The 72,089-nt window shown below is 38.9% G+C and overlaps 2 long non-coding RNA genes across 4 annotated transcripts; one reads left to right on the forward strand and one right to left on the reverse strand.

Moving 5' to 3' along the window:
• Positions 1 to 31,610: 31,610 nt before the first annotated feature.
• LOC129534099 (uncharacterized) lies at positions 31,611 to 32,914 on the reverse strand. The gene is made up of 3 exons (XR_008680523.2): positions 32,784 to 32,914; positions 32,379 to 32,493; positions 31,611 to 31,877 (listed from the first exon to the last, which is right to left on the reverse strand). It is a non-coding gene; the product is annotated as an uncharacterized lncRNA (long non-coding RNA).
• A 747-nt stretch (positions 32,915 to 33,661) lies between these two features.
• On the forward strand, positions 33,662 to 53,776 carry LOC101146868 (uncharacterized). Of its 3 annotated transcripts, none has more exons than XR_174911.4 (3): positions 33,662 to 33,782; positions 39,139 to 39,337; positions 53,519 to 53,776. It is a non-coding gene; the product is annotated as an uncharacterized lncRNA (long non-coding RNA). The 3 variants fall into 3 exon arrangements; XR_174912.3 differs by having other exon boundaries at positions 33,679 to 33,816; XR_008680522.2 differs by lacking the exon at positions 33,662 to 33,782 and adding an exon at positions 36,751 to 36,858.
• Positions 53,777 to 72,089: the final 18,313 nt, after the last annotated feature.

Here is a 72,089-nt window from a genome sequence, read left to right on the forward strand (position 1 = left end):
TAGGCAAATATCACATAGGCCAATAAACAAAATATTTCAGAGACCAGAAAAACAACAGGTTGGAAGATGAGACGGTGACCCAAAACTCCCCAGTTTCCCCCTGGGTACAGAAGTGGAGATAATCCCATCAACTGCGTGTAGGTACTGTGGTGAGTCTTATTAAAGTTATTATTCCTGAAGATGCCTGTCGGTTTCATGGAAAATAAAGAAATAATATGATGTCATTGCTGAACCATAAGCACTGAATTGACCGTTCTCTTTCCCCATAACTGCCATCTGCAAATTCTCTCACTGAAAAGTTTGGCTGCCATCTTTCATCCTTTCTGTTTCATAAGAAGCACAAACTCCTGTTATTTACTGAATGTTAGTACTCTCCTTCCAAAATCCATATGTTGAAGCACTAACCCACAATGTGATGGTATTCAAAAGTGGGGGCTTTGGGAGGTAATTGAGTTTAGACGAGGTCATGAGGGTAGGGACCCCATAATGAGATTAGTGCTCTTGTAGAAAGACCAGAGTGCTCTTTCTCTCTCTCTCTCTCTCTCTCTCTCTCTCTCTTCTCTCTCTCTCTCCCTCCCTCTCTCTTCTCTATGTGAGGACACGGCTAGAAGATGGTTATTTGCAAGCCAGGAAGATAGTTTCACTAGGGAACCAAATTGGCTAGCACCTTGATCTTGGTCTTTCCAGGACCCAGAACTGTGATAAATAAATTTCTGTGGTTTATACCGTTTTTTGTTATTGCAGCCTGACCCAAGACAATTCCAGACCCTTCGGAGGTTTCCAGAGAGACTATCAAAAAGAGATTCCCAGCCAAGGTGCTTTGAATTAAGCTTCTGAGTCAATGGCCAGAGAACAGCATTGGTTGACCTGTTTTCCCTCACCTTACCAAGTAACATATATTACCTCATCCCAGCATCACTACTGTCACCCTACATCTTCTCCTGGCTACTTCCTCCCCATAATACCTAAGGCCATCATACATGACTCATTGTGGTCCAGCTTGTCAACAAATTATATTTAACAACAGGAGCACTGACCTTCTTCTCTTTTGAAAAAATACTGAAATGCATGTTGGTGAAAAGGGTGTTACTTTGCGAAACTTCCCAGATAAGACATGCTTTCTCTTAAAAATGGATTATGGTATAAGATTTAAAACAAATGGTATTTCCTAATAGTCATAAATAAAAAGTATTATGTCCTAATCCTTCGTTTTGATGTGCTGTGACCTTTCAGTACCTGCCTTCCATGCGTTATTCTTGCAAAGTATTTATTAACAGAGGGGTATTTGGCATAGAAGGATAAATTAGGAGATGGAGCTCTGCAGTGGGAATTTATGGGAGATTGGATCTTGCAGCTTGTTTTTTCACCAAGTTTAGAGACTTGTTAACTGCTTTCGGTGCCTCCAGGGTGACATCAATTAATTGAACTCTGGCCTTGCAGAAGTTGATTGATATGCAGGTGATTGAAGCAGTGGCTGTGTCTCAATATTAATTACCCCGCTCCTCCAAAGAAATGTAGTGGTGAGAGAAATGGAGAGCCTGCTCTTTCACAGATCATGTGTTACCTACTCATCACTTGGGAGGTGGCATTTGTCAATAACGAAATGGAAAAAGGTGTTGGAAGAAAGACATTTTAGTGCTTAAGCACTGTTAGAAGACATCATTAAAACCTTTCCCCACCAAGACATTGTTTTATATAGGACAATGTTTCTCTTGAGGTTTAGCTGGAGCCTGTATGTGTGGAGGTGTTGAGGTCTAAATACAATTTGGCTTTTAACTTCTTTGTGATAAAGGATCATCATGCATTAAGCACCTTCTATGTGCAGAGTACATGCATATGCAGACTTTCTTTGTGTTTTCTTTTTATTATTATTATTATTATTATATATTTTTTTGAGATGGGGTCTTGCTCTGTCACCCAGGCTGGAGTGCTGTGGCACAATCTCAGCTCACTGCAACCTCCACTCCCACGCCACCCCGGGCTAAAGAGCTCCTACCACCTTAGCCTCTGGAGTAGCTGGGACCACAGGTGCACACCACCACTCCTGGCTATTTTTTTTTTTTTTTTGTACTTTTAGTAGAGACAGGTTCTCGCCATGTTGCCCAGGCTGGTATCAAACTCCTGAGCTCAAGCAATCCACCCTCCTGGGCCTCCTAAAGTGCTGGGATTACAGGTATGAGCCACCACACTCGGTCTATTTTCTTAAATATTCCTCCCAACAGTCCCATGTAGCAGACAAGAAAACTGATGTTCAGAAAGTTTCTTTTGGTCTCAGAGCTAGGAAGGGCAGAGCTGTGATTCAAACTTACTTCTGCCTCAGTTCAAAGTCACTGGGAAATTCTTGAAAGTTTATGTTATTGCTCTACTACCTTACCTTTGAAATATGTATGGAAAGGGGTAAGTGGAAGGGTAGGAGATGAGATGTGGGCATCATATATTAATTTTCATAACAAGATTTCCCCAAAGGTAAATTTTATAAAATATAGAGAAAGAAGCTCAAATGTGGGTCTGTGAGTGTATATATATATAGTTCTCACACTTTTAAAATGCAAAACCTCTAAAGATAAGGAAAAAGTTAATCTGAGGGAAATAGTCATTTATTGTTTTTGATCCACTCTATGGGATATACACAGCTATATTATGATCCAAGCATGGAGAGGAGGATGTGCTGCTAAGAAGAAAAGAGAATACTGCATTTGTTTCTTTATTTATAGGAGAAATTTTGAATCTATGATTTCAAGATTGCAAAAGTGCTGTTTTTTATTTTTTAAAAATTTACATCGTTTGAGATCTTAGCTCATGTTTTTTTCCCATGCCAAATAGCTTCTGCCCCTTAGGGGTGACACAAACACACATTTCTTTTTTTGGGAGTGACACACACAGGTGAATGATCCTTCGGCAGAGGACAGTAGTAGTGCATTTCTTTTAAGGAATGCTCCTCTAAGGAGCATTAAGAAAGTGGCGTGTATTGGGGAGGGTGGGGCTGCCAGCACACAGTGACTTGCGTGGGAGTTGAATAAGCCATTCAATCTCTCCATGCCGGACTCCTCTTATTTATAAAAGGGAGATAATAATAAAGGATTATTGTGATGATTAAATAAAATATTATCTATAAAGCATTTAAACCAGTGCCTGGCCCTCAATAAAGGTTGGCTATTATTAATATTGATAAAGAATTCAAGGCATACCTATTTTTCCTTTCCAAATTTTCCCTTTTTTTTCTCCAAAGCTGTTTTATCTTTCTGCTCTTTAATTATCACCCACCATGTCCGCATTCACCCTCATTTCCTGGATAGATGTATTTGACTATTATGATGTTTTTCTATTTAGTCTTAGTCTCAGATTAAGAACAAATATTAATAACCACGAAAACATATAATATAGAGTGTCACAATCTTTTTTTTAAGTCAAAGCCAATATATTTTTTTGACAAGCACATTACATTCCTCCTCTAAAACTGAATCATTTTATGGATTTGAGATATTAAACTAACATTGTTTAAGGTGCATTATCAACTGACACCTTTTACAACACCCTTATCTGCTTGTCCCTTGGTGCTGCTCCATATTCCAGCTTCTGGCAGGACTCTGAAGGAGATGATACTGTGAGGCACACAGCCTTACCCAGGTGATGGATGGGTAGGTGGTGGGTAACTTAGAGTGGGGTTTACTTTTCCAAGTTTGTAGTGTTCAGAGTAGACATGTGTTAAGTCATTTGTCAGAAATGTGGAACACAGTGACAGAAATAACCAGATGCCCTGTAACAAGAAGCCACAGGGCAAACTTAGAAAAATGAAATAACAATACATTTCTCTCCTTGTGTAATAAAATACTGCTTGTAACTTGAAGTTTTACCTCCATTTGTATATGATGTATTACTTTCCAAAAACACTTAAAGAATCCTAGGGAAAAAAATCCCGTAACATCCTTAATGTTCACAAAAGACCTTAGCACTATTCAAGCCATTTTGTAGGGCATTTATAAAGGAAAGGATAAATGATTGATTAGGTAAACCTAATAATATATATTTGAAGAAGAATAGTTTCTAGTAGCCCTGATAACAAATAATGTTTCCTTGCCTATGGTATTGTCTGGTGAATTTTTGTTGAGAATTATTTTTTCAAGCCATAACTTTAGATTAACAATTACTGTTGGGCAATGAGAAGAGTGACCTGAGGAATCCAACCTGATGAAATCATAACATACAAGGGAGAATATAAAATTGAACAATAATCAAAGTGAAAAAACAACTCTTCTTTTAAAAATGACTAATTTTTGAGAGGAGGGTGGGAGGAGAGTAAGGATTTAAAAAAAGTACCTATTGGGTATTATGCTGATTGCCTGGATGATGAGATAATCTGCACACCAAATCCCCGATGACATGCAATTTACCTATATAACAAACCTGCCCATGTACTCCTGAAACGAAATAAAAGTTTAAAAAAGAATCCACATTTCATTTCATCCTGTGTTGGGAATAAAACTCCTCTCCCTAATCTTCCCACTGTAAACTTTGTGACTTCAAAGCCAGTCTTCTCATAGCCTTGAGTTTTTTACTGGAATCCCCACCCCTTGCTTGCCTTCCTATTAGCTATTATTTGATTATTTATTCATTCAGCAAACCATTCCTATCCTCCCGTTTATCAGCACTTACTCCTGAAAGCAACATGGAACAGCAGTTCAAATTCTGTCTCTACCCTGATGTTGGGATAGTCATCAATGACTCAAAGGCTAAAGCTTCTGTTTCTTCAATAGTTAAATGAGGATAAAAATAGTTACTATGGGAATATTAGGAGAATTAAATGCAATCAGGCACTTGATACAATGTCTGGCACAAAACATGTTTTTCAGTAAGTGTTAGCTACCAGTATTATTACTGTGTGCTGTATTCTGTCCTTAAGTTGGTTAAGTTCATTCCCAATTCTTTTATGAAGGCTTTCCGTCACTGCAGCACTCTAGATCTTCTCCTCAAAATCCCAAGCATAGGAATTGCCACCCAGCTTTAATCACGTGATAGCAACAATGATGATGAAAAAAAGATCTAATTACATCTTGTCTTGTGTTTCAGAATTATCTCCTCAAATAGCACAGAAGGTTCTTCAAGTCAAAAGCTCATTTTCATTACTTGTTCATCTTTAATTTAAAACATATTGGCCAGGCACGGTGGCTCACGTCTGTAATCCCAGAACTTTGGGAGGCCGAGGCAGGCGAATCATGAGATTAGGAGTTCGAGACCAGTCTGGTCAACATGGTGAAACCCCGTCTCTACTAAAAACACAAAAAATTAGCTGGGCATAGTGGCGGATGCCTGTAATCCCAGCTACTCAGGAGGGTGAGGCAGGAGAATCGCTTGAACCCAGGAGGCGGAGGTTGCAGTGACCCGAGATTGCACCACTGCACTCCAGCCCTGGTGACAGAGGGAGACTCCATCTCAAAAAAAAAAACCACATTATCTGCACATTAATATGCTCCTGGAACTATAGAAAGTGATATATATACAAAGGATACAAAGATGACTGAGCCAACATATCCACCTTGGGAGCACTCAGTTTAGTAATGACAGAGGACAAGTACTCAAAGATCAACAGGATAAAGCAGTGTAGGGAGACACAGGGCAGTTTACGTGATCCAAAGAGAAAGGAGTCAATTCTGGGATGCCTAAGGAAAGCTTGAAGGAGAAGACTTTCCTCTTTCTATTTAAACTGAGTGTGGTAGGACAGGCAAAGAAGGTTGGAAGATCTGACAAGGAGTAGAGGGTAGAGAAAATCTCCAGGCAGCCAGGGACAACAGGACAACACAGTGTGGGCTTGGGGAAGACAGGGCTCTCTCATTTGCCTGGAGCCATCCAGAGCAAAGCAGTGAGAGAGGGGATGGGAAGAAAGACTAGGGTTTGAGTTGGCCAAACACACCTGCAGGCCTCGTTTAAAGCCCAAATGAGGCCCAAAAGAGACCTCTGGAAAAAGATCTGTAGAGGTATTTCTGTGTCTGACATTTTTATTCTAAGTAGTGCAGCAAAACTGCATTTGACAAAGTTACAAAGTGCTATATTTGTCCCAGTGTTTCCATATATCTTCTCTGTGTCTTTCATCAGGACACTGTAACACGGTTTCCACCCCTCCCCATTAAAAGCTACTTCCTCAAATTTGTCATTCACATTACAGTCTAAATTAACTCCACAAAGTCCAAGAATTCTCAGTTTGAACCTGGCCTTTTATGTCATCATGAAGATATACTTGTCAAGGTACAAGGAGAAAATATATTATGTATTTGTTTATTAGCTTTATACATTTTAAATATTTAAGCATATGGTATATGGGCCTCCATTGGTAGTTTTACCAAAACCTTAGAAATATCAGGGGCAATTATCCTTAGCAAATTAATGCATGAACAGAAAACCAAATACCACATGTTCTTACGTATAAGTGGGAGCTAAATGATGAGAACACATGGACACATAGAGGGGAACAACACACACTGGTGCTTATTGGAGAAGGGAGGGTGGGATGAGGGAAAGAATCAGGAAAAATAACTAATGGGGACTAGGCTTAATACCTGGATGATGAAATAATCTACCCAACAAACCTCCATGACACACATTTACCTATGTAACAAACCTGCTCATGTACCCTTGAACTTAAAATAAATATTTAAAAAAAATGTTAGAGTGGGTTTACCATGCTAGAAAGGTTTGCAAGTACTGATTCTGGGTCAAAAGGTGCCTTCCTTTTGCCTCAGTCTGATGTTCTTGGCTTGCTTCTCATAGGCCTGCTGCTGTGTTTCAGTAGCCAGAGCATACTACAGATTCACAGTCCCTTTTGGTTGGAGCAGAAATTAGTGCTCATTCTTAGCTCTATCAACATAATATACACTGAGACCTCAACAACCTCAAACTTGGTTGTAATTGACATAGCCAAGCTGTGATGCCATTGAGCATCACAGCCATGGTGGGTTTCTAGCAAATGTTGGCATTGCTGATGCCTGTCATGGGTGGAAAGAGAAGAAGTTTCTGTGAGCCTTTTATCTACATATTTGCTGTTCTCAATATGTCCTGCACATACCTTTATTTTTATAGGAAAAGAATTATGTTGAAGCCATGAGTTTTATTGTACCCAATAAATGAAGTTTCTGGGCTATCTCCCGGACAGCTACAAGGTGAAGTATAAGAATGCCAGTTCTTGGAAAATACACGAATGAGTTTGGCAGCTTACTGTCTGAAAGATGGCCTCAAAATAAAGAAATCACTGCCTCTCCCTCCTCACTATAAGACAGCCAAATTCATGAGGGAAATAAAAAACGAAAGCACAGCTCCACTATAGGGCAGGAAATGAAGAATAGCTTTATAACAGAAATGATGTGGGGAATTCTTTATGTTGGCAGCATGCAATTCCCAAAATAGATGCTGGCCAGAACCAGTTTAACTATTTGGAAATAAATATGTGGTTTTTTAACTCACTTAGTATGGCCAATGAAGACTTTCCAAGGCTTCAGGAAACAAATGCCAAAGAGGTCCTCTTGAGATTGTGGGGTCTGTTCATCTTGTTATTATCTAGAGACAATGGAACTGACACCAATTTGCAGAAGTCTAGTTGAAAAATGTCTTCTTTCAAATTATTGAAATAATAGAAAGCATGTCTTTACAGGTAAGTGTTTTACTTGAACAATTTGATTATCTCAATTGTGTTGAATTCTTTGGTTTAACATTCCAGATATCTGTATGAACTTGATACATTTAATCTACTCCCTTTTCATACTTTATGACAGTCCTTTTCTTAATATTTACACTATCAATGTTAACCTAGAAGCTTATACATGAAGCAGAGAACCTATGGTAGTGATCAATCTCTTTCTTTACATTTCAATCTTTAAGTGAACCAAGTTGATTTAAAAAGTAACATGCTGTCACTTTCCCTCAAAACAAGGCACACACTGAGTAACACAGAAAGTTCAAGAATTTAATTTAATTTGTAAAGTTTTATACACACACACACACACACACACCTTTCTGGATTCTCTCGTGTCTTTGAGAGTGCATTTGTGAGACCAGAGATCATGTCCCAGCAGTTTACGGACAAGCTAGTTGCCCGAGAGGTATCTAATATGTGACCTGATTTCGCAGACACACACCTTGCTAAAACCACAGGCTTCACTCACCGCTTACTATTGAAATCAAGAGGTTTATTCATTTATTACAAAGTGAGTTCTGGTGAAGACTAGAAACTTTAGACCTAATGAATATTTCTAATGTGATTATCAAGCTCCCTAACTTAGGAGAAAATGAGCTCAGTGATTCAAAGAACAGGAGGGCACTAAATATTAAAAGTTAGAGCTGTGTTGAACATTTACCCTGAAAATGGTTTTGTAAGAAGAAAACTTTAAAAAGCAAGATAACATGTCAAATTATACGAGGTCAAAATGGTGGTGTAAGTTGCCCATTATTCTGGGCTTTGCCAAAGATACAACATTCTTATAATTTTTTAAAGAGGCTTAAATTCAATTTTTTTAGAATCTGTAAATAATATTGCTAGCAAATGAAAACAATATAAGGTTTCCATGCATATCTTTTTAACTGCAAGAAACAAAAGTATGAACCTTGAGCTTGACTTTTAAGGATAATATTACTACTGATATGCCAGCATTTGCTAGCTAATTTGGAAGCCTGGGAACAAATCACTGTTTGATTTTTGGTGAAATGTTCACTCCCCAACCTGTCAACAAACTTCTCATGAGATAGTGCCCTTTTACTTTCAGCCCAGGTTTGTCACAGCATGGAACATCTTGCATGGCCCAGAGAGTTTCAAGGAATCCTGGGAACTGTGAGTGTCAGGTATGTTTATGTATGATGCTGAGCATAAGAGCTTTCGGTTTAGTCTCTTGTGCAGAGATAATAGTTTGCGTTAGATTGATGATATGCAGACTGAGAAGTGTATCTTGTGCAACAACTCTGAGGCGTGCTGAAAGATAAAAATCCCATTTGCTGCATTTTATATTGGTAGTCTCTGATGTGGACAACACAGGCCTGGATAGTCCTTCTAAATCACAGATATAATGAGGGCCAGATAGCAGCTCACTTAACTGTTGAATGAAGTAAGTGTTTCTTTACTTGAGATTGAAGGATGGCATATTTGCTATCTAAAACCTTATGCTATCAGGTTAAAAGAAGTCTTTCCTTTATATCTCTGAATGTAGAATAGATAGCTGCATAGTTATATGAACATTCCAGGTGTTACATAGCAAGGTTTTAAGGGAAGTTTTATTTATTCACTTTTATTTAATTTTTACAGTGATCTCCCTGGAGGCCCTTTAGTACTAAAGATGAGCTGCTTTCCAATTTCTTCCTCTCTCTGTTTTGCCACCAGTCCTCTGGGCAAAGAACAAAGGCAACCCCTTGGTAGCTAATCAACATAATTCTTTAACTGGAGACTGGGTTCTCAAATGGAAAAGCAATATAATTCCAGGAAGCAAGAACAAATCCAGACCCAGTAATCCTGCCTGAGTGGAACATAAGCCTCATGAGTAAAAACACCTTTGCTTCTAACATTTCATTAATCCCAGTTTTATAGGCAGCAGTTTATTTTATGTCTAATAGAGCTATTTCCCAGTGTTTTATAATAAGATGCATTTCAATATCTACAAGACGAATGGTAATTCTAGTTTTATAAGTGGAGGAACAGGAGCATGGAGGGATTATGAGGACCTTGGTGTTAGTGTCACCAGCAGAGTTATTTCCTATTTGTGCCATAAACACACACACACACACACACATGCAGTCACACACATAGATAAACATATAGGCACTTTTATGCCCCTGTACACATGTACATTCATACACACACATGCACACTCTCACAGGCACACATCACATATACACATTCTCACACATACACTTTTAGGTACAAATGCACACATCCGCACCCACACACATATACGCACTTGCACACATACACACACTCACAAGCATGAAGACCGAAAAGTAAAAAGCACTCTGAATTACACTAGTTGGAAGAAAAGCAATCTGACTTATGAAAACTTTATAACATAATACTGTTTAAATGTTTTCTTTTTGGACATATTCAGTAACTGCAACAGGCCAAAAAGAATCACTTACTTAATATATTTATTACTTGGCAGAAATACATAAGGAGTTTGTTTTAATGAAGCCTGAAATATATTTTCAATAATCATTGTAAACACTAAAAATTCAAGGAGCAGCTTCTCAGCCAAGAGCTTGGCATATAGTAGGCACTGAATAAATGTTCTGAATTTTAAAAGTGTTTATTGAAAAATGTTACAGACTTCAGGTTAAGCGTAATAGTCTGAACACATATGTTTATCTCTAGTCTCCCCTGGAAGCCAATTAAAATGAGGCTAGAGCATGATAAGCAAATAAATAATAATAAAGTATAACACAGAGAAACAAAGAAAACATTAGAGAAGATGGAAGCAAATGAAGATATCCACAAAAATTGAAGAAGGAAATTAAAAGGAAGAGTGAACATTGGCTTAACAGAGTGAGGAAACCTATGTGCCTGTAGGGTAGAAGAGAGAAAGACACTAAGACATAAGCAATTCATGTCACTGAACAGGGGAAAGGCCCAGGAATTGGAGTTCCAAGGTTCTATAAAAGCAAAATATTACTAATAAACCTGGTAGCCCCAAAAGATGGGATGTTTCCAATTACGTATTGCAGAGCAAATACATGAAACCAAAAGTGAGCATCAAGCAAAGCAAGATTTATTCAATGGCCAGGGAATAGAGAAGTGGGAACGCGGCTTGCAAATCAACTTCTCAACTAGTGAAGGATGACAAGGTTAAAATATAGGGTCTCTTTAATGAAGGGTTTGTACAGTAAAAGCAAAGGGAGCAATATTCATGCCTTTTCCAGAATAGGGTGGTAAACTTCTCTGAACCAGTAGTGCTGTCTTCCTTTTTTCCTTTATGACTTCTTCCAGTTGTTGTCATGGTGATTATCAACTGTCATGGCACTGGTGAGAGTGTCATCTAGATGGAAATGAGATTATAATGAAGCGTAAGGTCTTTTTAAGTCATTTGATAGGCTATCTTGGTTCTAACCAGTCTCAGCTTGTCTGATTACAAAGGGAAATTCTTACAGTAGACATCCTGTTTCTTAAAGATAAGCAAAGTTAGAGAAGGGCAAAAATTTGGCTATGGAATGTAGACATTACATCAGGTAACAAAAGGTCACGGGCAGAAGTAAAAACAGCACGATTGGTTAAAAGTTTATGTGAGAAGCAGTTAGATCTTACAAGTTCTCTTTCTTGTCCAGGAAGGCGAAAGTTTACTCTTTGGGGAAGCCTCTAACATGGAAGACAGACAACTAAACAAACAAGTAAACAGGGAATTTGATGTAACAGAGCAATGAAAAGAACTGGGACAATTCTAAAACACTAATATTAGCATATAAGATATAGTAGCCACTAAACTATAACATGTTATTAAAAATAATAAGGGCTACTTTTTAACGGGGTCTTTTTTTTCTTGTAAATTTAAGTTCCTAAAGGACATGAACAGGCACTTCTCAAAAGAAGACATACATGTGTCCAACAATCATATAAAAAAAGCTCAAAGCTCAACATCACTGATCAATCATTAGAGAAAGGCAAATTAAAACCACAATGAAATACCACCTCACACCAGTCAGAATGTCTATTATTAAAAAGTCAAAAAACAATAGATGCTGGTAAGGTTGTGGAGAAAAAGGAATGCTTACACACTGTTTGTGGGAGTGTAAATCAGTTCAGCCATTATGGAAGACAGTGTGGCAATTTCTCAAAGACCTAAAGACAGATATATCATTTGACCCAGCGATCCCATTACTGGTTACTTACCCAAAGAAATATAAATCATTCTATTATAAAGACACATGCACTTGTATGTTCATTGCAACACTATTCACAATAGCAAAGACATGGAATCAACCTAAATGCCCATTAGCGATAGACTGGATAATGAAAATGTGGTATATATGCACCATGGAATGCTATGCAGTCATGAAAAAGAATGAGATCATATCCTTTGCAGGAACATGGATGGAACAGAAGGCCATTATCCTTAGCAAAGTAATGCAGAAACAGAAAATCAAATACTGCATGTTATCACGTATAAGTGAGAGCTAAACATATGGACACATAGAGGGGAACAACACACACTAGGGCCTATCAGAGGGTGGAGGATAGGAGAAGGGAGAAGATCAGGAGAAATAACTAATGGGTACTAGGCTTAATACCTGGGTGATGAAATAATCTGTACAATAAATCCCCATGACATACATTTACCTATGCAACAAACCTGCACATGTACCTCTGAAATGAAAGTAAAAGTATAAAAAATAATAAGAAGAACCATTCAGGGAAGAATAAATTTAATGAAATATGAAACATACTAAAATAAAGGTTTCAATAGAAGAGCTGTGAAGTAGAGGAAATACTTCAAAATTAAAATGAAAAGGTAAAGAGATGAAAAACAGAAGGCAAAAGATGAGAAAACCAGAGGCTTTCTTTCGGAAGGTAGATATGTTACTAATAGGAGTTCCAGAAATATCATGCAGAAAAACTAGAGAGAAATAAATAATAATAATAAAAACATAGAATAACTCTCCCAACTAAAGGATGTGATCTCCAGATTTGAAAGAGCTCACCAAGTTGCCTGCACAATCATTAAGAAAGACCCATATACAGGCATATCTTTATGAAATAGTGAAATAACTAGGTATCAAGAGGAGATACTAAAAATTTCCAGAGAGAGTAAACAAAACTAAACAGAAAAAAAATAAACAAACACAAATGAAAATAGATTACATACAGAAAAACAGGATGTGGAATGAATGGTAAAAGAACCCTAAGTAGCCAGAAAACAATGGAAATGTTTTCAAAGTCTCAGGTGAATAAAGCGATCTTCAACCTAGATTTATATACACAGCCAAATTATTCATAAAGTGAGAGTATAAAATAAAAATACAAGATTTTTTTTTAAAAAGTACCTCCCTTATATCCTTTCTTGTGAGACCATAATGGTGAAAATTTAAAAAAAAAAAAGAACCTTATATAAAATTTACTGTTTCCAGGCCCTGTTCTAAGCATTTTGTATATAGTAATTCATTCTAACCTTATAGAATTCTTGTGGAGCAGCTACTATTATGAAAAAGCTGAGGCACAGAGAAGTTGCAATTCTTGCCCATGGTCACCCCAGTTAGTAATAGAGAAAATGAGATATGAGCCAGCGTTCAGGGTCAGTGCTCTTATTGCCTGTTACACTGCCCCTCAGAAATGCTGAGACAGGAAGGAGAAGTTATACACCATGTGGCTCAGTCGAGAGTAACATTCACATGGGCATAATAATGGAAAACTTGAAAACAGGTTTCACAAAAGTTATATAACTATTTTGGGAGATGTGGAGAAGTGAGAGCAAGTGGGAGAGGTGCTGAGAGTAACTAGAGTCAAATTCTCACCTTTCTTAGCATCAGGTGAATAGGCACTCTCTCAAGCGGGAAAAATCAAGCTCTGTCTAGCACATAGAATGGACTCAATAAATGTTTGTGAGTGAATAAACAATGTTTGTGAGTGGTATTCCAGGTCTATGTCTCACATCTTCATTTGTATAGTTACATGGCAGTGTAATAGAAAGATTGGAAAAATCACTTTTATCTGTCTCTGATGTGCTATGTATGTCATGGAGAAATGTTTATGACAAATTTAACTAAAAAATAGTAAAGCACGATACTATAATTCTTTTTCTTTTTCTTTTTCTTTTTGAGACAGGGTCTTTCTCTGTTGCCCAGGCCAGAGTGTAGTGGTCCAATCACAGCTCATTGAAGCCTCAAACTCCTGGGCTCAAAGGATCCTCCTGCCTCAGCCTCCCAAATAGCTGGGACTACACACCTGTGCCACAATGCCTGGTTTATTTTATTTTATTTTATTGTACAGACAGGGTCTCGCTATGTTGGCCAGACTGATCTCAAACTCCTGCCTTCAAGTGATCCTCCTACCTCAGCCTTTCAAATTGTTGGGATTACAGGCATGAGCCACTGTGCCTGGCCCTACAATTCCTTTTTTGAAATAATAGAATGTACACATGTTTATGTATTATTTACAAATAGGATTATATCTGTAGAATAAAATTTCTGAAGGGATAAATCCTTAAAACGTCATCAGTGATCAGTGAGGTTGGGAAGAAGGGATTGTTTTACTTGACATGTTGTTGTCATTTCTAAAATTTTACAATGTGCATTTATTTTCATAATTAAAAACTAAAGATCTAAAATTTATTTAAATTGTTACAAATCCCACCAACAGTGTAAAAGTGTTCCTATTTCTCCACATCCTCTCCAGCACCTGTTGTTTCCTGACTTTTTAATAATTGCCATTCTAACTGGTGTGAGATGATATCTCATAGTGGTTTTGATTTGCATTTCTCTGATGGCCAGTGATGATGAGCATTTTTTCATGTGTTTTTTGGCTGCATACATGTCTTCTTTTGAGAAGTGTCTGTTCATGTCCTTCGCCCACTTTTTGATGGGGTTGTTTGTTTTATATTTTAATTAAAAAATGTTTTAAAGATCAACATTTTTATATTTTGTATTCTTAATACCTTGAGTTTATTTTATCATTGCTTCAGTCAACTATAGAGGTTCGTCAATTCTTGACAGAATAGATTAAGGAATGGGAATTTGTTGCCATCAGGAAAACCACTCGCTTACTCTGAATTGTGGGTTGAGATGGAACTGATGGGATTCTGGGCACAAAAACTGGGAAACTGGGAAGCTGCTTTGTTGGCAGCCACTGACCCAATAAAATCTTGACATACTTACATTTCCCTGGCTTCCAAGCCAATAGCAGTCAGGTGGGAGCATGCCAAGTAAGAAGAGCAGTAAACCCTGAATAATCTCACTGTGTGTCATTTTCTGGTGCCAGTGTCTGATGTGTAAGGCAACTGAAAGGTAGCAAAGAGGCTTGTTTGTTCCCATCCAGAAACTTTACCAAAGATTCCTAGACACACACTCCCATTGTATTGTCTAAAGTCCTGGGTGGGCTCCTTTACGAAAGCAGCAATTTATAGGGAGAGGAGAGACTTGCCAAGGCTCTAAACTTTTCACTTCCTATATTTGTTTTTTAATGTATTTATTCTAATTTTGAGGTAGGATTTCACTCAATCCTTCCCTATCATGAAAATTTAATGAAAGAGGGAAGGTAAAGCCAGGAAACTTGCCTCTCATACACACCTCATGTTGATTAGGGTGAGGGGTTGTTTGGGGGTTTTGTTTAGGTGGTGTCTTAAGTTAGGCATATGGTTGGTTATGTACACACAGAGCTGGGAAGTGAAAGCATCACTTGTCCTTTAGTGGGAAAAGCTTCAAGTAAACAGAGTTTTTCATCCTTATTATGCCGAGAGCTGGAATAATAAATACAGATAGGAGGCAGACTCATACTCCAAATAATTTGTTGAAACTACGTTCACAGACTCAGCCTGTTTCTATTTGTGCAGTTGTTAGCCATAAGGACGGTCATAACCCTTGCTTGGTCTTGGACAAGTGCCTTGCCAATCACTCCTCACATCAACCCAGGCTTGGTGACTAAAATTAGTTGACACTGCCCAAGTGTTCAAACTATGATCGATTGTTTCAACTTTCAGGGCAGACCCTTGAGTTTGATTGGCAGAACAAAATGGCAACTATCTTGTTGGAAGGGCAAAGGCTGCTCTGTGTCTGTATCTTATGATATAAACAAGGCTGCAAAGAAAAGAACAAAGAAGGCAGAATAAAAATAAACTGGAAAAATACCACAACAACGAAAAAGCTCATTGCTTAATTGTAAGAATGTAAGATATTTAATAAAATTGTCTTTCTGAAGCTTATGTACTAGTAATTCTTCATGTATTGTTCTGAGAAAAATAATTAAAAATGCGTCAAAATTATACTTTTGTCATAAGCTTTTCTTGTCAGTTCTTTTGGAAAGAATCTAAGGTGTGTGATCTAATAGGCTGGCTCTACCAATATCCGTGTTTTTTAAAAGAAGTGAAATATTGAGTAAATCATGTTAGAAATAAATAATGACAAAACTCCTATGTAGAGATTTGTGTTAATAACCAGGTGTTTTGAAACTAAGTGGAATAAAATTTATGAATGTATTTTATCCTTAAATATTTTTCAAAAAATCAAATAGTTTTTTTTTCTTAGTGGAGCCCAGTTTCCTCATCTCCTATCTTAACCCATTATATTTGGAGATTTAATCCTAACCTATCACTAAAATTGCTTTTATCAAGGTCACACATGAGCTACATCTTGGGAAGCCAATATCGGTCTGTCTTCCCTTAGTCTCCAGATAGTATCAGATGTAGTTCACCACTCCATCCTACTACAAACTTTTTGTACTGTAGGCCCATGGCACTGCAATTGCTGGGTTTTCCTCCTACCTCACTGACCCCTCCTCTTCAGTCTGTTTTGGCTGGTTTTTCCTCCTTTCTCATAACTCTTAATTTTTGAATTTCCCAAAGATCTGCTCTCCCCCTTGTCTGTAATTCTTTCCCTGGGTATTCTCATCTAGCCCATGCCCGTCAATAGTATATCTAAACAGGTGACTCTCAAAATCGTATGTTAAGTTGGCCAATCTCTTTAGTTTTAGCTTCATATCTCCAACAACTACTTGACAACGCTAGTTATATAATTTTCACTGCGTACTTAACATGGACTAAACAAAGCTTTAACTGTCATTCTTCTCCCCCAATTCACTGTCTCCAAGTCTCCATCTTAACAGTGGCACCACTGTCCATTTAGTGCTGAGGCCAGAAACCAAGAGTAGTCCTTGATTCTTCCTTTCTTCTCACATCCCACCTCTAATTCATCAGCCAGTCTTGTTAGCCTTACTTCTAGCATAGAGCCTGATTCTGACAACATCTTACTATCATCAGAATTCCCATTTCTCAGCACAACATCCTGGTACCCAGCCTTGCCATCTCCACCCTTGTCCCTACTCTCCACCCTTCACTTAGAGGCCAGGAGAACTCCTGGAGCATAAACCAGATCTTGATATTCTCCTGTGTAAGGTCTTATAAAACCTTCTGCCTGCTACCAGAAGAAAACCCAAGTTTCTAACTGGGCCCCTGCCTAACTCTCAACCCCACTGCCCTCATCCCCAGCCATGGCAGTCTCTTTTTTGCCACTCATACACACCAGACTTGGTCTTGCTGCAAAGGCTTGCACCTGCTATTTCTCCTGCTTGCCATGTTCTTCTCCCAGATCTGGGTGACCACAGACCCCAGAGGGCTGTTAGGAGGTTCATATGAGTTAATATATGAAAAGCAGCTAGAATGGTACTTGGCATGTAACTGTTGATGGTTTATCTCTTCTTTAGTCTTTTCTTTCAAAACTTCAGTCAAATATCATCTCAGTTGCCTCAGTGAAAGCAGCCCCACCCCAATTACAGATCCTCCCTGCCATATTATCATATTTTATTTTTTTCACATCTGAATGTGACTTTATCTAAATGATTGTTTGTGTATATGACCTGTCTCTCCCTACCCGAAGGTAAGCTCCATGAGGGCAGGGATTCTGCCTCCTCATTCATCGCTGTCTCACTACTGCCCAAAGCAGTGCTTGACATGTACAGTCTCCATACCTGATTGCTGAGGAAAAATATACCTTAGAACCGGTAAAATCAATCCACCTTGTATTGTTAATTAAAGGTGAAATTTGGGCTTGGGGGCAGTGTTTTTATCCTGTAATTCTAGAATTTTGGGAGGAGAAGGTAGGTGTATCGCCTGAGCCCAGAGTTCAAGACCAGAGTGGGAAACATGGTGAAAGCTCATCTCTAAAAAAATAGAAAAATAGCCAGGCATGGTGGAATGTGCTTGTAGTCCCTTGGGAGGCTGAGGCAGGAGGATGTTTTGAGGCCTTGGGAAGTCATGGCTGCAGTGAGCTGTGATCACACCACTGTACTCCAGCCTGAGTGACAGAGTGAGACCCTGCCTCAAAACTAAAATAAAACAAAATAAAAGGTAAGATTTTGTTACTATTCAACAAATTAAACCCATTTTCAAAATGCATAATTTAAATTTGAGAGCTTTCCTCTGGCCCCATTCCTAAACAGCTGCTCCAAATGAACTTTTTTCAGCACCATAAGATTTGCCTTGGGCTCGCCTTGCCCTTCCATGGCACAGGACCAACACTTGCCTTTTATGTTTCTTAGTTGAGAAAAAATTTGAGAAACTAACACGTATCATTTAAAAACCAACTATTTTGGCCTTGTGCAGTGGCTCACTCCTGTAATCCCAGCACTTTGGGAGGATGAGGCAGGCAGATCATGAGGTCAAGAGATCGAGACCATCCTTGCCAACATGGTGAAACCCTGTCTCTACTAAAAATACAAAAATTAGCTGGGCATGGTGGCACGCGACTGTAGTCGCAGCTACTCGGGAGGCTGAGGCAGGAGAATCACTTGAGTGGCAGAGGTTGCAGTGAGCCGAGATCATGTCACTGCACTCCAGCTTGGCGACACAGCAAGACTCTGTCTCAAAAATAAATAAATAAAAATAAATAAAAAATAAAAAATAAAAAAGCCAAGTATTTTATTGTTTGGGATAATGTTGCAATTTCTGTATTGTGACTTCAGTTGCCCACAAATTATATCTTTTACAGGGGAGGGAAAAGGTGGAAGACTGTGGGTCTTATTTCTCAAGACAGTATCTTTCTTCAGAGCCAACAAGCTCCCCAAGTTGAGTTTCATCCAACTTTGTGGCTCCCAGCAGGATGAGATCTTGTACTAACATGCAGCCTCTCCTGAGCTAATAATAAACAATGCTACAGAAACCCCAAAGACAACGTAGTGACAGGTGACAGAACTCTCAGATGCTCCTAGACTCTGCCAAGTAGAATGAGTATCTTAGCACAGCTGTGTTGTCTATGCAAAAGAAACCCTTCTCAATATCTTATGCTATTTAAAATAGTCATGTTCTTCAGGTAATTTTCCATGTAGCATTGATCAAGCACATCAACTTTAAAGACACTCTTCTCTTTTAAGCTATTATTGGGGAAAATCCTATTATTTAAATTTTAGGGAAGTGATTCCTACCTAACTCACCAAATGCACTGAGATATGATTATGTGTAGGCCCATTTGCGATTTTTATTTTTCAATCTTGTTTATAATGGAGAGGAGACGACATGCCCTCTCTCCCTTTTTGTTAGTAATGTTTCATACAAGCAGCAGTTCTTCCAAGTGAGTTTCACACTGCTCAGTAGTTCTGTTTTTTCTGTCTTATGCACTCAACTCTCTTGAACTGATTCAGAAATGGTACATGTCAAGGGGTTACCCAGACCCAGCCTCTTCCTGTATTTCAGGGCCTATATTTATATCTGACTCATCTCAGAGGACCGATGTATGGATTACTTAGAACAGGCTCACAAAGGATCTTGAAGTCCTTAGATAAGCATGCTATATAATTTGGGGCATGACTATTAAAAATACTTGACCTTGGTGTATAATTATTCCATAGGCAGCCACAGAGAAGCCCTTTCTTGAATAAAGGTTTTAATTTCTAGAAAAAGCATTCTACACATGTCATTCCATGTTGAACTCTTAGAGCACAAAAAACAATCTAAAACAGATGTTTTTCAGTAAGAAGATATTATAAAATAACTTCAATCTGAGAAGCTTCATTGGCTAATTATCATGTGTTAAGCATTGTGCTAGGATCTGTGGATAAAGAGAGGTCACAATTCAACACAGGTAATAAACATGCACACCGTACATCTAGCCATAATCTGGGTGATAGGCACCAAACTAACAGTATGAAAAAACATTAAGAGACTAATTCTGACTAGCATGGTATGTATCTGTCTTAGAGAAGGCTATAGGCTGGTCATTAATTCAAAAATTATTGGTTGAACATATACTATACCCTGAGCTGAGCTTCACAGGAAAATGATATTTGAGTTGAGCTAGATGAGCAGAACTTGAAAGGGATGTTCCCAGTAGAAAGTGCAGCATGTGTGATACCCAAAAGAAACTGACATGTTCTGAGAATGTTGAATGTTCTTGTGTGGTAGAACCAAGGCTGTGGCTGGGGAAACTACATAGATAGAGTCCAGGAATTTGGGGTGGGTCCATAGAATTTTGGGCGTGGAACACCTGGCCAGAGAGTCTGGAATTAATCTAAGTACCAGAGTCATCAAAGATGCTTTGTTTTGTTCCTTTTCTTTTTTTTAACAGTGGAGTAATCTGATGAAATTTGTATTTTAAAAATCCCAGTCAGGAGTCAGGATAAAGGAGGGCTTAGCAGGAACAAGACTGGAGTCAAGGAGAACAGTTAGGAAGATGCTATAATATTTTAGACAAAGATGGTACAGACCTAAATTAGAGCAACAGCTGTGAGAATGGAGAACAAGAATAGTATTAGAAAAGATGCCATAAACTGACAACACCACAAACCCAACTTTGTCTTAAATGACTTGTTTGAAGTATACAATATGAGTTTGTTTTTACTTGAATTCATTGACAACATCATAAAATCTGAAGACTACATAAAACCTAAATTTCTACCTCCTCTTTAGAAATATAGTAGATTTGCAGTACTGAGCCACATTTCCTCATGACAATACCTTCCCTGGCAGTAAGAAGCATATGCTCTTTTTAGACAACATACGCTCCCCACCTGACCACATACCCTTCCACCAATCCCAGCCTGTTTTATTTTATCTGCCAGGCTCCTACAGACGTTTGAGAGTGATTTCTGAGATTATTTAAAAAAAAAATCAACAGGTCTCTGTGGTTAATAAGTATGAGAGAGTGAGAGAAGAGGTGCAGTTTCAGCCCCAGAAGTTGATGGGTAGAAAGGAAGGAGTGAGGAGGGAGAGGCAGGTTCAGTTCCAGAGGTTGATGGGGTGATGGGCAGAAATGAACGAGTGAGGGAGCAGAGGCAGGTTCAGCCCCAGAGGCTGATGGATAGAAAGGAAGGAGTGAGGAAGCAGGGGCAGGTTCAGCCCCAGAGGTTAGCGGGTAGAAAGGAAGGAGTGAAGGAGCAGTAGCAGGTTCAGCCCCTGAGGTTGATGGGTAGAAAGGAAGGAGTGAGGGAGTAGGGGCAGGTTCGGTCCCAAAGGTTGATGAGCAGAAAGGAAGGAGTGAGGGAGGAGGGGCAGGTTCAGCCCTAGAAAGTTGATGTGTATAAAGAAAGGAGTGAGGGAACAGGGGCAGGTTCAGCCCCAGAGGTTGATGGGTAGAAAGGAAGGAGTGAGGGAGCAGGGGCAGGTTCAGCCCCTGAGGTTGATAGGCATAAGAGAATGAGGGAGCAGGGGCAGGTGAGTGGCAGTAGGTGACAGTTTGAGATGTAGCTACTTGAGATAAGGAGCATGGGAAAAGGAGCAACTTTGGTGAGTGAGATTATCAGTTCCATTTTGGACATGCTGAGTTAGTCTATTTTAAATGAATCTATTACTGGTGTGATTAAAGGAAAAACCATTTCTTATAAGCCTTTATAAACAGATAGACTCTCCATTAAACCAACCTGTTAATTTTCTTTTTTTCTGCCAAAAAATCTTTGATCCAAAACATATAAATGTTCTATATGCATAAGGAGATGTCATTTTTGTCAAATTTACATTTAAAGTGTCACAAGAAATTTTTATTCCTCCTGTCATTATTTATATGAAGGAAAGTATTGCCAAAATTAAAGGCAAAGGAAATTAGCTTTTCTAGTTAATGTCATAAGACATTAAATATTTTCACTCTGATGGAGTAAAGAATTAGAAAATTTTCAAAAACCTTTACGGGGTTAATTTAATCTTACTAGAAAGGGCTATAAAGATACTAAGAAGGTGATTTTTTTCCCCTAATGAGGAAAAATAACAAGATAAATCAGTTTTAGCCCTGAAAGTAATTAAAGACATGTTGTTTATGGAGAATTAATAGGTTGTTCCACATTATAAAGTATCCTCTCTCCACCTTCCTCCTATTCACTCAGAGTACTTAAACGTCCACTCTGGAGTTCCAGTACATACCCACCTCTCTCTTCTCTAAACCCTTTACTTTTAGTTTCTGTAATAAGAGTTCAGCACTCATGCCTTCCTATAATGGTTGCATTTGTCTTCTTTTCACTTCTTTTAGAAGGCAGTAAGTTCACGAATAAAGAAAATAAAGTTATGTTTCTTCTGTGGTCCCCAGAATACTGTGCACACATTAAGTACTTATAAATATTTTTGTCTGGTTGAGAGATAATACTAAGACGTAATAAAGCACAAGTTCTAGACCCAGCCTGATCCTAACTTCTTCACTTACTAGCTGTGTAATATCAGTAAGTTATATAGCCCTTTTCTGCCTCAATCTCATCATTTGTAAAATGATAGTATCTGTGTCATAGGGTTGTTGAGGTGATTTTTAAAAGTTAACTAATGGAACACTTAGTGCGTGGCATACAGTAAGTTCTCAATAAGTGTTAGCTATTGTTATCATAAGTCTAGGCTCTGATACAAGTTGTCCAACCTTGGGTAAATTATTGCCTCTTCTTGCGCCTGAGTTGTTTCTTCCAGAAAATAGAGGTACTCGTAGTTCTTGCTGCATAGCATTTTTCAGTAATTAAATGGAATACCGTATGTAAAATATTCTTTGAATAATGACTGGAACATAGCAGGTGCTCAAAAACTATTAGCTATTATTATTATTATCAGTATCATTATTTTATTCGTGCCAAAGTAGCCAGTGAATTGGTTGGTTGAGGAAAGAGAAGTAAGTGTGTTGGGAGAGAAAAAAAAAATCTAGATTTCTAACAGGTAGAAATCTACAATGTTCTCATATATTTTAATACGTTTTTTGCCAAGGAAATACCATCACTTTTTACCATATATGAACAACTAGCCCCATGTGGACACTTCAAGTCAGCAAAGTGGTAAAAGCTCAATGATACACTCTCATCAGTATCATTTGTACAAAGGCAAAGCTGAGAATTGTCACTACAAATACATGGGGAAAGGTTTGCTAAGCAAATTAACAGTACAAACAATAGTTTTCAAATGTCTAATTACTTTTTAGAATAAATTGGTATTCAGTACTTTATAAATGCCCATTTATACATAGGAAATTAATATGCTCCAATTTCAAACTACCAGTTTCTCAATGTCTACTATTTAGAAACATATTTACAAACTAGTTTTGGTGACCACGCATCTTTAAAATAATAAAATGTAATTTATTTTAATTTAGCAAACACAAGTGTTAGAGAAATTTTTAAGTAATTATAGTTTAATTCAACATAATGCCATTTTACACCAACTATGTGTCAAGTTCTGTTCGAATATTATTTCATTTAACCTAACAATATCCTTGCCAGTATGTATTATTATCCCATAGCTACTAGAGGTTAAGCAACTAGCCTTGGTCACCCAGCTCATGCAGTTGAGATAGGATCTTAACCCAGGCCTGTCTATTCTAAAATTCATGTCTCTTTCTATATCATGTAGTATTTAGAAAACATTTATATGAATAATGTGCTGCCCTCCAAATATGTATGGGTTGAAAATACTAAATAAGCTGGTCACTCATATAATTTAGTATCAATCGTGCATCATTTAATGACAGGTATACATTCTGAGAAATGTCTCATTAGGTGACTTCCTCATTATGCTGACATCACAGAGTGTAGTTAGATAAACCTAGATGATATATGTATTTTTTATTTATATATTTTTATATGGAAAACCAAATGCCCCAGCACTATTACTAAATATTAACCATTTCCTCTACTCAATCTGCAATGCTAGTATCAAGTGACATATATCAAATTTCTATATATGCTCCATCATAATCTTACAGGACCACCATCATATATATGGTCCATCATGGACCAAAATGTTGTTATGTGTTGCATGACTGTATTTGACTTTTATTGATTTCTGGCTAAATACATTTTAAAAATGTATTTTTAAAATTACATTTAATGTAATGCAGTGTAATAAAATGTAATGCAACAATTTTCCTCTATAGACTACATTCAAGGAATGTACTATACATGCTCATAGGATGTATAACAAAAACGTTATGTTGAGCCGATAGAAGCCTGGTGCAAGAGAATGGAATGGATGATCCCATTTATATGAAGTTCTAGAACAGCCTAACCCAATCTTTAGTGACAAAAATCAGATCAGTTTGCTAGAGTTAGGGTGGGGTAGGGTGAGAAATGGATTGACTACAGAGGGATATGAGAGAACTTTCAGGGGGTGAAACAAAATTTCTATATCTTAATTGGGATTGTAGTTACACAGGTATATACGTTTGTCAAAACTCATCAAATAGTACATTAGAATATAGAAAATTTTAAAAATGAAACAGAAAAGAGGGATTTATACACAAGATAACACAATTTCTGATTTTCATTTATTAGATTATAGCAACCTAATAAACGTTAGTGGCCAACATTGGCCAGAAAAAAAAAAAAACGGAATTAGTTATTTTAATATCAAAAGAGTAGAGTTAGCCAGGCGCGGTGGTTCACGCCTGTAATTCCAGCACTTTGGAAGGTTGAGTAGGGCAGATCAGCTGAGGTCAGGAGTTCAAGACCAGCCTGGCCAACACGGTGAAACCCCGTCTCTACTAAAAACACACACACACACACAAAAAAAAAAAAAAAAAAAAAAAGCTGTGCATGGTGGTGTGTGCCTGTAGTCCCAGTTACTCAGGAGGCTGAGGCAGGAGAATTGCTTGAACCCGGGGCGGGGGGGGGCGTGGGGCGAGGTTGCAGTGAGCTGAGATTGCACCAGTGGATTCTAGCTTGCGTGACAGGGTGCGACTCCGTCTCATAACAAACAAACTAAAAAAAGAGTAGCGGTTAAGATAATGTATACATAAAGTATAAAGTATTATATACTCAGGAAAGAAAAATAAGTCAATAATACAAAAATATACTAATAAAAGATAGTATATATATACATACATGTGTGTGTATGTATGTGCTAGAGCTATGGAAAAGAATTAATTAATTAACCTACAGATTAGGAAGTTGAACACATCCCTCTCAGAATCTGACAGATCAGGTAAATAAAGAAAATAAAAATCTGAGTCGCATTATTACTAAGTTAAACAACTAACAAACAGAAAAACATATTCTTACAGAGAATAAAACATTCACAAAATTGTGCAGGAAAACATGTGAAGCCTAAATAAATTATGCAAGATTGAGGTCATAAAGTTCATACAGACTATATTCTTTTACACGAATGCAACAAAATTAAAAATCAATAACAAAGTGGAACCATCCTTACAGGGTTAACAAGAATTACAGATTCTGGACAGACACATAATAAATATTAATCAGGTTGCACTTTGTCTCACTGCCTTATAGCTGTTGACTAACCAGAAGACACAGAGCACTAGATACTGACCATGTGCATCTCCATTGTTCCTATATATAGATCTGACCTTAGAATCATAAAGCTTTTATTTAAGAATTGCTTATGATGTTTTTCAGATCCTGAATTCCAGCAGAATGGCTGACAGCAACCAGTTTGAAGACCCTCACAGAAGAACCCAATCAGCATGAGAATGCAGTTCCTTTATCTCCCATCCCATAAGTTCACTTTGCACTCTTCAACCAATCAACAGTCCCCATACTTTGGCCCATTACTCTTTCAAAGTCTTTAAAATCCCTAGCCTCATACTCCGCGGAGTGGCACATTTGGGGTTTCCTCCCTTCTCCTCATACAGCTGCTTACCATTAAACCTCTTTCTGTGTGCCTGTGTCTCGGTGTATTTACTTGCTGTACATCCGGCAAGAAACCTGTTATGACAACAAAAGAATAACTAAAATAGCCCCATATGCCCGGTAACTTAGACAAAATACAATATAAATCTTAGGTTAAAAAGGACATCACAAGGAAAATATGAAATATGAAGAACTAAAAGACAAGAAATTACTGCATATCAAAACTTGCGGGAAACATATAAAAATATTTAAACATTCAAGTGCTTTTATCATTGTTAGTAGCAGTGAATCGTACAGGTCTGCAGCAACCTCAATTCTAGCCTCCTCAGAAGGAAGAACTCGATGGAGGGCATAAGGCAGAGGGAGGGACTGAGGCAAAATTTAGAGCAAGAGTGAAACTTTATTAAAAAGTTTTAGAGCAGGAACGAAAGTAAAGTACGCTTGGAAAAGGGCCAAGTGGGTGACCTGAGAGATTCAAGTGCGCGGTTTGACGTTTGACATTTGACTTGGGGTTTTATACATTGGCATGCTTCCGGGGTTGCATTGCTTCTCTCCTAATTCTTTCCTTGGGGTGGGCTGTCCGCATGCACAGCGGCCTGCCAGCACTTGGGAGGCGCTGCACGTGCAGTGTGTTTAGTGTTGACTGAAGTTGTGCGCATGCTCACTTGAGGCGTTTTTTCCTTACCAGTCTAGCATTCCCAGAGAAGGCCAGATACCAATTAAACTCTGACATTTGGCCTCTGAATGCGCATGCTTGAGCCCACTTGCCCAATTCCTGAGATCTTATTGGGAAGCTGCTGATCACTACTTTCAGGTGTTTCTTTCTATTGGGAGAGACTGCCTTTCCCTGTTGCTGGCTGCGAGCAATTAATATTTTAGAGAGACAGTTTAACAGCAGCCTGACCATACCTGATAGTCACCTGACATTCCTGGTGGATGGGGGGCTTCTCCTGCCCTGCTCATGTCTGAACTACCTACTGTAACATCATCAAATAAGAAAAACTAAAAACCATTAGCTCAAACTTCAACGTGGAAGCCAGGAAAAGAGCAATAAAATAAACCATCCCTACAAAAGCCATCCCACCAAAAAAAAAAAAAAAAAAAAAAAAAGAAAGAAAAAAAATCAAGAAGGAAGAACACAGAAAGAAAAGAATAGTAATTAATGAAATAAGTAACGACAGTAAAAGATTAACAAAACTAAATCTGGTTCTTGAATAGGATATAGGGTAAACTTCAGATAAGACTAATACCTCAAAGAGAAAAAAAGGCATAAACAAATGCATAATAAAATAGGGAAGTAAACTATTGAGATTTTAAAACCATAAAAGAATGTTATGAACAACTGCATGGCAATAAATAGGAAAGTCCAGGGAAAATGTGATACATTTCTGAAAAAACAGTACCATAATTGGCACAAGAAGAAATTTCAAACTTGAATAGGTCAATAATGTCTACGAAAGTTAAAATAATAATAATAAAATTTTCTCTCTCCACCACTAATAGAGGTCCATTTAGTTTAAAAGATGAGTTCTACCAAACTTTTAAGAAATACAAAATCCTTATTTTATAGAAATTATTGTAAAATGTTAGGGAGAACAAGGAACTCTGCCTGATTTAGTTCGTGAAAGTAGTACAAAATTTGTTTTAAGATGAAATTTTTATTCCAAAACAAAATAAAAGCAAATTCAGAGATGAAAATATAGGCCAATTTAACTTGTGAATTTAGATGTAAGAATTCTGTGATGTTTAATATTGTCAACTTGATTGGATTAAAGGAAGCAAAGTATTGTTCCTGGGAGTGTCTGTGAGGGTGTTCCCAAAGGAGATTAACATTTGAGTCAATGGACTGGGAGAAACAGACCCACTCTCAATCTGTGTGGGCACCAATTAATCAGCCGCCTGCGTGGTTAGGATAACAGCAAGCAGAGGAACGTGGAAGGACTAGACTGGCTAAGTCTTCTGAACTCCATCTTTCTCCCATGCTGGATGCTTCCTGCTCTCGAACATCGGACTCCAAGTTCTTAAACTTCTGGACTCTTGGACCTACACCAGTGGTTTGCCAGGGGCTCAGGGACCTTTGGCCACAGACTGATGGCTGCACTGCCAGCTTTCCTACATGTGAAGTTTTGAGACTAGGACTAGCTTCCCTCTCAGCTTTCAGATGGCCTATTGTGGGACTTCACCTTGTGATCATGTGAGTCAACATTCCTTAATAAACTCCTCTTTATATATACATCTATCCAATTAGCTCTGTCCCTCTAGAGAAACCTAATACAAATTCTAAAAAAAAAGTTATGTAACTAAACCCACCAGGATATTAGAAGGAATTCCAATAACTCAAAGTTTAACATGAGAAAATCAATCAAGATATTTCATACATTACTGGAAAAAAAGAGAAAATCATAAACTATTTTAATGTAATAGATAAATAAAATATTCAATAAGGTTCACCACATATTTATAGTTCAAAAAAACTTATAAAAATAGGAATAAATGGGTTGGGCGCAGTGGCTCACGCCTGTAATCCCAGCACTTTGGGATTCTGAGAGGGGCGGATCATGAGGGCAGGAGATCCAGACCATCCTGGCTAACACGGTGAAACCCTGTCCCTACTAAAAATACAAAAATATTAGACAGGCCTGGTGGTGGGCGCCTGTAGTCCCAGCTACTCGGGAGGCTGAAGCAGGAGAAAGGCGTGAACCCAAAAGGCGGAGCTTGCAGTGAGCCGAGATTGCACCACTGCACTCCAGCCTGAGGGACAGAGCGAGACTCCATCTTAAAAAAAAAAAAAAAAAAAAAAAAGGAATAGATGGGAATGTCCTTAACGTGACAAAGGCAATCTATCCAAAGCAGTGTATCAAACAACATGAGTAATAGGAGTATTTTAGAAATATTGTCATTAAAGTCAAGAACAATATAAGGATATCTGTTATTTACTGTAAAACACAGAAACAGAAGTCCTAGTAAATACAATAAGAAAAGAAAAAAATATTATTTGTTTTGTACCCCCCCTCCAAAATCACCTAACCCAGAGTTTTGTATACAGTAGGCACTCCAACTATGCTCTGAATATTTTGAAACACAGAGAACAGCAACTGATTTTTACTACATGAACCCAATTTGGACTATAAATCTATCATATCCACTTGACAAATTATAAAACAAAGAGCCAATGAGCATGGACAGTACCCAGCCTGCTTCTAGAAGATGCAGCCTCTGGGAGCAGACTGCTTTGCCAAAACAGCAAAGTATGTGCAGCACATGTAGATAAATAAGAATGAAATACATGCATGTTTAATTAACCAGTAAAGATTGATAGAATAGCCTACAGAGTCCTAAATGTTCAGAGAATATGAGAAAGCCTGAATGCAGGTGTTGGAAAACCTAGGCTCAAACCCAGTGGTACCACTTCAAGTAGTGTAGCCTGGGGCAGATCATAACACCTCTCTAAGGATCAGTTTCATTTTTAAAATAAGTATATAACACATATACTCACATTTCTTTTCACCATTAGATTCTTTTAAAAATCATGCAAGTTAATATAATATCTAATATTTAATGTTACAGAGTTTGCAAAGCAATATCATATAAATTATCTCACTTTAATCCTTAAAACTTAACTGTAAGGTTGATATTATTCCCATTTTTCTATTACGTAATTTCCACTAGATTCAATTTCCATGGGAGCCTGAACTTTGTCTTCCTGTTTATCACTGTATTCCCAGAATTTAATGTTAATGTAGCACCTGAGACATTGTAGGCACTTTAAACAAAAATTTTAAACTAAGGTTCAGAAATATTGTGACTAACTGAAGCTGGGACCCATGGGAAAAGCTTTTTTTACTTGGCTTATTATAGAACAAAATAATATTATGACTAATGCCTGATATAGAAACTAGAAAGTAAAACCTTCTTATTTATTCAGTCCAAAACTGATTTGGATAATCTACAACAAAAGAGCAAGTAGATAGTTCTAGAAGATCTTAAAGTACTTAAAGCTCTTTCATAATATCACTTTGGGAATTATGCATTGAAAAAATAATGTTTATTCAGAGACTTTTCCCTTTAAATTATATTAAGAAGACATAGTTCCCAAGCTTAACAAAGGCTATCACTTTTAATAATATCTTGAAAGTTTAGAACATTATTAAAAACAAACACATCGTACTTCCTTTTGGAGGGAATGAATAGAGATGAGTAGAAAGTCTGAAAGCAGAGGTTGAGTAGGGAAATCAGCATCCATGGGAAACATCCTTACATAAGTAATTGGGAAGCAACAGATCTTGTAACTCAACAGGGGAAAATTGCTGGAGGAGTTTTAATTTTAAAGCTAAAAGCGACCTGTGAATAATCTAAGAATAATCTGTTTGTAGATAAACTAGAGCTAGGGCTTGTTTTGTTAAGTATTTTGAGAGGAAAAGGAGAAACGCAGAATAAAAGTTAGTGGTTATTGCACTAGTTGAGTAAGAGTTAACGTACTATGTTCAAATATTATTTTTTAAAATCTTAATATAGACCTTTTTGTGCTTATTTCACCTCCTACCTACCAACATATCTAATCTGTAGGACTATATTAATGAGTAGCTGGATTCTTTCAAAAAATAATAACGTGTTACCATTACTTTCCTTCTTTAGTTATACTCCTCCAGGGTTAGCCAAACTACAGCAGCTCTTTTGTTCCCCTGGTGGAAATGCCTGGAATTGCAGGAGTAGTTTTAAGAGGAGCAAACCTCCAATACGTAACTGAAGAAAACACAGATCTCCATTCATATATTCAACAAACACTTATTAGGCACTAAAAAACATGAGATGATGGAACATAAAGATGAATTTCAGTGACAGCAAAGTTTTAAAATACTTAGGAGTATACTATACACTGATGTGGCAAAGGGCTCAGATGAAACTGAAGTATCTAGCACATAACACTTAATTATTGGATTTAAAGTATTACAATCTAATTAATATTTGCTCTGGTTGTACATTTATTAGCACCTTGATGTATTATCAGCACCATATGTACTAATACATGTCAGTACCATATATATATTTATAACAGGATTCCGGCTCTTGAGAGAATAATTTACCCATATATATATCTCATGGAGATCATTTGTTTACTGCTGACTGTGCTAAAGTCCTGATAATTTATTGGGCCAGTTTGAGTACCTGCTACAACTGATAGTTGCCAAAAAAATTTAAAAAGTAAAAGAAAAAATTATGTGTTCTGATGAGCAATTTAATACAGAATGAGCACAATTCACTTTTCTTGGATGCTGCTCGATTACACCACTCCTCAGGAGGAGAAAAACCTAAATCTCATTTTATTTTGCAACAACATAATCTAAAACACTCTAACCTGTGAATTGAAATGCCTCCTTTAAAACCTGTTGAAAACTATTACTTTGCTGACTAGTTAAAACAGTTGCAAATGCATAGTCTGTAATTTAGGGCCTCAGCAAATTAAAACTATTTCCTGGACTGCCCAAGGCCACAGAAGTTGCTCTAATAGGCTCTGGAGGCAGGTTGTAAGGAAACTAGTGGATGCATGAAAGTCTTTTTAAAATACACATTAACTTTTGTTTGTTTCTGTATCACTCAGGGATACCAAATGAACCAAGATCCCATGCACAGAACTTCACCTCTTGATTAGAATATAAACACTTGATTCAGAGGTGCTTTTCTTTCTTTGGACTTACCTTTGGTCTTGAAATAGAAAGCACTGATGTCCATCTCTATGTGTAACCCGCTTCCTGACTTAGAAAATGAAATCCACTTTCCAAGCTGTCTATTTAAACAGCTCCAGGAAAAGCCATCCATTAAGAACAGAGCTGGAGATATAAAAAAGATTCAGATCCATATCAATCCATTCAGGGTTTTTAATCTTTATTCAAACATTTATTGAGTATATTCCAGGCACCAGATACTTGCACAGTTCTTGAAATACAATGAAGATAAAAACTGAACTCAAAGAGCTTACGGTCTAGCGGCCTAAAGCATAAACTTCGTTCTTTCTGAACTTATGAACGCAGCCCTCAGATCTCTCCAGAGCCGCCCTGTGAGGCTCGCTTTCTAAGTGATACTTTATCTGGCTTCCAGAGGCTATATAAAAATAAAGCCTTTCAAGAAGTGGGAGAAGCTTGCTCTGGGGAAGGATTTTATGCATTCCATCCTATTGTTGCTCTCTCTGTAGAACAAGAAAGAAAGGGGAGGTGTTAGAAGGGAAGCATGTGGACACTCGAACAGGAAACGTCATAGAGAAAACTCAGCAAGGCAGACAGGGGAAGAAGGGCTTTGCTTAATTGTTCTCTCAAAGCAAAGGTATCCCACTTTCAGAGCCAATTTTCTCTTTCAATTTAACACTCAGGAATATGTAATCTTAGATGAATTCATGTTCCTCCTTTCCTCTATCTTTTATTTCCATTAAATAATTAATAAATTTTGGGGTAACAAAAACTTTAACAGCAATTTTTAGGAATCTCCCTCCTATATTTGCGCATTTGGCTCTCAACTTCTTCTGGAACTGCCTTCTACGTAACACACTCCGTATTTGTTACTTAAATGTTCTTATTTCTTTAAACAAAACATAAAGGTAAAGAAGTTTGGTGACCAGAGCAAATAAGCTCTTTACAAAAGGGCCAAGCACCACACTATCTTGAAACTGAAAACACCCAAATCTTTTCTTAACTTTTCCTGAAGTTAACCGTCTGTTGAGCCTAACTTTCTGGGGAGTGATTGAGGACTGAAGGAATCGGGATTGGCAAGAAAAATGTCTCTCCCTCCGAAGCATCTGGCTGCATACTCTGAAAAGACAGGGCATTTGAAGAAAGAGCATAATCAACCTGTCAGAAACATTTTGATTTCACTTAAATACTGGGCAATCTGACAACAACTTTTCCCACAACTGAGAAGAATCTCCTAACATGAGAGGCACTTGAAGACGTGTTAAAATTTTTACAGCTATTAACACATTCCTAAGAAAAATACTGCTGGAGACACAAGAAAGCCAAGGATAACAATCTTCTCTTTCCAATGAAAACGTTTAGTCTGTTTGATTAAAGGAAGATAAATGAAAGGGCAAGGGCAAACTCACCTCACATTCTGTGCTACAGTTTGGTTTCCCTTGAGACCAAATTGTCTCGCTCAGGAAAAATGTAGTCTGTCTTCAAGTCCCTGTATTTTGGAGCAAGGAATCAGATGAGGAATCACTTAGCATTCAGCACATCTCAGCTGGCTCTGAAGGGCCTGAATTCTCTGGCAACCTTGACCAGGGATAAGTAGAAAGGAGAAGGCAGGGCATAGCCATCAATTTATGTTTCCTTCTTCTCCTTATCTCCCTATTCTAAGAGATTCAAAGAGAGGTGCAGATAGCCCTCCAATAAGAACAAAACCCTCTGGACCAGGGTACCTAGGCTCTGGTCCTAGCTCTGCAATAACTGTGACCTTGAAAAACTATTTGTTGTCGCTAAGCTTCAGTTTTTCTTTCCATTAAATTAGGGGGTTGGTCTAAAACAGTATTTTCACACTGTGATTTGGAGCCATCTGTGGGACATAAAGTCAATGTAGTCAGTTGCAACAGGCAATGCTTGGAAAGGAAAGAGGATAAGATAAGGGATAAAGTAGGGAATGGGATGGGATGGGATGGGATGGGATGGGATGGGATGGGATGGGATGGGATGGGATGGAACATAGGATAAGATAGCTTAGGACAGGACAGGATAGAAAATATCACACTGCTTCATTTTTTTTATTGGTATTCACAGAAGCCAGCATTCATTGATGTTTTTACAACTTCCCCAGGTCTACCAGGCTTCTTGATCTCACTTCTTCTAGAAGAAAACCCAGCCAAGGTGGTACAAGCTGTAGACAGTGCCACCCAGACACAGCTCCACAGTCCATTGTATAGGATGTTGTCAGTTGTCCTGCCCTTTAAGTGCATTGTGAGGTCACTGTCCACTTCAATTCATCAGGAGAGACCTAGTGTGGGTGTAGGGGTGCCTGAGGAGAAAGGGGTGCTGGTTCTTCCTTATATCCCCTGCCTGCCTCAGCTGGGCTCTGACCCAGCCAGCAGACTGGAGTCCTCTTCTGCATGGTATATTCTTTCCTGAGAGTTTTGTTTCAGTTAGGTGTGTGTGTGTTTCTGTTTTTGTGTGTGCATGTGTGTGTCTTAAAATATAGTTCTATGTATTGTGTCTAGAAGAATGTTTGATAAACACTGGATTGAATGATCTCTCAGATTTCCTCTAGCTCTACTCATGTGGAATTTGGTAAGCTATACAGACACCATTCGGATAAGCCTACACTCTGGATGGGTCCATTCCAGACCTCATACACTACACTAATGAATATGAATCTATTTTTATGTGACTTGAGGCCATTGAAATTTTGTGTACGTTTATGTTCATGTATTAATGTGCAAGTGTATTTGTGTTTTTATCTCAGCTGATACAGGACCTAACCACACTGCCAGCACTGAAGTACAATGTGACTGACTATAGCAAAACAAAAAAGCGTAGAGATCAATGGCCTTCAACACTGAAGAAATTAGTTTCTAGAGAAGCCTGGGGCTATGTTTCAGTGCCTAGGGCTATGTTTGCTTGATGTAGAGAAGGAATAAGAGAAGGGACATAGATGTATTGCTATACTCTGGTACCCATAAAGAATGCTCCTTTGGGAATATGCCACTGTTAAAGTAGTTGTTTATAGAACTGAGCTACATGGTCTTGTGACTTGAAAACACTTGAAACAAGAGTATAACTGCTACATAATCATTTCAAAATTCCTGTTTTACTCACTGTTTTATTCTTTGGAAGTAGCACTGTGCCCAGGACAGAGTAGACATCATAAGATGTCTGTTGGAGTCTTATATGACTTTGCTAGCCACGGGGGAATCTTCTATTTCAGTAGGTTGGCCCTTGGTTCCTTCTAATTACTTAAGGTCAGGAAGGACTATGATATCCACCCCATTAGCCAGAATCTAGTCACACAACACCAACCTAACATAAGGAGGTTCATATCAATGAAATAAACATGGATATTCAGTGAGTACTAATATTCTCCGTTAATATGATCACTCCCTCCCTCCTTGAAACACTTTATTAACTTAGCTTTCAGAATACAACACTCTCTTAGTTTTCATTTGATCTTGTTGGTGTGTCCTTCTAGGTATCCTTTCCGATTCCTTTCCTTTCACTTCTGTTCCTTTGCTCAGTATGAAGTTCAGTGACTTCATGTAGGTAGCTTGAAATCATTCATGGTGGGAGTATTTACACCATGGAAATTGGCAAATGCCACAAATTAGGGCTTTGTCTTCAGAGAGCCAATTGTAACACATTTACCAGCTCACTACTGGCTCTATTTCTATTTTTTAATGGTTCTGTTTGAAATTGTATTATGCATATTTAACTTAACAAAGTCTAAAATTTAAAAATGTCTTGAACCCCTTGTGAATGATACAGACCTTAAAATAACTAGTTTTCCTCCACTGAAATTATAAAGTACTTGTCCAATAATTTAGTTCTATGTATTTTGTAACACCATAAAATATATGGTGTTATTTTACTTTACACAATGTTTACATTTCTGTTTATCATTTACATTCTCACTGTTTTTGTATCTAGACCATCCTTCTGAGATCAGTCTCCTTTTTCTTGAAATGTAGCCTTCATGACTTCCTGTAGAGTGGATTCTTTGGTAGTAAATTCCCTTGAATTTCTGTAAATTATCTTGTATCTGTAAAAGACTATATTTTGCCCTCATTCTTCAAAGATGTTTTTGTGTTTTGTTTTTAGTGGGAGGAAGAGAACAGGAGTACAGGTTGACAGTTATCTATCAGCATTTTAAAAACATTATTCCACAGTCTTCTGGCTTCCATTTTTCTCTGTGGAGAACACTGCTGTCATTATAATTGTTGTTCTTGTGTAGGTGATCAACCCTTTCTCTCTGGCTACTTTCTGTATTTTCTCCTTGTCTTAATATTCTGAAAATGTATTGTGATGCTTTTAAGATGGACTTCTTTTTCTTTATCCTGCTGGAGCTGTGTTGTTCTCTTTGAAAATGTGTTGTCATAATTTTATTTTATTTTATTTTATTTTATTTTATTTATTTTTTTATTATACTTTAAGTTTTAGGGTACATGTGCATCAGTTTGGGAAAATTAATACTTGCTACTTTGTTATATTTTGCCTCTCCTCCATTCTCTCAAATCTCTTTTTTCAAACTCTTACTGAACATATGTAAGACCTTCTATTTTTATCTTCTATATCTTTCAATGTTGATATCACATTTCATTTAATCATCTCTGCAACATTCTAGATAGATTTTTCAGATTATTTTTTCAGCTCACAAACTTTCTTTAATTTTGTTTAATCTGTTATTTTTACCCATCCATTAAGTTGTTTTGAATTACAGCACTTACAATTGTTTATTTCTAGAAGTTCAGCTTTTTTTAATTACCATATTTGCTTGTCTTTTGTTGTTTGTTCATCTTTTAATTGCATCCTTTATTTTGTTAAATGTTTCAAACTTAGCAGTTCATAGAGGTTCAAACGTATTGTTTATTCTGTCTATTGACTGTCCTTCACATGGCCTACTTTCTAGTGTATTTACTAATTTCTGTATAGGAACTCATGGCTTGATATTTTTCTGTGAAAGTCCTACAGCCTTAACTTGGGGAAATATTCCTCCAGAGAAAGTTTTCTTCTGCCCCTGCTGGTGATCAGTGGGCACTTATAACCCAGATCTACTTCAGTCTTCCAGAAGAGTTTAACCAAAGACCCAGGTTCAACTTTCTCTCACTAATATTTCCAGTGCTTACTATCTTCATAACAGTGTTTCTATAGTAACACAGCCTCAAAGTTATCAGAATTCATCCCTCCAGCCTACCTGCAGGATCTGGTACACCCCCTACTGCTCTGACACCCAGCTGCTCCAGCTCTCCTATTGTTCTGGCCCCATTCCCTCACATCTGCAGCCTTGATCGCAGTCACCTATGCTCAGCCCAACCCCACTGGAGGCTACTGCCTGCCCTGAACCAAACATAAGGGTGCTCAGCTGTCTTTTAAAATTCAACTTAAACATCATTTCTAAGAGGCCTCTGATGACGATGTCTTACTTATGCCCCTACTTACCCCAGTTGGATGTGAGACTGACTCCCTCCTTGCTCCTAGGTAATTTCTTCTTCTTTTTTTTAATTATTTCTAATTCTTGGAAATAGTAAAAAAAAAAAATGCCTAAATACTAATAACAAATTTTTGATATTGCTCTCATGTGCAACGAAACTACCCACATTATGTTAAAAAGCAATAATCAGGAATGTTTATTTCTGATCAATTTATTATTTCACTGAATATCCACTCGATTTTTTTATGTTAACAAGACTTTTTTCCAGGTTTATTGAGATATAATTGACAAATAGAAATTGTATATATTTAAGTTGCACAACTTGATGTTTATATGTATATATATGCATTGTGAAATGATGATGCCAAGAATCAAACTAGTTTGATTTATTTTCAACAAAATTGTTTTTAACTTAATTATCACTTATTCCTTTGTGATCCCACTAGATCCTACATGTGTTTTTATATAGCTTCTCCAAACTTTTATTTCTGTACTTGTATCCTAGACTACTAAACTGTCGATTTCTTGGAGGTAGTAACCACTTACCTTTATCCCTAGTAGACAGTAGAATGCCTCATATTTATTATTCACTTAATATGATTAAAGTAATGGATGAAGAGCAACCAGAATAATATTAATACATTTCAGTCTAAGTAAAGTATGCTAGCTTCTGCCTTTGTAAGCAAGTAGGTATATGTTTTGTACATAACTGTTTATGGTTTTTTTAAATTGGGTGCATCTGTTAATATTGGATAATTGCTTATGTATAAAAGCTCTTTGGTCTGTTGCAAAAATGATGATCATGAAATCTAAAACCATGATTGCATAGCTCACAGTTTTTACAAAAGAGAGCACTCAAGGAAAAAAATGTGGTTTCTACTTCATTCAGTTTGCCCTCTCTGGAATCACATTCCACCTAATTATATATTACAAAAATATGTCGAATTTTCCACCTACTGGGACTTGGTGAGATGAATCTAAGGATGACTTGTCAAAATCCTAGGTTTCAAATTCAAATGAATTCTGAAACCTAGGATTTATCAGATTTCAGTTGTTTTGCCAGATCTTCCTTAATTCTTTTATCACTCAGTTTTCTTAAACAAATGCTTTTTTTGAGGGAAGAGAGAGCAGAGGCTGTAATTTTCCCACAATATACTTCAATAAATATTTATTGAATTGAATATCAGTCTTTATTCATGCTGATTCTATTGATCTACTTCATGAAACAATTTACACATTCTATTAAAAGCTATTAAAAGTTGAACATAATAAATAGGGTCCTACAAATATTGTCTATTACATCCAAAAGTAATAGATTTACATTTCTGATTCTACAAAGATCCTATATTTGATGTCAACATCTTAACAAGCATGGCTAATGACGATGTCTGGTGTATTTCTTTAAAAGATTTGTAATCCTTTCTAGATTAAAATGTCCAAATCATTGAGCAAAAGAGACTAAATTTCATTATCATTGATCCTATTACAAAAATAAGTAAGGTGGTCCAATCAATTTTGAAAGAAAAACTAGAGCAATCTTAGATTGTGTGCTAATGTTAGCAAAAATGACAGAATATGCAGATTCAAATCCATGTAGGATGCAGTAGCCAAAGTTTTTTTGAATTCATTAGTTTTCCATTTTGATGGTATATAGTACGGAGCAGACTAGTAAGTAAAGTAGTGAGACAGATCTGCTGAGATCTCATGGGCATGTCATCTTTCCTGGGGATTCCCAAATAGAGTCAGTGGGAAAGGATGAGGGGTGGTAAAGGAGCTTCCTGTCAGATTGTTCTGTGCATTTTTATTCTATAATATTCCTGCTGGATCCCAAGAAAATATGACCATGGGATGGGACACGCAAGAAAGATTGCTAACAGTGTGTCTTATCTTCACTTTCCTTGTTTAATAATTATCTTTAGGATATAAACTATCCTAGATAGTATTTTAAGTGCACTCCATATTTTAAAGGCCCAAATAAAAATTGAGTGCAAATGAATAACCCTTTTATAATGAAGAAACAATGATTTTAAATACAATAGTTTCCGTACCATATACTGTACACTTGATATAATGGCAACTTTGCCCCCCAGCTCTACCAAATAGCCTAGAGTACTTCATTGTCATTTTTTATGTCTAATGCCACCCAAACTTTTTAATAGAAATCCCACTGGTCAGTGTGTATACTTAACGTGGTGATGCTGTGCTATATAAGCTATGTAAGTGCTGATTATGTGCCAGGCACCATTATAGGTGCTTTACATTTATGAGATGATTTGACCTTGCAAAATCTCTGTGAAGTAAGTGCTGTTATTATCCTCTTTTTACAGATAAGGAAACTGAGGCTTAGAGGAGTTATGAAACTGCCCAAGGTTTCACAGCTGAAATGTATAAGGACCTGGACTTGCAAATTTGGCACAAAGTTCTTCTAATAAGAGGCCATAAAATAACCAAATGATTTTTTATGTGCCTATAGAACCAAAAGAACTATTTCAGAATGTCAGCTGAAAAGCACGATATTCCAGATAGGTAAGAAAGTCAAAGCTCAGGAGAATTAAAGTTCTGTGGACTATCAACTTTCCTCAATTTTCCTTCTCTTCTAGGGTCTTCTTTACTCCTAGAATAGAAAAGCTTGGAGAATCCGTAGGTAGTTAAAGACAAAGTCAATATCTCCTGTTGAAAGTCAGGGTGAAATCACATATCTTATGTATTGTTAATTATTCCCACAGAGGTATTTTAGAATAAGTCCCGTCTGATTGCATGGTAAATAGCACCTTGTTTATCCCAATGGGAAATGAGTTGGAGCATCCAACCCTCACACCCTTAGTTTAAATTATTTCTCTTCGTAAAGTCATAAGACATGTGCTATGGTTTGAGTCTCCCCAGCAGCTGTCTATATGCTGGACATGTGCATTTGTTGCTAACCTCCTCTTGTTAACTTTTTTTTTGGCATAAGTAGTAGTTTCTTTGTTCATAGTGCAATAGCAATTAACATAATTGCAGATATGCGTCAAGATTTTCAAGATGAATGGCTCTATTTCCACTCAATTGGACAATAGCTTCCGCATTCTGGATAAAGCTCTGCCTCACAATAAAGCTCTGCCTCACAATAGTTTTGTGTGAAAGGAAAGAGAAAGAGTCAGGATAGAGATAGGAACATTTTCAGTGTATTCAAATACCATTGAGGTATGGTGTGTATGTAAATATATATATGTGTGTGTATATATATATATATGTATATATACAGACATGTACTAAGTTTGCATTTGACTAAATACAATCACTGTAACTGCTTTCATTATATTGTCTTGTCCCCTTCTATCCTCAACCAGTATAAAATACTTGATATCCATCAGGTTGATTGGAAAGGGAAGGCTATGGTTGACAACACATATTCATAAGTTGTGGACTTACTTTACTGAATAATCAATTTTGGAAAATAATAGCACAAAAATCAGCACATAGAAAACAAGTGTGAAAAATGCCTGGTAACAGCCTGTGTTGCAGAATTTCTGTCTTGGACAAAATTTATAGTCAAAATGAGGAAGACATAAAAGAAGAAATATTTTTGGATCTCAGACATAGATCATGAGGGAGAGAGGAAGAGCAAGCAGTCTTTAGACAAGACAAAAAGTAATGAAAATGTATTTCTAGTTCAACAGTATTTGGGGGAGTTAAGCTTGGGAAACATTTCTGATGGACTAGCATTTGGGATGCCAAGCAATCAACAAGGGGTAATCTGGGGAGGCCATTTCATCCTTCATTCCATTGGAGGCAAAATCGTGTTGATGTATAAATGTACCTCCTGGTTTCCAATTGTTCTCACTCAGCAATGAGGCATGAAGCCTGACAAACCACAGATATTTGGATCTAAGAAGGTATTTTATTTCCCCTCTCCAGAGTGCAAAATACACAAGGGCACTTTATCTTAGTCCTGTGAGTTCTCATAAACCTATAACCCTCTTCCTCTGAGCTTCATGCTCTTTAACTTGATCTATACATAATTCTATTACCTAAAGTGTCCCTGGTATACACATCCTAGACCAGGTGGAAGATGGGGTCTCTTTCTTCCTCACAGATTTCACATCTTGCCCTTCTAGCCTTTCAGGTGCCAAAAACAGATTATCTTAAAGTGAAGCAGCATAGTTGGACTTTAGCCTCCATATGCTTTAATTTTCTTATCGAAAAGGAGGAAAATTGATTTTTCCTTGCCACACACACACACATACACACACACTTACATACCCCCCTTTTTTCCCCCAACATCTCCACATCATCTGAATTCTTTAATTCCCAAGACTGAATCAATCCCAATATCGTCTATCAGGGAAAAAGCGAGACAGAGCAATGAATTCAGGGCTTCCCGGAGTGGTTTTTACTTTCCCAAATCCTTAGAGACTTCCCTCTAAAATTTTTTTCCCAGCTGTACTTGGAAGCTATAACAGATCCAGAGTCCATTTTAGAACCTCATTTATATTGTCCTGACACTTAGGAATCCAGTTTCTGTTATAGGGATGTCATCAAAGTTGGTGGGCTCAAAATATGACCTACTTTTTAAAACCCATCTGTTAGGAGCTTATAGATTTTCTTGGTTTGTTTGTTTCTGACTGTCTACAGAAAGGGCAACAGCAACATTCTCACTTTCCAAGCCTACCTCCCAAATAGCAATAAAGTAAATACTCACCATGAAGGAGCTGAATGCCTTTCAAATATGCAGCAGGCACAAAGCAAACAAACAAACAAATAAACAACAGTGATACTCCTTAATCTGGAGAAAAAAGGATGAGAGCAGGAAGTACTGTTCAGGTTAATTAATGCACATCTAGGCTATTTTAATTTAAAAACTTACTCTGGACCAAATAGAACCAGTTAGCTTGCCACACCTTTGCCACTGTGTGGTCATGATGTTACGATTCTCTGTAACAATGAGGCTTCTAATACCACACATCTAACAAAGGGGGATTTGGGAACCGCAAGTTGAAGCTGATGAATTCTTTAACATAAATCACTATTACCCATGGATTGGTGAGTTGATCTTCAATGTACCCTTTCCATTGATTTTACCCTAGCTATATGGCTAAAACACACACACACACACACACACACACACACACACACACAATGAAATCTCTAAATTTCCCCCAAAGTCTATCATTCCTGGATTAGAATAAAGCTACAAATAGGGATGGTGGAAAAAGAGAGAGAAAGAAGTGAGGGAGGAGGAAGGAGGGAGGTGAATGGTAGGGAACAGGGAAAGTGGAAAAGAAGAATAGGACATTCATATACACTGGCTATTTAGCTAAATTGTTTATCTACCTAAAATACACATTGCATGTTTTTTATCATTTAATTTTACATCATGCTGACCTCGACCAAACTTTGGTTACTGAGTTACTGATTGTAAATTGTAATATGAGTGAGGATCCTATTTTAGAGTCTTTTAATTAAAGTCCAGCCTCCTCATGTCCATGCCTCCCATCTCCAATTCTGTAAAGAATCTTCTTTCCCTATTACTGACCCTGCACTTCACCCTACTCTTGCCAGTTTTATGCTCAAAACCTGTCAGTGGCTCTGCCTGGCCCACTGGAAAAGTTCTGAGTTAATAGCCTCATGTACAAGGCCCTCTGCCACCTGATTCAAAGCTTCAATTTGAAACTTATATTTACTATGCCTTGATTTGAATGCTCACAAAATAGCTCTTCCACTTCTGGAATTATATTATAATTTAAGTGAGAAGAATAAAACAGGAGAGGAATAAGAAGTAAAAGGTAGACTCTGTACTAGAAAAGCAAACATTTTTCAACAAATCCCTAAAACACAACAATTTATATCTTATTGGCCTGAAGTGTTCATGTAGTTACAAATAGCTGCAAGGAACTCTGGGAACAAATAATTCCCCAAAGAAAACTGAGGTTCTGATAGTAAGGAAGAAAGGAAGAATGGTTATTGGGTAAACAACCTTCAATGTGTACCCAAAAGCCCAAAGCCAGTAGTGGAAGGAGGTTACAAGATATTTTGGTAACAGAAATTATACAAATACATCTGCTATGCAGGGCTAAGCTCTACATAGTAGCCTATGAATTTACACAGGCTTTTGTTATAACAAGTGAACTCTAGGCAGATGGGATATAAAATATCCCAAATTATTACATCCATATATAAATAATTTTGTAATTCTTTTGCTCTAATTTCTGAGTTCTGAGACCAAGTCATGAATTGCTAACAAACAGAATGTGATATAATGAATCAGTTATAATAACACTGACAACTCAACTATTCTTTTGAATTAAAAGATCTTAGTCCCGGGATAATAATAAATACCAAAATTATCCAATATTTTAGCAAACAGCTTGAGCACAGGCACATTAAAGTGGCTGCTATTTTTGTGCTGAATCAAGCAAAAATTACATAAATATTTACCCAGCCTCATAGCCTGAAGGGAATGGATCATGATTAAAATAAATCAGTCTCTTGGCCAGACATGGTGGCTCACGCCTGCAATCCCAACACTTTGGGAGGCTGAGGTGGTCAGACCACCTGAACTCAGGAGTTCGAGACCAGGCTGACCAATATGGGGAAGCCCCATCTCTACTAAAAAAAAAATAATAATACAAAAATTACCCAGGCATGATGGTGGGCACAAGTAATCCCAGCTACTAGGGAGGCTGAGGCAAGAGAATTGCTTGAACCTTGGAGGTGGAGGTTGCAGTGACCCGAGATTGTGTCACCACACTGCAGCCTAGGCAATAATGTGAGACTCCGTCAAAAAAAAAAAAAAAAGAAAAAAGGTGGAGCCAAGATGGCCGAATAGGAACAGTTCCAGTCTACAGCTCCAAGCATGAGTGATGCAGAAGACAGGTGATTTCTGCATTTCCAACTGAGGTACCAGGTTCATCTCGCTGGGAAGTGTCGGAAAGTGGGTGCAGGACAGTGGGTGCAGCGCATCAAGTGAGAGCTGAAGCAGGATGAGGCATCGCCTCACCTGGGAAGCACAAGGGGTCAGGGAATTCCCTTTCCTAGTCAAAGAAAGGGGTGACAGACAGCACCTGAAAAATCGGGTCACTCCCACCGTAATACTGCACTTTTCCAACAGTCTTAGCAAACAGCACACCAGAAGATTATATCCCAACCCTGGCTCAGAAGGTTCTATGCCCACGGAGCCTCAATCATTGCTAGCACAGCAGTCTGAGATCAAACTGCAAGGTGGAAGCGAGGCTGGGGGAGAGGCGCCCGCCATTGTGGAGGCTTGAGTAGGTAAACAAAGCAGCCTGGAAGCTTGAACTGGGTGGAGTGCACCACAGCTCAAGGAGGCCTGCCTGCCTTCCTCTGTAGACTCCACCTAGGGGGACAGGGCATAGCCAAACAAAAGGCAGCAGAATCCTCTGCAGACTTAAATGTCCCTGTCTGACAGCTTTGAAGAGAGTAGTGGTTCTCCCAGCACGCAGCTGGAGATCTGAGAATGGACAGACTGCCTCCTCAAGTGGGTCCCTGACCCCCAAGTAGCCTAACTGGGAGGAACCCCCCAGTAGGGGCAGACTGACACCTCACACGGCCGGGTACTCCTCTGAGACAAAACTTCCAGAGGAACGATCAGGCAGCAACATTTGCTGCTCACTAATATCTGCTGTTCTGCAGCCACCACTGCTGATACCCAGGCAAACAGGGTCTGGAGTGGACCTCCAGCAAACTCCAACAGACCTGCAGCTGAGGGTCCTGACTGTTAGAAGGAAAACTAATAAACAGAAAGGACATCCACACCAAAAACCCATCTGTACGTCACCATCGTCAAAGACCAAAGGTAGATAAAACTGCAAAGATGGGGAAAAAACAGAGCAGAAAAACTGGAAACTCTAAAAATCAGAGCACCTCTCCTCCTCCAAAGGAACATAGCTCCTCACCAGCAATGGAACAAAGCTGGATGCAGAATGACTTTGACGAGTTGAGAGAAGAAGGCTTCAGATGATCAAACTACTCTGAGCTAAAGGAGGAAGTTTGAACCCATGGCAAAGAAGATTAAAACCTTGAAAAAAAATTAGACAAATGGCTAACTAGAATAACCAATGCAGAGAAGTCCTTAAAGGACCTGATGGAGTGGAAAACCATGGCAAAAGAACTACATGATGAAAGCACAAGCCTCAGTAGCCAATTCGATCAACTGGAAGAAATAGCATCAGTGATGGAAGATCAAATGAATGAAATGAAGTGAGAAGAGAAGTTTAGAGAAAAAAGAACAAAAAGAAATGAACAAAGCCTCCAAGAAATACGGGACTATGTGAAAAGACCAAATCTACGTCTGATTGGTGTACCTGAAAGTGACGGGGAGAATTGAACCACTCTGCAGGTTCAGTTGGAAAACACTCTGCAGGATATTATCCAGGAGAACTTCACCAATCTAGCAAGGCAAGACAACATTCAGATTCAGGAAATACAGAGAATGCCACAGAGATACTCTTTGAGAAGAGCAACTCCAAGACACATAATTGTCAGATTCACCAAAGTTGAAATGAAGGAAAAAATGTTAAGGGCAGCCAGAGAGAAAGGTCGGGTTATCCACAAAGGGAAACCCATCAGACTAACAGCTGATCTCTTGGCAGAAAGTCTACAAGCCAGAAGAGGCTGGGGGCCAATATTCAACATTCTTAAAGAGAAGAATTTTCAACCCAGAATTTCATATCCAGCCAAACTAAGCTTCATAAATGAAGGAGAAATAAAATCCTTTAGAGACAAGCAAATGCTGAGAGATTTTGTCACCACCAGGCCTGCCCTAAAAGAGCTCCTGAAGGAAGCACTAAACGTGGAAAGGAACAAATGGTACCAGCCACTGCAAAAACATGCCAAATTGTAAAGACCGTCAAAGCTAGGAAGAAACTGCATCAACTAACGAGCAAAATAACCAGCTAACATCATAATGACAGGATCAAATTCACACATAACAATATTAACCTTAAATGTAAATAGGCTAAATGCTCCAATTAAAAGACACAATTGGATAAAGAGTCAAGACCCATCAGTGTGCTGTATTCAGGAAACCCATCTCATGTGCAGAGAGACACGTAGGCTCAAAATAAAGGGATGGAGGAAGATCTACCAAGCAAATGGAAAACAAAAAAAGGCAGGGGTTGCAATCCTAGTCTCTGATAAAAGAGACTTTAAACTAACAAAGACGAAAAGAGACAAAGAAGGCCACTATGTAATGGTAAAGGGATCAATTTAACAAGAAGAGCTAACTATCCTAAATATATATGCAACCAATACAGGAGCACCCAGATTCATAAAGCAAGTCCTTAGAGACCTATAAAGAGATTTAGACTCCCACACGATAATAATGGGAGACTTTAACACCCCACTGTCAACATTAGACAGATCAACGAGACAGAAAGTTAACAACAATATACAGGAATTGAACTCAGCTCTGCACCAAGTGGACCTAATAGACATCTACAGAACTCCCCACCCCAAATCAACAGAATATACATTCTTCTCAGCACCACACCACACCTATTCCAAAATTGACCACATAGTTGGAAGTAAAGCACTTGTCAGCAAATGTAAAAGAACAGAAATTATAACAAACTGTCTCTCAGACCACAGTGCAATCAAACTAGAACTCAAGATTAAGAAACTCACTCAGAACCGCTCAACTACATGGAAACTGAACAACCTGCTCCTGAATGACTACTGGGTACATAACAAAATGAAGGCAGAAATAAAGATGTTCTTTGAAACCAATGAGAACAAAGACACAACATACCAGAATCTCTGGGACACATTCAAAGCAGTGTGTAGAGGGAAATTTATACCACTAAATGCCCACAAGACAAAGCAGGAAAGATCTAAAATTGACACCCTAATATCACAATTAAAAGAATAGAGAAACAAGAGCAAACACATTCAAAAGCTAGCAGAAGGCAAGAAATAACTAAGATCAGAGCAGAACAGAAGGAGATAGAGACACAAAAAACCCTTCAAAAAATCAATGAATCCAGAAGCTGGTTTTTTGAAAAGATCAACAAAATTGATAGACCACTAGGAAGACTAATAAAGAAGAAAAGAGAGAAGAATCAAATAGACACAATAAAAAATGATAAAAGGGATATCACCACCAATCCCACAGAAATACAAACTACCATCAGAGAATACTATAAACACCTCTCTGCAAATAAACTAGAAAATCTAGAAGAAATGGATAAATTCCTTGGCAAATACACCCTCCCAAGACTAAACCACGAAGAAGTTGAATCTCTGAATAGACCAATAACAGGCTCTGAAATTGAGGCAATAATTAATAGCTTACCAACCAAAAAAAAGTCCAGGACCAGTTGGATTCACAGCCGAATTCTACCAGAGGTATAAGGAGGAGCTGGTACCATTCCTTCTGAAACTATTCCAATCAATAGAAAAAGAGGGAATCCTCCCTAACTCATTTTATGAGGCCAGCATCATCTTGATACCAAAACCTGGCAGAGACACAACAAAAAAAGACAATTTTGGACCAATATACCTGATGAATGTCAATGCAAAAATCCTCAATAAAATACCAGCAAACCAAATCCAGCAGCACATCAAAAAGCTTATCCACCATGATCAAGTGGGCTTCATCCCTGGGATGCAAGCCTAGTTCAACATACGAAAATCAATAAATGTAATCCAGCATATAAACAGAACCAAAGACAAAAACCACATGATTATCTCAATAGATGCAGAAAAGGCCATTGACAAAATTCAACAACCTTTCATGCTAAAAACTCTCAATAAATTAGGTATTGATGGGACGTATCTCAAAATAATAAGAGCTATCTATGACAAACCCACAGCCAATATCATACTGAATGGGAAAAACTGGAAGCATTCCCTTTGAAAACTGGCACAAGACAGGGATGCCCTCTCTCACCACTCCTATTCAACATAGTGTTGGAAGTTCTGGCCAGGGCAATCAGGCAGGAGAAGGAAATAAAGGGTATTCAATTAGGAAAAGAGGAAGTCAAATTGTCCCTGTTTGCAGATGACATGACTGTATATCTAGAAAACCCCATTGTCTCAGCCCAAAATCTCCTTAAGCTGATAGGCAACTTCAGCAAATCTCAGGATACAAAATCAATGTACAAAAATCACAAGCATTCTTATACACCAATAATAGACAAACAGAGCCAAATCATGAGTGAACTCCCATTCACAATTGCTTCAAAGAGAATAAAATACCTAGGAATCCAACTTACAAGGGATGTGAAGGACCTCTTCAAGGAGAACTACAAACCACTGCTCAATGAAATAAAAGAGGATACAAACGAATGGAAGAACATTCCATGAGCCTGGGTAGGAAGAATCAATATCATGAAAATGGCCATACTGCCCAAGGTAATTTATAGATTCAATGCCATCCCCATCAAGCTACCAATGACTTTCTTCACAGAATTGGAAAAAACTACTTTAAAGTTCATATGGAACCAAAAAAGAGCCCGCATAGCCAAGTCAATCCTAAGCCAAAAGAACAAAGCTGGAGGCGTCACGCTACCTGACTTCAAACTATACTACAAGGCTACAGTAACCAAAACAGCATGGTACTGTTACTAAAACAGAGATATAGACAAATGGAGCAGAACAGAGCCCTCAGAAATAATGCTGCATATCTACAACTATCTGATCTTTGACAAACCTGACAAAAACAAGAAATGGGGAAAGGATTCCCTATTTAATAAAAGATTCTGGGAAAACTGGCTAGCCATATATAGAAAGCTGAAATTGGATCCCTTCCTTACACCTTATACAAAAATTAATTCAAGATGGATTAAAGACTTAAATGTTAGACCTAAGACCATAAAAACCCTAGAAGAAAACCTAGGCAATACCATTCAGGACATAGGCATGGGCAAGTACTTCATGTCTAAAACAACAAAAGACATGGAAACAAAAGCCAAAATTGACAAATGGGATCTAATTAAACTAAAGAGCTTCTGCACAGCAAAAGAAACTACCATCAGAGTGAACAGGCAAACTACAGAATGGGAGAAAATTTTTGCAATCTACTCATCTGGCAAAGGACTAATATCCAGAATCTACAATGAACTCAAATTTACAAGGAAAAAACAAACAACCCCATCAAAAAGTGGGCAAAGGATATGAACAGACACTTCTCAAAAGAAGACATTTATGCAGCCAAAAGACACATGAAAAAATGCTCATCATCACTGGCCATCAGAGAAATGCACATCAAAACCACAATGAGATACCATCTCACACCAGTTAGAATGGAGATCATTAAAAAGTCAGGAAACAACAGGTGCTGGAGAGGATGTGGAGAAATAGGAACACTTTTACGCTCTTGGTGGGACTGTAAACTAGTTCAACCATTGTGGAAGTCAGTGTGGCAATTCCTCAGGGATCTAGAACTGGAAACACCATTTGACCCAGCCATCCCATTACTGGGTATATACCCAAAGGATTATAAATCATGCTGCTATAAAGACACATGCACAGGTATGTTCACTGTGGCACTATTCACAATAACAAAGACTTGGAACCAACCCAAATGTCCAACAATAATAGACTGGATTAAGAAAATGTGGCACATATACACCATGGAATACTATGCAGCCATTAAAAATGATGAGTTCATGTCCCTTGTAGGGACATGGATGAAGCTGGAAACCATCAATCTCAGCAAACTATTGCAAGGACAAAAAACCAAACACCGCATGTTCTCACTCATAGGTGGGAACTGAACAATGAGAACACATGGACACAGGAAGGGGAACATCACACACCGGGGCCTGTTGTGGGGTGAGGGGAGGGGGGAGGGATAGCATTAGGAGATATACCTAATGCTAAATGACGAGTTAATGGGTGCAGCACACCAACATGGCACATGTATAGATATGTAAGTAACCTGCACGTTGTGCACATGTACCCTAAAACTTAAAGTATGATAAAAAAAAGGAAAAAAAATATATAATTCGATTTAAAAATGAAAAAAAGTCTCTACAAGAGAATTTGCATTAAAATTGAAAATAAATGCAAATACGATATGTATACTTGCTATACTTGCACTATCGACTTGCAAGTATGTCAATTTAAGATAGGTCAAGTCTAGAAGTGAGTATGGGCAGGAGTAATTAATTATCTTTGTGATCTAGCCTGTAAGCCTGCAGTGAGTCACATTCTTTATGTCTAAGAACTGTGACTGGTAAATAATGCTAACTGTTGGCTGTAAAATAAAATGAAGTTTTATCATAACCATATTGGCCTATGGTGGAAGTATTCCTTAAAGGAACCAAGGAGAAGTCACTCCTGGGCTTTGCACCAACAGAGAAACTTCCTATCCTTCTTCCTCTATGTTACCAGTGTCTGCTGATTTCAGCTGGTCTTCTCACTTTTTGATACTCTTAGTTTTGGCTTCCACACTATATTTGCTTTTAAAATGTAAACTCCCAGAGGTCTGTGTTCTTGCTTTAATTTTAGCAAGCTCTAAGCCAACAACAAAGTGTTCTATGCCCAAATCTGAAAAAGCCCAGGCACAGTCCAAGCACTCAGCCTTCCAAAGTATACTTTGCAACTGACTTGCTGTGTTGGCATCAGGCAATTCATCTCTCTCCTTCCATTCATTCATTGCTAAATAGTAATAATAGTCATCCTCACTTACAGCAGTGTTTCCTTTGTCATTAAATATTTACTAAGCATCCACTGCATGACACAAACTTGGAGCTATACAGGCTAAACCAGCCAGATGCTGTCCTTGGCTTCAGAGAGCTTTTATGTTACAAAAGACAGGCGGAGGCTGGGCACACAAGTACAGGTTAAGAGTATGCAAACTTGTGTGTATGTGCACGTGTGTGTGTGCCAAAGAACAAAGGATTGAACCACAGCCCATTTGCTATTTTTCTTACTACATGTGTTAGCCTTGATTTTAGGTTATCTTTGGCCATGTATAAATGGAAATATATGAATTTCAAAAGCATTGAACTTCACACTAGAGAGTAACCAGATTCTGCTTCTTTTTCTGTTTTCACAAAGGGCATTCACTAGCATATGCCTAAAGGTACTGACATAGCAGGTACACGATATGACCCCACAGAAGAATAATGAGCAACTAAACATTGACAGTAACAATGAGACTGTGGCCAATGAGATCACACCATGCAATGAGATAGGTTGGTGTTACCTAAGTGCATAATACCACTATGACATTATTCTTTATGGCAGAGGTCAACAGAAGACTGAATTGCAATGGTTATTTCTGCTAAGAAAATACTTTCTCTGGACAAAAGAGGGCATTTGGAGAAATGGGAACCAAGAGGGTATAGAATGGAAATTATGCTGTGTTAATATGTCTCCAGCTATGAAGCCCCAGCCATTCCCATTAACCTTGTGTCAATTTGTATTATTTAGAGACAGTCAATTATGTGAGGTACATTATAATTTTTTTAAGCCAGCAATAGTTGGAGGTTGTCATCTGGAACCTAGCTGTGTTTCCTTTGTTTGCTTAATCTATGCTTTTGGTCTTTCTGAAAGATGAAAGTCTGCCATTTTAGCCTCAATGCTTCATAATATGTATGTTAAACTCACCACTGCCTCATTATTTATTAATGTCAATTTATTATACTTCAGTAGAGGATGGAGGCCGAAGCCACAACAGTGACAGATGTTCCAGAAGATCAGCTTATATAATGAGAATTTGGGCCAAATCAGTTGAAAGTGGTGTTTTTTAAAAAAACACACTGACTTCAAAGAAATGAGTTGTGGCATCTGTAACATCTACAGGAGCAGTGCCAATGGAGGCTAGCGGGTCTGCGGAGGAGCAGCTCAAGTCATGCGATTATTGGAGCTTGCAGCGAAATGACTGGAACAACATCTGGGCTGCAGCAAGCTGGCCAGGACATTTTAAAAGAGCTCCTGTGGTGCCTCCAACTTTGATTTTACAGAGCTGCGGGGAACGAAACAGGCCGTGTTCAAGAGCTGATGTGTTTTGCCTCACATGTTTTGTCCTCGGTCACTGTGAAGGGCCTCACTCAGCTGGGGACCCTGAGGGACACTCTTGGGCAGTCATTCTCTGTCTACTCTGCTAGCTCTGTAGGTTTGTGCTAGGGTCTGGGCGGGCAATCCCCGCAAAGGGTATAAAATAAGAAATACCTTGCACTAATTCTTAAAATTTACACTTATTCTTTCTCAGCAAGAAACTCTCAAAGGATGCATTTGTGCAAGAAGTTGACACTGATCAGTTAGTTGGTTTTGGATAATATGCTAGTTGGAAACAAAATAGGATGTGTATGTGTGTGTACATCTGTGTGTGTATGTGTGTGTGTGTGTGTGTATGCATGGTGAGGGGGTGAGGAAATTATGTTCTACAACTGAGAATTAAGAATATCCATTCCCAGTACCCCAGTGTGATTCTCAGTATCACAACATCAGTGTTTAAAAGCACTTTTTCCCTGTCCTCTCTAGAATATTCATTTATTTAACAAATATTATTGTGAACCTAACATGTGTGTGACATATAGTAGAGAGGATCTTGGACAGAGACCACCTGGGACTGAATCCCAGCCTTGTAGCCCACCAGTTTCATGAGCTTCTACTACTGAGATGCTTTGGAAAACATTTATAAGGTACTTTGGAAACCCTGAACTTCCATAACATAGCACAGGAGGTGGGACAGCAGAGTGATGAAAAGCATGGTCCCTGGAGCCAGGATCCTTGGATGCAAATCTTGACTTTGACACTTACAGGCTGAGTGACTTTGGTCACATTATTTAATCTCTCTTTATTACTCAGTGTTCATGTCTATAAGATGGGGTGATAATAATAGCATATATTACAGAGGCTTGTTGTTAGGAGCAAATGTGTTAATATATAAGATATCTTTAGAATTTTACTTGGCACATACAAACCATTATTAAGTATTTGATCCATTAAAACTCTCTCTCTCTCTCCTGCCCCCATCCCTTCCCCCAAAGCCCATAGTGGCACATGTGTCAGAGCCCTTAGTTGAGGCCTTAGTCAACTCACAACCTCAGATCATATGTAGGGAGGGATATGGGAAAAGAAATGACCTAAACCAGTAAGAAGGAGAATGAGAAAACTCAGTTCTTTCTCTTTCCTCATTTCTAGTCATAGATGCTTAATGGCATTTGCAAATGCCTACCCAAATATGCCAGCAGCAAAAGGAATTTAAAAATAACTTAAATATGATGTAATTTTCATGAGATATTGTATTTAATGCAATCTCCAAAAGTGACACTTATCCTGGTAGGACATTTTAGATTCAAGTGCTTCAAGAACTAACAGAATCATCCCAATGCGGAGGCCCCATAAATGATCACTTTGGGAAAAGCATTTTTTTTCTTTTTATAAACTCAGTAACAGCAGAAACAGATCATAGTCTCTAGAAGCCACAGTGATAATCTTTCCTATACAACCATTTTCACTTCACGATGAAAGATGGTGTTGGGGCCCAGCAGATTTTTCTTGAAGTTTATAATGAGTCAACTACACAGACAAGAAGTCCAGCCTCCTCTTTGATATCTCCCTTTTTCCCCTTATCTAAGCCAACTCAGTGTTACTTTTTATTGGATTTCCATTACTTCAATGTTCTTCATGGAGCCTCAGTTCCTGTAACTATTACAGCTGATGGTAGTTTAGTACTTTGAACATAATTAATTAAATCACTGCATCACACAGGCCAGACATATTTCCATCAAAAGTTGCTATCTTGTCTTCCAGCTTAGAAACCTTGGCATAGTGCCTTCCTGGAAATCCTGGATTGCATCTAAAACCATGTGGCAGAGGGAGAAACAACAGACAGGCCATCCTGAGAAGACTCAGGCTGGGATGAAAGCTCTGCTCTCCAGGGACAAAGCAGCAGGGGACCAGCCATGCTCAGAAATACTCCACTGGCCAGGGCACATTTTTATGAGCAATTTCACTTGCTTCCACACCACCTGCCCCCCTAACACTTCTATTAAAGTGGCAAATAAATCCAATACCCAATTTCAACTGCACTTTCTTTCCAAAATATATGTAACACTAATACGCCTGGTGTATTTACTGCTTATTATTAACCAATAATCATTTCCATGGAGTATGAAAGAAATTCCTCTTTTCTCCAACAATCCTCTAAAGATTGTCTTTATATGAGAACATATCCTGAGTCACAACCATTAACCATCTATAAAGAAAGACTCGATTTTTTCCTTTGACTGATGAAGTACTATATGGCTACTACAATGAATATAAGGAAAGAAGTAAAAGATAGTAGCACTTACTAAATACCTATTATATATCAGTCCTATTCTGTGACTTCAAAGATCTTACGTTCATATTGTTAATCTAAGGCTGACAAGCTCACAGTAGTGGCTACCACTTTTAAAGCGCTTTCCAATGATCCTGCGTTCCATCTCTATGTGCTTCTCTTTTCAGTCCTTACGTTTTAAACAAAAGATACCGTTTCGCTACCAGGTACAAAGTACACACAGGTACCAGATATCCTAATGCTCCTTCTTCTCATTTTTCCAGTAATTCCCAGGTAAGACTACATTTGCTAAAGTATTCAACAGAATAACATTACGTTCCCCAGTCATAGAGCTATTTCTCTGACTGATGCTTCAGAACTCTGTCCAGTATGGTAGCCACCAGACACATGGCTACTGAGCACTTGAAGTGTGGCTAATGTAGCTGCAGAACTAGAGTTTTAAAATTTTGCTCAATCTTAATTAACATAAGTTTAAATTTTAAACCGAAAGCAGTGTAAAAAGTGAAAATTCACTTACTGTTAGTGTAAAATAGAAACTGGAGCTCAAAGACTAAGTACAAAAACAGTAAAATCCTACAGAATTAAGTTTTATATTAGTTACATGTTTAAATAATAATATTTAAGATACATTGGGTTAAATCAATTATTAAAATTAATTTTAATGTTTTTTCTTTTAATGTGGCCAGTAGAAAATTTTAAATGGCATATGTGCCTCATCTTCTATTTCTATTGGGCAATGATGCTCCAGAAAGAGAATTATAAAAAGAATAGAAAGAGTATTCTCTACACCCGGAATGTATAGGGTGAAGAATAGAGGGGGAAAAAATGAAAAAATACTAATTTAACCCAGCTAACTACATGAAAGAAAAATAATTTTATCTGAGACTAAATCATGGACTCATTATTCCCCATAGGGTTAATTTTCCATTCCATGTTCCTCATTAAATCTGACCTTGAGAAATCCTTCACTGGCCACTTCTGGGTGGTAAGATTGCCTTGTGTGATGCTGACTACTCAATGTCTGATCACAACTCACCCCTCTATCCTTTAGTAATCCAGTAGAAGGTTATAGAAGATAAAATTTTATTCATTCATTCATTCATTCATTTATGTCTACATGATCTGAGGTCCATGTTTTTGGATAGCACAATTTGGCATGCAAATATAATAAATAAATTGAGTTTCAAACATTTTTAAAAGTACTTAAATGGTATACTAAACACACAGCTTACAGCAATGGCATTAAATGTCCCGTATGTGATTTTTTTGGGGGGGTGCTTAATGAGATGAAAGGATTACACAAAATGTTTTTGTCAAAATGATTCTGTAAAGTGGGACTGTAGATCAAAGTTCACCACTGTCAAATATACAACTTGAGAACAAACTAAAGTGCTGCTATTAATCATGGTTTCTGGGGATTTGATGACACAGATTAAACTGCTGTAAAGAATACTGCTGTGCATCATGTTCTTGCAACTGTCATCAGCACTTCTGCCAAGTGTCCACAGATCATGAAGAAAAGCTGCCTAACCTCTGCCGGAGGTATCTCTCTCACTGAGCTTAGTCAAGAATATGAATAGCAGGTTTAAGTTCATGACAATACCTCAAAGATACTGTATCTGCAAAGCCACTGCTTTCTTAGGGAAGAAAAGGCTTGATGAGTTTGAGAGGCAAAATGGAGGTGGAACATGAAGCAAGTAAACTGAGATCAGATACCACATGACTTTCATTTCTATCTAACTTTCAATTAGATAGACTTTCCATAAATATTCTGTAAAATATTTTAAATAATTTATAATGTGCCATATTTCAGAGGTCTGAGGCTATGTAATTTTTTTTCTTTTTTTGAGACAGAGTCTTGCTCTGTTGCCCAGGCTGGAGTGCAGTGGTGCTGTTACTGGGTGGGTCTTTGTTCTTAGAGCTCCTAAGATGGTGGCAGGCCACTCCCAAGATGGGGCAGCAAGCCTTTTATTCTCTGACCTGGGGTTCCTGGCCTCACAGATTCCAAGGAATGGAACCTTGGGCCACGTGGTGAATGTTATAGCTGTATTAGAAGCCATGGGTCACAGAAGAGAACCATGGAACCCAGTGACTAGCGCTTAGCTTGATTAAGATGAACCCAGGCACTTAGCCATCCAGGAACAATGGTGAGACTCTAGCCCGAACGGGAGCGTCAGTGGGTGCCTCGCTGGATCAGAAATGCAGCAGACACCCTGCCAGATCCAGAGGGGTGGAAGTCAATGGCGGGTCTGCAACGGCGGTGAACAGCAGTGACGGACGGTGAGCGAAAGCTCAGCTGGAGCCAGAACAAACGTGGACCAGAAGAGTGTGCAGTTGCAAGATTTAACAGTGAAAACAGAGCTCCACACAATCGGAGGGGACCCAAAGGGGGTTGCCACTCCCTGCTCGAATACCTGGGTTTGTATCCCGATCATTGACCCTCCCCCTGTGCTCTCAGGTGATATATGATTTGACTATTTCTTTACCTCCTGCTTTTAGCCTAATTTGTATTTTAGTGAGCCATCTTTACTACCTGATTGGTCATGTGTGAGCTGAGTTACAAGCCCCGTGTTTAAAGGTGGGAGCAGTCACCTTCCCAAGCTAGGCTTAGGAATTCTTAGTTGCCCTAGGAAATCCAGCTAGTCCTGTCTCTCAGTACCCCCTCTCAACAGGGAAACCCAAGTGTTGTTGGGGAGGTTGGCCAACAACAGCTTTAACTGCTTCCTGCTGAATTGGGGTGTAGTAGGGGTTGTGCAGTTGAGATTTCCTCAAGAGGGATGCCTTCGATGTCATCAACATTGGAGCATGGGCTAGCAGGCCCGTCCAGGGGTCCGCAGTAGATCTTAGTCATGGACTGCATCTGGGGCTCCAATTGAAGAATGATTTGTAGTTTTACAGCTTTGATTCTGGAAGAGACAAACTTAACAAAGAGGTTAAAGATACAGGGATTGAAATGTATGGCCTGAAGTGCAGGGGCATATGGGTGTGGGCGGTGAAAGTGGAGTTTGCTTTAGAAAAACTCCTATACGATGGGGCATCAATGTTTCCGGGAAGCCGCATTCTCCATAGAAGCTCTTGGTAAGGGGAGCTACTGGTAGTGCAGTGGCATGGAGGAGGTGCAGTGAGTATGAAAGGGGATAAGAGAACAGTAAAAAGAAAAATATGGCAAGGGAGGGCCACGGGGATCTACGATTCTAGTTACTTTCCTCACAGTTGTCACTTGAAGAGCAGGCACAGATCCTCCAGAGGTTCACAGGAATAGTTAGCGGTGTTTTCTGGATTTTTGGGTTCCTTTGGCAGTATCCAGGGTTTGACTCGAGTGTGATGTATGCAAAACTCCACTCCAGCCACTTTAACTGCAGTTGGGGTAGATAAAAATGACTGGGTAGGGTCCTTCCCAGGATGTATCTAGGGATGGGGAATTAAAGGGAATGGACTTGACTAATACCATGTCACTAGGGTGGAATAGTTCCTTTCCCTCCTCTCGGGGACAGGTTCCCTGTGATGTTTTAAGAACTTGTTGATATTTGGCTAAGGAGGTGATGTCTGCAACTAAGTTGGCCATCTCTCAGTCAAGCACAAGGTCATTGGTTAGGAAGGGCCGTCCACATAGCATCTCGTATGGGCTAAGTCCTGCTTTTTGGGGAGAGTTATGGATTCTTAGTAAGGTTATAGGCAACAGAGCAGGCCATGCAATGTGGGTTTCTTGGGTTAGCTTTTTTAGATGTTTGAGCGTTTCATTCATTTTCTCGACTTTTCTGGAGGATTGTGGCCTCCAGGCACAGTGTAAGTGATATTGTATGCCTGACACCTGGGATACTCCCTGGGTTAATGCAGCCTTGAAAGCAGGGCCATTGTCACCCTGTAATCCTGGGGGAAGTCCAAATCTGGGAATTATTTCATTAGTGCCTTTATTACCTCTTGGGCCTTTTCTGTCCTACAAGGAAAAGCCTCCACCCAACCAGTGAAAGTATCTGCCCAGACTAGTAGATACTGAAATCCCTGAGATTTGGGCATGTGGGTAAAATCTAGTTGCCAGTCCTCCCCTGGGTAATGGCCTGTTCTTTGTTCTCCTGAAGGAGCATGGCGATAAGGCAGGGGATTATTTCTTTGGCATGCTTCACGGGCCCTATCTGCTTGATAGTTTTGAAAAGGCCTGGTCCAGTAAATAATGATTTGGCCATCTGATGGGTGCTATCAATGCCTAAGTGAAAGGTCTGGTGAAGGGTTTTAAGAAATTTCCACTGGATAGCTGCAGGAAAAAATATTTTTCCTTCTTTGGTAGCTAGCCATCCTGAGGGGAGGAAACTATGTCCTCGTGAGGGTCCCCATTCTATTTCTTCTGCTGAGTACTGGGGCTTGGTTTCCTGGAGGAGATTACCTCATACTACGGGTCCTTCTATAAGCATTTTGAATGGAGGGTCCCAACTTGCAGCTCTTTTGGCTTCAATATCTGCTTGGTGGTTCCCTTCTATTTTCCTTTCTGATGACCCCAGTAGTGTAAGACTGCCACCTCTTTAGGTTCCTGTACAGCCAATAATAATCTCCTAATGGCTTCCTGATGTCTGATAGGTGTTTCCTCAGAAGTTAGGAATTCCCTTTCTTTCCATATTGCTGTGTGGGCACGGAGGACTAGGTAAGCATACTTAAGAGTCTGTATATATATTTACCCTTTTCCCTTCTCCTAATTCTAGTGCCCGAGTGAGGGCTATTAGTTCTGCCAGCTGAGCGCTAGTTCGTGGAGTGAGGGGATTACTTTCAAGTATTCCATTATCACTGACCACTGCATACCCCATCTTTCAAAGTCCTTTTTCTACAAAGGAGCTTCCATCAGTATACAAGCTGAGTTTGGGATCAGTCAAGGGAACCTTTAGAAAGTGCCTTTGAGCAGCATAGGTTTGCGCATTTACTTCTTGACAGTTATGTTCTATCTTTTCTTCATTATCTGGAAGAAATTCAGCTGGATTAAGAGTTGCACAAGTGTACAGTCACAGCACTGATCCTTCAAGTAATACAGCCTGATATTTAAGCAAACGGTTGTCTGACAGCCACAAGTCTCCTTTAGCAGTGAGTATGCCATTCACATCATGAGATGTCCACACGATAAGATCTCTTCCCTGTATTATCTCAACTGCTTCAGATACTAAGACTGCTACTGCTGCCACTACCCATAAACAATGAGGCCAACCCTTTGCCACTACATCAATTTCCTTACTAAGGTATGCCACGGGTTGCAAGCTGGTTCCTTGGACCTGTATAAGTACTCCTAGAGTTATTCCTGTTTTTTTCTGTGACATATAAAGAAAAGCCTTGCCCCGTTGGCAAGCTTAACACTGGGGCTTGGGTTTGGGCCTTCTTTAGGGCCTGAAAGCCACTTCTGTTTCAGGTGTCCATTCTACTAAATGGGTATCAGCTTTCTGAGTTTCCTCAATTAGTGTGTATAATGGCCTGGCTATTTCACCGTACCTGGGAATCCATATTTGGCAGAAGCCTGTTATGCCAAGGAACCCCCTTAATTGCTTCAGGGTTTTGGGATGAGGATAAGCCAGGATAGACTGGATACATTCCTCACTGAGGGTCCTGGTGCCTTTGGATAGTTTTAGCCCTAAGTATTTATGTAAGCAGAGCTGAGCCTTTGGTTTGGAAAACTTGTAGCCACAAGTGGTGAGGAAGTTTAAAAGCACTTGGGTGGCTTGATGGCACAAGGTTTCTGAACGGGCAGCTAGAAGTAAGTCATCCACATACCGAAGGACACGAGTGTCCAAGTATGAGAACTGGCTCAAGTCTTGGGCTAATGCCTGGCCAAGTAGATGGGGGCTATCCCTGAACCCTTGGGGTAAAACAGTCCAGGTGAGTTGAGACATTGGGTTCGAAGGATCTTCAAAGGCAAACAAGAATTGAGAGTCAGGATGTACAGGGGTGCAGAAAAAGGCATCCTTAAGGTCCAGGACTGTAAACCACTCTGCTTCCTCTGGTATTTGGGAAAGCAGAGCATAAGGGTTAGGTACAGCTAGGTATAGAGGGACAACAGCCTCATTGATAATCCTGAGATCTTGCACTAACCTCCACTGTCCATTGGGTTTCTCTACTCCTAAAATTGGAGTATTGCAGGGGCTATTGCATGGTTTTACTAGGCCTTGGGCTTTTAGGTCCTTAACAATCTTTTGCAGTCCTTGTTGGGCCTCGGGTCTGAGGGGGTACTGCCTTTGGTAGGGAAAGGAGGCAGAATCCTTTAGTTTAACTTGAACAGGATGGGCATTCTTTGCTCATCCTTATTGTCCTTCTGTTGCCCAGACTTCAGGATTAATTCCTTCCTCAAGTAGGGGACAACAAACAGATGTTCCTTCTCCTATGTTCAGGTGTATAATGGACCCTGCTTTTGCTAGAGCGTCTCTCCCTAACAAAGGAGTGGGGCTTTCAGGCATAATTAGAAAGGCATGTGAAAAGAGTAAAGGTCCCCAGTCACAACTCAGTGGCTGGGAGAAGTATCTAGTGACTGCCTGTCCTAGGACCCCTTGGATAGTGACAGATCTGGAGGATAGTTGTCTGGGACGGGAGAGTTAAGACTGAGAAGGCCGCGCCAGTGTCCAGAAGACAGTTAACCTCCTGGTCCTCAATGGTCAAGCATACCTGGGGCTCTGTGAGGGTGATGGCATGGGCTGGCGCTTGCCCTGGGCACCCTCAGTCTTGCTGCTGGATCATCTGGTTAGTGGCTTCTGACTCAGAGGACCTTCGTCCCCTGGGGCAGTGGGCCTTCCAGTGATTCCCTTGACATAAGGGGCATGGACGAGGGGGCGGCTTATTCCTACTTGGATAATCTTTTTTAAAGTGTCCTTGTAGACCGCACTGGAAATAAGCCCTATTAGGCATTTGATTTGCCCAGCCTTTCCATGTTCCAGAGCCTCCAAAGTCTGCTTGCCTGAGAGCCATGACTAAAGCAGTGGCCTTTTTCTTATCCCGTTTGTCCCATTCTGCCTGCTCCTCCTGATCTCTCTGATAAAAAACTGAGGTTGCCAAGTTCAATAGGGTTTCTAAGTTTTGCTCCAGGCCTAAGGTGGACTTTTGGTTTTTTTCTAATATCTGCAGCTGACTGAGAGATAAACTTATCCTTTAAGATTAGTTGGCCTTCCATAGAGTCAGTTAGCAGAGAGGTATGCTTCCTCAATGCTCCCTTAGTCTCTCCAGAAAGGCAGTAGGATTTTCTTCCTTTCCCTCTGTTACAGTGGACATCATTGAATAATTTATATGCTTCTTCCTAGTTTTCCTTAGTCCTTCTAGCATGCAAGTTAGCAAATGTCTGCAGCACCAATCTCCATGTTCTGATTCTGCGTCCCAGTGAGGGTCTACACTGGGAACTGCCTGCTGGCCTGTGGGGAATTGTCCTCCTTCCTCTGTTGCAATCCTATCATTGACCTGACTGAGATACCAGAGATCGCCAAACTCTCAGGCTGCAGTTATGGCGGCACTTCTCTTATTTGGGGCTAGTGTCTGATTTAGCAATAACATATCTCTCCATGTCAGATCAAAGGATTGTCCTAACCCTTGTAAAACACCAGTATAGCCATCAGGGTTATCTGAGAATTTACCTAGGTCTATTTTAATTTGTTTCAAGTCTGAGAGGGGAAAAGTTGCATGCACTCTGACTGGGCCGAATTCTCCTCCCACCACTTGGAGGGGGCATAATTGGGGAATATTGGCACTCTTGGGTTCATTGTTTACCCCTTTGTCTATCTCTTTTTGGACCATTTGGGTTGAAGGGGGGGTCCTTATTAGTTGGAGAAGGAGCCGGGGGAACACCAGGGCAGGGGGGTAGACTCTGAGGGCTTCCTGTAGGGCATAAATTTACACTTTTTACATAATTGCGAGTTGTCTCTTAACGAAAAAAAGGTTGTACATATGGCACTTCACTCCATTTGTCCCCTTTCTACAAAAGAAGTCTAGCTGTAAGATGGTGTTATAATGTATACTTCCCTTAGGGGGCCAGCCTTCTCCCCCTTGAAGAGGATATTGTAGCCAGGCGGTAATGCAGAAGAATATAAGTCATTTCTTTCTTAGTGTCTGAGGGTCAAATTGGTCCCAGTTCTCCAGAATACATCTTAGGGGCATTTTTGCCTTGGGGTGAATGTTTCCCATCTGAAAAAAGAACATAGGGATGCCAGCACCCCTAGTTATTTTCTGATGAGCGTTAGTCCTAGAGCGTCCTGTATGGTCCTAATGCTTATTCCTTTCCAGGGTGTGTAACCAACCTCTGCTTATCGGATTAGTTATGCTCACCAATGTAGCAGTTCTGCACCTGTTTTCCCACCTCTATTGACCACAAAGAAAGGGTTCTGGGCTGCTGGATTCTTGTGGTCCTTTACCAGTGTGCCCAAAATATTGGCAATAGCCTTTGCTCTCAGGGTGAGTTCTAGAGCTGGGCTGGGTTCCTGAGTATTTCATAACAACCCAGTTGCCCCATCAAGATGCATTCCCATAAACAACAGTTCTTATGCAAATTCATTTCAGAGAGGGTGTAGGTAATCTTCTGAGTCAGGATTGAGATAGAGTTTTTTTTGAAGATGATAACCATTTTTTCCAAAGCAAACTTCCTTTATGTGTGTGGACTAAACTGTCTAAGGCCACAAGATTAGAAATTAGGATAATACAGGTTACACTGTGAACTTTTAGCAAAATTTACTTTTGTTGAAAACCTTGTAAGTCTGGAATTTCAATTATCCTTTGCTATTAATAAGACCTTGTTTAGTCTAAATTAACTTAGAATTGGTATAGATGGTTCCTTTCTGGTTCTGTATTTTAAGGCTTGGCTGAGTGCAAACAGCTCCCACGTTTGAGCAGACCAATTATTAGGCAATTTTCCTAACTCTGCTTCTACAAGAGTTTCCCTATCAATATCTGAATACACATTGTGGTTTTTTTCCCCTCAATCATGTGAGAGGAACCATCTATTGTCCTGTCCTGAAGGGGGTTCCTCCTAGGTCTGTTTGGACCTTTGTATGGTAGTTAAGATTTAGATCCCCTGTTACGAAATCTGCTGGGTTAAAGGAATTATCAGTGGTTAGTGTTAAATCACCTTTTTCTAACAGAATAGCCCCATACTTTAAGATTTTTGAGTTAGTAAGGTACCTTTTTGCTTTTTTTGACTTAGGATAGCTCTGAACTGGTGAGGTGTGCTCACAATGAGGTTTCCTCTAAAAGTTATTTTTCTACTTTCTTCTGTTAGCAAAGCAGTTACTGCTACAGATTGAATGCATTTGGGCCATCCGTAGGTTACTGGGTTAAGGATTTTTGACAGGAAGGCTACTGGTTTTCAGTGGTCTCAGTGATTCAGGCTATGACCTTGTTTGGTATTGGAGTGTTATAGGGTCCCAGAGAAGACCTTCAATTACCAATTATAGGTTTTAAATTTACCCTGGCTTTTAAAGGAATAGGGCACACTGTTTTTTTCTTTACTACTTCTCTCTCTTTCTCTCTCTGCCTTTCTCTTTCCCCAATCTCTCTTTCCTCTCTCTCTTGTTCCTCTCTCTCTCATTCCTCTCTCTCTCTCTCCCCTCCTTTCCTCTCTCTCTCTCTCTCTCTTTTTGTAGATGGATTTTGGGAAAACAGCAGAAGGACGTTTTCTCATTGCCCCCATTTGCCACTATAGGAACATGCGCCTCCCTTAAATTTACTCAATTCGTTTTCATCCTAATCTATTATGTTGTTGTAGACCCAGTTCCAGTTATTAAAGTACTGGGTCATCAGTTCTAAGGCCCTGGCCAAGGAGCCAAGGCTTGGAGATTGTATTGCCAGGATGGGGGAGGGTAGGGGGTGTTAAGCTGGGTAGAAATGGGGGAGGAGAGCATTTTACACAATGAGAGAGCAATCCTCCTAGCCATTTACAAACTTGGGGCCATGAAAAGGGTGGTGGGGAATCGGTCCCACATAACTGCCCATTCAAGAGCTGTATACCTAAATTGGGAGGGACACCAGGGGCAAGACTCCCTGGGTTCATAGCCTAGTTGCCCAAGGACACAGTGTTGAGCTTCCTTAGATCCCTTTGGAGATACAACTTGCTCTAATACTTGGGAGAGGAATTGAAAGTCTGAAGCATTAGTACCTAGGAGGCAGGGATTGGACGAAGTAGATTCAAAGGTAAGGAGAATTTTGGGGCTACACTTTCAAGAAAGTCATGGTCGGGACCCAGGAGGTAAGGGTCAGAAGGAGAGGTAGGGGCGTATGCATGGGCGACTGAGTAGAGAATTCTGGCTGCACCATGATGTCGGCCAATGCCAGGAGTTCGGGACTACAGCTTTCTGCCTCTAGTAGGCCCTCAGCTTCCCCAGGAAAATTGTGAAAGTGGAAGCTGGTTCCAGGCAGACCAATGCTCCCAACCCAGAAGGGTTGGGGGTTGTTAGAAAGCATTTTCCCAGGAAGCCTCACACCTGAGTCTTAAGTCCAGCAGCCATGCCAATTGTTTTTAACTGGCCGACAGGTGCCTGGTATTTTCTTCAATTCTAAGGAAGGATAGGAAAGAACAGCAAGGGAAAGTGGTCCAATATTACTCACCACTTTGGAGAATCCCCATATGACGCCACCAAATGTTACCCGGTGGGTCTTTGTTCTTAGAGTTCCCAAGATGGGGCGGCAAGCCTTTTGTTCTCTGACCTGAGGTTCTTGGCCTCATGGATTCCAAGGAATGGAATCTTTAGCCATGCGGTGAGTGTTATAGCTCTATTAGAAGCCATGGGTCATGGAAGAGAACCGTGGAACCCAGCGACTAGTGTTCAGCTCAATTAGGATGAACTTGGGCACTTAGCCATGCAGGAACAATGGCAAGCCTCTAGCCAAATGGCAGCATCAGTGGGTGCCTTGCTGAATCAGAAATGCAGCAGACACTCTGCCAGATCCAGAGGGGTGGAAGTCAAAGGTCGGTCTGTGATGGCAGCGAACAGCAGTGATGGATGGTGAGTGAAAGCTCAGCTTGAGCCAGAACAAACATGGACCAGAAGAGTGTGCAGTTGCAAGATTTAACAGAGTGAAAACAGAGCTCCACACAATCGGAGGGGACCCAAAGGGGGTTGCCGCTCCCTGCTTGAATGCCTGGGTTTATATCCCAATCATTGTCCCTCCCCATGTGCTCTCAGGAAATATGATTTGACTATTTCTTTACCTCCTGCTTTTAGCCTAATTTGTATTTTAGTGAGCCCTCTTTACCACCTGATTGGTTGGGTGTGAGCTGAGTCACAAGCCCCATGTTTAAAGGTAGGGCTATTGCCTTCCCCAGCTAGGCTTAGGAATTCTTAGTTGGCCTAGGAAATCCAGCTAGTGCTGTCTCTCAGTGTGATCTTGGCTCACTGCACCCTCTGCCTTCCAGATTCAACCAATTCTCCTGCCTCAGCCTCCCAGGTAGCTAGGACTACAGGCACAAGTGACCACACCCAGATAATTTTTTGTATTTTAGTAGAGACAGAGTTTCACCATGTTGCCTAGGCTGGTCTCGAACTCCTAAGCTCAGGCAATCCACCTGCCTTGGCCTCCCAAAGTGCTAGGATTAGAGGCATGAGCCACTGCGCCCAGCCTCAGGCTATGTAATTTTTAAATAATTTCAAAAATCTTCCAAATAGGAATGCTTTTCAGAGTTGATGGCTTCTTACAATCACTGGAGGGCAGGCAGCATGCTTGTTCAATTTTAATCACTTTCATTGAGTTCTTTGCACTGCTGGTACAGCAAGGATTGAATTTGCCAAATAAAATGTCTTCAACGAGGTTACATAGCAGCATTGAAACAAAAGACTACTGTGCACATAAGGCTTAGAAAGAAAAAGGTGGGGCATAAACTTGACATTAATGAAGGTCACAGAAGGAATGTTGTCAATTCCACATTTTCTTACAGCAACAATAAAGCACTTTATGGAACCAAACTAGTAGAAATCAACTTAGAGTTTGTTTGAGACATATGCAAAAGGATAGACTATTGCATGCTAAACAATGCAATGGAAAGCAGAGGACTTCAAAGTAATGAGGGACTGATGTGACTGATTACATGCTGCACAGGACTATGGATAAGGCATTGTATCAAGTTTAATTGGCATCATGTTTTCTTCCTGGTTCAATAACTAATGACACATCTTAGATTTTAAAAAGTTAAATATACAAGTAAACAGGTAAATGGAGACTTGTGAAAGAGTTTGTGCACTCAGTTTTTTGGGGGGCTACAGTGATCCATTTACAAGGGACTTAATTTTCTTTTGGTAAATAATAAGTTGTCTCCTGCTCTCGTTTCTAACATAGGGAATGTTTGGATAAAGTTTACATATCTCCTTATATACTTTTTCAAATGATTGTTTTAAGATATGTACCGCCTGTATCTAAAATAAAAGCTGAAAATGAAAAAATATATATATACGAATCATTTGGTCTCTTACAGGTGAGCAACACTTAAGTACAGAAATAATGGAATTTTCCTGTGTCTTGTTACCTACAAATAAAATCAAATGATTTCCCCTTCTTACTTTACTTATGATCTAGTAGAAATGACTATCGAGATTTACTAAAGAATGTTGATAGCCTGTTTTGATTGCCAGGAGAATTAAATGCTAGTTAGGTGAGGATCAAATACATACCACTTGCATTTGTGTATCAGGCTTCTGTTTTTAATGCCATACTTTGGCAGTCACACAAGAAACATTTCCCGTGCTTTCTTAGTAAAGCAATATCACAAATACACTTGGCTTGCAAAAATGAGGGACTCAAGAAAATACTGTTACTCATATTATATTAGAGGCAGCAATACAATGTGTCCAGGATGGAAGTGTACATTTTTATGTCTTCTGTTTAGAATCAAGACCGAGAAAGTGTTTCTCCCATCAATCACGTTCTCCCTAGCATTTGTTCTCATAGCACCATCAATGCCCTTTTCATGAACACTTACACTGTGGTAAGTTTACATTTATTTGAGTTATTATTTGATTACTGTTTCTTCCACTAGATTTTATACTGTATGTGTGCAGAGAAGTTCTACGTCGTGTTCACTACAATACTTCTGATATCTAGAATGATACCTGATTCACAGTTGATGTTCAATAAATATTTGTTAAAGATTGAAAACATTAATAGGCAGATAATTGTGCAATTGACTTTCAGAAAGCCATGAGGATTATTTTAAGTCTGTCTTACTAAAATTAGCACAGTGCTTTGATTGTACCAGCATCTTAACCATTTTAAGTGTACAGTGCTATTGAATTAAGTGCTTTCATATTGATGTGCAGCTATCACCACCATCCATCTCCAGAACTTTCTCATCTTCCCAAACTCAAACTCTGTACTCATTATACACTTACTCCCAGTTCCCCTCTCCTTCCAACCCCTGACCACCACCATTCTACTTTGTGTCTCTGTGAATTTGACTACTGTAGGTATATGTAAGTGGAATTATACAACACTTGTCATTTTGTGTCTGATTTATTTCATTTAGCATGTTTTCAAAGTTCATTTATGTTGTAATGTGTCAGAATTTCATTCCTTTTAAAGCTGAATAATAGTCCAAGGTATGTACAGCCATCACTCAGTATCCCTGGGGGATTGGTTCCAGTACTCTCCTTGAATACCAAAATCCACAGGTACTTAAGTCCCTTATAAAAACTGGTGTGGTATTTGCATAGAACCTGTACACATTTTCCCATATACTTTAAATCATCTGTAGTTTACATATAATGCTCAATCAGTGTATGTAAATGCTACGTAAATAGTTGTTACACTGTATTGTTTAGAGAATAATAAGGGAAAAGGCCTACATGTTCCGTACAGTTGCAAGCATCCATTTTTTTCAAATATTTTTGATCCATTGTTAGTTGAATCCATGGATGAGGAATTCGTAGACATGAATACTGCATTTTGTTTACTCACACATGCATTGATGGACACTTCAGTCTCTTCAAATTTTGGCTATTGAGAATAATGTTACTATAAATGTGAATATATAAATATTGATTCAAGTCCCTGCTTTGAATGATTTTGGGTGTATACCCGGAAATAAAATTGCTGGATCATATGGTAATTTTATTTTCCATTTTTTAAAATACCGTCATATCATTTTCCATAGTGGCTGCATCATTTAACATTCCCAGCAGCAATGCACAATGGTTCTAATTTCTCCACATCCTCACCAAAAGTTCTTATTTTTTAGTTTTTTTATTTGCTTTTATGTTAATCATCCAAGTGGGTATAAAGTGGTATCTCAATGTGATTTTGATCTGCATTTCCCCAGTGATTAGTGATGGTGAGCATCTTTTTATGTGCTTACCAGCCATTTGTATATCTTCTTCGGAGAAATGTCTATTTAAGTCCTTTCCCTATTTTGTAATAGCGTTGTTCATTTTTTGATGTTGTTGAGTTGTAGTTCTTTATATATTCTAGATATTAATTTCATATCATATAGATAATTTGCAAGTATTTTTTCCCATTCTGTGGGTTACCTTTTCACTTTGTTAATAGTGTCATTTGATGCATTGAAGATTTTAAGTTTGAAGTCCAATTTATCTGTTTTTTTCTCTTGTTACCCAGCATTATGTTTTACAACACAGTGAAAACAAGTCTGGGATCAGATGGACTTGAGTTCAAATCCTGATTTTGCTCCTTTCCAGTTGGGTAGCCCTGGTAGGTCAGTCCCTTATTTTTGTTTTAATCACATATTTATAAAATCATACTAAATAGTACCTTCCTTATTTAGGTTTTGGGGACTAAAATATATTAAGTAGCTTTGGGGTCACAATTTATGTTATATGAATATTAGTTAATGTCAACAATCATAAGATTTCCCTCCCAGAAATAAGTTTACATTATTATTATCTTTATCTTTACTATCGCAACATATTTTAAAAATATGTTTAAACAGCATCTCTACCAAACCTACAAAAATTAGCCAGTCATAGTGGCTTGCACTGGTACTCCCAGCTATTTGGGAGGGTAAGGTAGGAGTACTGCTTGAGTCCAGGAGGTGGAGGCTGCAGTGAGCCATGACTGTGCCACTATACTCCAGCATCAGTGACAGAGTAAGACTCTGTCTCAAAAAAATAAAATAAAAATGTTTACAGAGGTCTGGAAAAAAGAGTTTTCTCTGGAAACCTCACCATTAGAAATAACTTATCATAGCATTTGGAAGTTTTGTACATATATCTCTAGGGGAACTAACATCATAAGAGCAAAAGCTGACAGGTTCATTTCCCCCTTTCCAATCTTTAATAGTAAACTCTTAAAAAATCACCAAGACTTTCCCACTGGCTGTGCCCCAGCTCTGAATTCCTCAGCTCCTCACTCATGGTAGGGTGTTGTTTACTGGATGGAAATAAGTAGCTAGAGGAAGGGAAGTTTTGTTGAAGGATATGCTTTGGTGATTGCTTCTACCAATCAATGCTTTCACTGACAGGAACTTCACCCCTAAGATGGCACCCACTAGCTGCTGGGTCAACAGCCATCCACATAGTTTTTTTCAGAGCAAAGCAGAGTTTCCCCAAAGTGTCTTGGATCTCCAACAAGACAGGAAAAATCAGCAAGGAGAAAGAACCTTCATTCTCTTTCCTCTTCCCTTCCCTTCTCTTCTCCCTCCTTCTCTCTCAGTAAGAATTATTTCCCTAATAATTATTATTGCCCTAATCTCCTTCCTTCCATGTTTACAGATGCCATTTAGGCATCAGAAGACTTATGCTGAGTCCTAACTTTTCTCTTGATGGCCAAGTGATTGTGGGTAAGTCTTTAACTTCTGTGAGCCTCAGTTTTCTTACATACAAAGTTAGGATAAAAACATCTCACAGGATTGTTGGAAAGACAAAATGAAATAATGCATGGGAATCTGTGGTGTGTAATATAAAATGCTGTGTAAATTCTAGTGGGGTTTTTTTGTACCTCATATGAGGGAAATTCTGCATTAATTTTTTTCTGTCTTTCCCTGGGAGGCATTGTCTTCTTAATGCATTTAATTTAATAGGGGTAAGGCAAGAGAAAGAATCACATTCACCAGCAAATGATTAGCTGGGTTTTGGTCTGGTTTGAGAAGGGAAGAGGCTGAAGCAACAGCAGAGAAGCTTTTCTTCAGTAGCTCAACAGTGAGCATTATATGGAGATAATGAGCATAGGACCAGGAGAAAAAAGCAGGGCATCAGCATCTCCTCATCTAGGAGGTCAGTCAGACACTGTACATGTTCTGTGTCAGTCTCCCCTCTTCAGAATTAATTGCTGCTCTTCCCAAAACCAACCTTGTCAAAGGAGATTACAATGTATAACTCCCCCAAGGAAACTTTTTGGCCACTACCTTATAGAAAGGAAATGACATGCATCCTGGGTCACTTCTGGACAATTGTGTGATAAGACTAACTATGGAGGACAGAACTGGTTAGGCATTCAATACACTGATTTGTCATGAAGCAGTTGCCTGGCAGACTCACCTAGTATTATCAGTCAGTTTTCATATAGTCACAGAGTCATGACTACTCATAGTAACCCTCCAGAAGCATCATCCACACAGAGGGTGAGCTGTGCATTCAGGGAACTGTTCTCCCATTGTCATTGTTCACATTTCTTTTAGGGTGCATATTACTTTCTGCTTTGCAGAGTTTCTAAAGCTTCACTGCCCAACATGGTAGCCACTAGCCACATGGGGCTAAACTTACATTTAAATTTGAATTCATTAGTATTTAATAAAATTGGAAATTTAGACCCTCAGGCAGACTAGTCTCATTTCAAGTGCCCAGTAGTTACATGGTCTAGTGGATACTGTCCTGGCCACTGTAGACAAAGAATATTTACATCTTTGCAGTAAGTTCTATTGAATAGTACTGTTCTAGAATACTCACTTACCATTTCCATCACCCTTCCCTAGCTATTAGCAAATGGTCCCCCATCTTCACAGCTCTCCTTGATTCTTGATCCCTCACATCTCCCCCATATAACCTAAGTCACAATCTCCAATTTTCCTACTGTTCTTTGTAAATACCTCTTACTATGGTTTGAATGTCCCCTTCAAAACTCATGTTGAAATTTAATCATCAGTGTGGCATTATTGAGAGGTGGGGCCTTTAAGAAGTGAGGGAAGACGTTAATGATAGACTGGATAAAAAAATGCGGCACATATACACCATGGAACACAATGCAGACATAAAAAGGAATAAGTTCATGGTCCTTTGCAGGGACATGGACAAAGCTGGAAACCATCATCCTCAGCAAACTAACACAGGAAGAAAAAACCAAACACGACATGTTCTCACTCATAAGTGGGAGTTGAACAATGAGAACACATGGAGGCAGGGAGGGGAACATCATACACTGGGGCCGGTTGCGGGGTGGGGGAAAAGGGGAGGCAGAGCATTAGGACAAATACCTAATGTATGTGCGGCTTAAAACCTAGATGATGGGTTGATAGGTGTAGCAAGCCACCATGGCACATATATATGTATGTAACAAACCTGCATGTTCAGCACATGTATGCCAGAACTTAAAGTAAAATTTTAAAAAATTATGGCAAAAAACCCGACTGTCAAATTTATGAATATAAAATTTCTGCTAAGTTCACGACAAAATTAAAATGTGTTATTATCTCAAAAAAAAAGAAGTGAGGGCAAAGCCCTCATGAATGGATTAATCCATGCATGGATAAATAGATTAATGGGTTATCATGAGAAGGAAATGGGTGGCTTTATAAGAAGAGGAAGAGATACTTGGGCTAGCATGTCAACACACTCAACCTCCTCACCAAGTGATGTCCTACAAAGCCTCAGAAATCTTCAGAGAGCTCTCACCAGCAAGGAGGCTCTTATTAAATGTGGTCCCTTGACCTTGAACTTCTCAGCCTCCATAACTGTAAGAAATAAATTTATTTTCTTTATAAATTACCCACTTTCAGGTATTCTGTATACGGAAAAGAAAAGGAACTAATACACCTCTCTTTGTACATTTATCACATTGTATTATGATTATGTGTTTGCATATGTGACCTTCTGATGAGTCGAAATTTTCCAGAAGAACGACTTTCCTTGCTCATCACCACATCTCCAGCAACAGAATATGGCACTT

The sequence above is a fragment of the Gorilla gorilla genome, chromosome 5, assembly GCF_029281585.2.
Source record: "Gorilla gorilla gorilla isolate KB3781 chromosome 5, NHGRI_mGorGor1-v2.1_pri, whole genome shotgun sequence".
NCBI lineage: Eukaryota > Metazoa > Chordata > Mammalia > Primates > Hominidae > Gorilla > Gorilla gorilla.